Here is a 72,089-nt window from a genome sequence, read left to right on the forward strand (position 1 = left end):
TTGGTTCAAAACGCGTCAGGAAAAAAAATTCTCTTATGTGATTTCTACCGAAAGACTTTGCTTAAGAATCAGAAACTCAAATTCAAACTCCAAACAAGGAGAGGAGTCAAAAATTATAAAAATGAGTCAAGACCCTAATCGAGGCAAGATCATTTAATAAATAAAAATAATTAATGGAAAATAAATAAAACAAAACAAAAATATACACAAGTCAAAAGAAATATATATGAAAATAAATAAATAAATAAAAATGTATATATATATATATATATATATATATATATATATATATATATATATATATATATTCTCAAATAAAAATAATCAATAAATAAAACAAGCTCAACAATAAAATATGGGACTCATGCCTATTAAACAAATAACAAATATACTAAAATGAGTTAAGAATGAATAGGATGATAAAATACTTAAGAAAACAAGAAGGATCAAGAATATAAACTCTAATGAAGAATAAATCAATAAAAAATACTATAAAAGAGACACCAATACCTACATAGATAAACAAACAAACAAAATAAATCCCAAAACGAAATGTAAAAGCCTAGGAGGATACAACATGGGCCAAACTTCTACTAATAATCCAACCATTGTCTCTATTCAAATTATTGGGTCTTTTTTCAATTTCTAGGGCCTCCCTAATTTTACAACGATGGAAATGACTAACCCTAGCAATGACTTGGGTGTCCTCAATGCAAATGTGATGCTTAGACTTATCTCCATGCTCTGCCAAAGCAGAGGAGCAGGTCTTGCAATGCTTGATGTCAGCGGCATGCTCACAAATCCTTTGATTAATTGAGTGACCAGTCTCGCCAATGTAGGGAGTCTCACAAGAGAATGGGATAACGTAAACACCCTTCATATTCTTGGGGTCCACTAGGCCATTTACAGATCTAAGGGAGCTCTTGATGGTATTTAAAGGGCTAAAGGCTGAAGTCGCCTTATGTGATTTCTACCGAAAGACTTTTCTTAACTACAAATCTTATTTATTAGATCTTATTCTTTTACATTCCAATATTTAACCTAAGATTTGATTATATGACCACTTGGAAATAATGGAGAAATATAGGGTGTTCTAAATTACCTGTTGGTTGAGATTATGGGTCATACTTAGTTCTTGGATCCTATTTATGAGGAATTTGTTCTAACTCATCAATAGATCCGTAATCATATCAATGTATGAGAATTCAAATTGATTGGATGGTAGTGTCTTGTGTAGGCACTCTTCAGGTTGAGCTATGCTCACTTGAGACATGCTTATTTCCTCCGTATTATGTCTCTACTAAATTTTAGTTGGTATCAGAGCATTGGTTGGAGCTTAAGACTGTATTTTATGAGAAATTGGGTGATTTTTGGTGTGATATGGGTTTCTTATCATCAATGTGCATTTGGCGCCGCACAAAGGAGTATTTGTGACAGTGTTTTTGTTAATCGAAAGCCAATGTGAATGTTTGAGGAGCGTATGGATGGGTTAAGGAGCGTGTGAGACTTGTGAGGGGATGGTGAGATTAAAATTTAGTTGACGTGCAATCTGCATGTAGAGACAACATTTTCCAACATACCTCTGTTGTGCTTGCACTTAGCGTGTCAGCTGAAACCTATGTGATTTTGTGGAGAGGTTGACTTTGTCGTGCATTTGTTATTGTAAGGGAACCGATAATTTTTTTCTAGTGTGGAAAGCAAAAATGGTATGTGTGTTTACTATTGTGCTTTAAAATTCCCTATCGAAAATCTGTGAGAGGATTCTTGTGATTGAGAACAGTGTGCGGAATCCCATGGAGCTGCGTACAAGGCGTTTTGTTGTTCTTAGTGACTAGTGCAATGAGAGGATAGTATTATTGTTGAAGGGGGAGGTCAGTGATTATTATGTGTTTCTTTGCACATCAGAGTGGAATCCACTAACGATAGAAGATTTATTTTAAGAAGTTGAAGCATGTGTGTTGATACCTTGTTTTCCAACTAAGTATTTGAAAGGGGTGCGGGCTATTGAGACTCCGAACAATGTTTCACTGTATGTAGTTGGTGTGAAGTTGTGCATACTACAAAGTAGAGTGGACTGAGAGGTGGTTTCTTATTGGAGCTAGAGACAATTGTGGTTGATGATAAGCATGTGGAGTGTTATGCATGATGCTGTTGATTTCTCATCAACCAACTTGGATTTAAATCTGTGGCCAACTGCATGGAATTTTTGAGCGCATCTGACTGGTGTGGTGTGGAGTTACACAACGGATGTTTGAGGAGTCCAAGCCTGGCTTATTGTGAAACTGAAACTTGCAACCTTGAAGCTACAATGATGGATTATGAATGTGTTCCTGTAATTAACATTTAAACTTGTGATGATTTAAAAACAACCATTGATGTAGAATCTGGATATTTTTATGAAGTCTATTTGATGCAAAGATGTATGAAGTCAAATTTGATGAGAATTATGTCATGAAGGGTCGTTCAATCTTATGCATGAAAATCATCTTATTCATGAGTTATTTTTTGGTGATATGAGATGCATACCTCCATATGAAATCAAATGTAGGACAAAATTTTTGCAACAATAGAGTTGATTAAAGAGGTTGAATACATGAAAGAATGAACTATGACAACAAAGAAATATGAAGAAAGGAAATAAATAAAACTTGAATAAATTTCAAGCATTACGGACAAGTATAAGTCTTAAAAACCTGCAACAATGTTGAATAAAAAGAAATCGAGATCAAGAAAGAGGAGATTAAGAGTTGAAGTGTTCTACCATTGGCACATAAAAAATAAAAAATAGGAGAAGCTACACCACTATCTTATGGAAAGAAAGGTGCACATGAAACTGAACAAGCAAATGAATAAGCATCGACCCTTTAGAAAGAAGGCAAAAATGAAAGCTTTGTTTTGAAGCTTTTTTTATGTATCATTGTAAGCCTAGTTGAGACTTAGACTAGCAGGCATGTTATTAATGTTATTCTTTGATCAAATTCTTCATTAATTGTTGGATCAGGTGCACAGAAAAATTAAATAAACGCAGAATTAACACAACAGAACAATCAAGCACATAGGAGACAATTTTTAACATGGTTCACCCAACCAATCTGGGCTACGTCCACCAAACATAGGCATCAGGAATGTATTAATCAAATTAGGAGATTACATCATGAAATCCTCACACTCTCTTAGCAAAAATCCAAATGGTTGCCTGTTATATAGCCTAGAGAATCTAACAGCCTCATTAATTCCCTCACATCAAATATAGGAGGCATTAACTCCCTCCCAACAACCTGGAGTTAATCTAGGACTTGAATTCCTATTGTTGTCACCAGCTGAGATTTTTCCTATTTCATCCCAAACAGAAAATCTCAACAATCTCCACCTTGACAACAATTCGCCTGATGCCCTGTTATTATTATTTTATCTTTTCTGCAAGCCAAGAGAAGCCAAACACCAGCGTAGCTTCTCCAACAAAACTGGTTTCGTGAACATGTCTGCACAGTTCTCCTTTGTATGCACCTTTTCAAGAGAAACTCCCCTTTCAGTGATAACCTGTCTTACAAAATGATATTTGATTGGAATATTCTTTGATTTACTATGATAGGCCGGATTCTTAGCCAAATGTATTGCACTTTGACTGTCACAAAGTAACCTGATGTTGTCCTGTAACCTACCAAACTCACCAAGCAAACATTTCAACCAAACCGCCTCTTTGCAAGCATGCAAAGCAGCAATGTATTCTGCTTCAGTAGTGGATAAAGCAACAATGTTCTGTAGCTTTGACATCCAGCTTATAGCTCCACCTGCAAGAGTAAAGACGTACCCTGAAGTTGATCTTCTCTTATCCAAATCACCTGCAAAATCGGAATCAACATATCCACAAAAAAATTCACTACTCTTATTGTAAGAAATACAATAACTACTTGTGCCTCTCAAGTACCGAAGCACCCATTTCACTGCTGACCAGTGCTCTTTACCCGGATTTGCCATGTACCTGCTGACAACCCCAACTGCATGAGAAATATCTGGTCGCGTACACACCATCGCATACATCAAACATCCTACTACATTGGCATAAGGAATTCGAGACATATAATCCTTTTCTTCATCTGTATTAGGACATAAACTCGAAGAAAGCTTAAAATGGGAAGCTAAAGGGACTGACACATGCTTCACATTATTCATACCAAACCTCAAAAGTATTTTCTCAACATACTTCTGTTGTGATAGCCACAGCTTACCATTACTCCTGTCTCTGAAAATCTCCATGCCCAAAATCTGTCTTGCGGCTCCTAGATCTTTCATATCAAACGTCCTTGCCATCTGAGTCTTCAACCTATTGATTTCTTCAATGCTTTTGCTTGCTAAAAGCATATCATCAACATACAACACTAAGATAATGAACATGCCATTATTTAACTGCTTAAAGTAAACACAATGATCATATTCACTTCTTACATATTTCTGACTCAACATGAAAGAATCAAACTTCTTATACCACTGCCGAGGCGACTGCTTCAGGCCATATAATGACTTCTTGAGCCTGCAGACAAATTTCTCATTGCGATGCTGAACAAACCCTTCCGGTTGTTCCATATATATTTCCTCATCTAAATCACCATGTAGAAATGTCGTCTTAACATCTAACTGCTGCAACTCCAAATCAAACAAAGCCACTAATGCTAACACAATTCTAATTGAAACAATTTTAACCACTGGTGAAAATATCTCATGAAAGTCTATGCCAGCTTTCTGAGAAAACCCTTTTGCAACGAGCCTTGCTTTGTACCTGTCTTCCGTATCATTCACACCCCGTTTCAGCTTGTACACCCACTTACATCCCACAATTTTCCTGCCTTTGGGAAGTTCAACCAGATCCCACGTGCCATTCTTACCTAAGGCCATCATTTCTTCCTTCATGGCTGCTTTCCATTTGTCACTATTTGAACCTTCTACAGCTTCCTGATAACACAAGGGTTCATCATCATTAGCGATCAAAGCAACTGAAGTAACATTATCATCATACCCTCTTGGACGACGTTTGATTCTTGTAGATCTCCTTAAGAATGTTTCTGGTGCTTCCACAATTGGCTGTCTATTATCTGTAGAAACTTCTTCATGATCGCCATCTGAGACCTGTTCATGTCCTCCATCTGAACCCTGTTCATAATCTGATTCTGAAACCTGTTCATGACTAGAATCTGAACTATGGTCATTATGACTATCATTAGAAATGCTGTCAAACTGAATATGCTGGAAATCAGATACATCATCCTGTTTCAATCTTCTATCTACATCTAACTGTACAAGGGAGGATTCATCAAACTTTACATCTCTGTTGATGATGATTTTGCGGGTAGTAGGATCCCACAATCTATATCCCTTTGTTCCATCACCATACCTAACAAAGACATACCTTTTCGATTTCGGATCTAATTTAGTTCGCTGATGTTTAGGCACTAGAGCATATGCATCACAGCCAAACACTCTGAGTTTAGATTAGTCACATGGGTGTCCTTTCCATACCTCTTGCGGAACCTTGCAGCCTATCGCCGTTGATGGAGATCGGTTTATCACATAACAAGTTGTTGCCACTGCTTGTGTCCACAAATCCTTCGGCAACCCAGCGTTACTCAGCATACAACTTGCTCTCTCTAGAAGAGTCCTGTTCATGCGTTCAGCAACTCCATTCTGTTGAGGAGTATAAACCGTGGTCTTATGTCTTTCGATCCCTGCATCCTTGCAATAGCTGTCAAACTCCTTGGAGGAAAACTCACCACCATTGTCAGTTCTTAAACATTTTATAGTTCTACCAGTGTTGCTTTCTACCAATGCTCTAAACTGCTTGAAAACTGTAAAAACATCAGACTTCTGTTTCAACATGTAGACCCACACTTTCCGAGAAAAGTCATCAATAAACGACACAAAATACGACGAGCCACCATACGACGTTGTAGGGGCTAGACCCCAAACATCTGAATGAATATAATCAAGTATCCCTTTACTAGTATGTTTGCCTGTTTTAAACTTTTGTTTACTTTGTTTACCAAACAGACAATGTTTACAGAAATCCAATTTTCCAGATCTTAGATTAGGAAGTAACTTTCGGTCAGCCAAAATTTTCAATCCTCTTTCACTCATATGCCCCAATCTTTGATGCCATAAGTGAATGGAACTACTGTCATGTTCAGACACAGACACATGATCTGACCCAGTTCTACCTTCTAACTGAAATAGATTTCCTACTTTCTTAGCTATCATAACTAGTAAGATGCCTTTGTAAATTTTCATAACTCCACCTTGAATTACAGTTTTATATCCATTCGTATCCAGTGCTCCTAATGAAATTAGATTTTTTCTTAGATCTGGTACATGTCTCACATCAATTAATATTTTGGTTGTGCCATCAAACATTTGTAGTTGTACACTTCCTATTCCAACAATACTGCAAGTGACATCATTACCCATGTACACGACTCCATCATCAACTGATCTATATGTTTTAAACCAATCTCTATGTATACACATGTGGTTAGATGCCCCGGAATCTAACAACCAATGTTGATCATGTTTTGAAATATTAACTGACAATACCTCATCACTCATACCTGAACCAGATACTGAACCTGTATCTGTGGTGTTGGCTTCCTTCTTTTCTGTCGAAGAGCCTTCTTTAGCAGCCTGCTTTCGCTTCTAGCAATCCTTTTTCAGATGTCCAGTCTTGCCACAATGCCAACACTTCACCTTTGGCTTCTTTCCTTTGGACTTTGAGCGAGAGTCGCTATGCTTTCCCCCAGAGTGTCTCTCTCGTGAGCGACCTCTGGCCATCATTACCTCTGATGTAGAGGTGTTTGCATTCGACCTCTTCCTCGTCTCCTCAGCCAACAAGGCTCCAACAACATCGTCAAAATCAAGAATTTCTGATGTACTAAAACTTATGGAAGTAACAAAGTGATCCCAGGATTCAGGCAAAGAACATAATAGAGTTATTGCCTTATCCTCTAAATCAAATTTCACATCTAGACTGTTTAATTGCACCAACAAGGTATTAAAAACATTCAGGTGATCAGCAATTGAGGTACCTTCTTTCATCCGCAAACTGTAAAGCTGCCGTTTCAGGAGAATTCGATTTGTCAAAGATTTTGTCATATAGAGCTTCTCAAGCTTTGACCACAAGCCTGCGGCGGTTTTCTCTGACACAATGTTGAACAGAACATCGTCCGCTAGACATAACCAAATTGCGCTCAGAGCTCTATCGTCCATCTCATCCCATTCATCGTCCGTCATGGAAGGAGGCCTTTTGTTTTTCCCCAACAGTGCTTTCGCCACACCTTGTTGAACCAGCAGATCGTGCATCTTCACCTTCCAAATCTCAAAATTATTCTTGCCATTAAATTTCTCAATTTCAAAACGGGCACTTTGAGTTTTGGCCATCTTGTATCAACAAAAAAAACACAATAATCTCCAATATCCAACCAACAATAAAAACAAAAATTGCCAATGCCTTTGTTTTTACACAATAAAACAAACTGCCTATGCCTCTGTACTTTTGCCTTTAAAAAAAAAACAAAACTGCCCTATCTTCTTAGAGCTCACCAATCCTGCTGCAAATCTATAGTTTGGATCTGCATCAACGCATTCTCAACATGTGTTTTCAATGTTGGAGCAATCCATTAAAAAAAAATATATTACGCTCACAATCAAATACTCATAAAACGCTCATTGTTCAACATGAATCAGAGTCAATGCGTGGAGGCGCTTTCAAAACACGCTAATATCCTACCGGTGTTTAATTACAGGTGTTTAATTATTATCCCTGCGCACACTTACACTCTGCTGCTTCACACTTACACTCTGCTGCTTCAAAGTTCACAACAATTGAATTTGCCACCCGGTAACAGTCGATAATCTGCTCATTATTCGCACAGCCAATATGGTACCCACTGCATCAATGCTCTCAAGCAACCGTGCCTGCTATGTTTCTTCTTAAAATAAAATTTAGGGAAACATAATTGTAGATGGACAGTGGCATATGGCGTATATGAATATGATCACACGGTGTGTGCGTGTTTCAGTTTTAAGTACTCAATATAGTAGTTCATAAGTGCCCGTATGATCCACGCAGAGATAAGTGTCTAACATATATTTGTCCACAAACCGTTTTTAATATAAAACCATATTCATGCTGGCAAGTTATAAATCCACGCTGGTTTGAAAAACAATTCCACGCCGTTTTCAGAATATATATATATATATATACTCTCTCAGATACGCTCCAAGCACATGGCTTCTCATATGAATAACATTCAATCATTTAAAAAACGCGCAGAGGCATGTTTGAATATTTGTTTGTAAAGTTCTGTACCTGGGCGCTTTTTAAGACACAGCTCCAGCACTCCAGCATGTAAGACAGCTCCAGCACAATTTGTTCAGCGGACATACGCTCCACCATGTCAGTTTACCTCCACCAGATCGGTTTTAATGTAGCCAGCGCTCCACGATCTACACACAACAACAAACATCCACGCAGCAGCGCTAATTCACGACCAGCCCTCAGCTGTGCTCCAACATCGCTCTGATACCAATTGTTGGATCAGGTGCACTGAAAAATTAAATAAACACAAAATTAACACAGCAGAACAATCAAGCACATAGGAGACAATTTTTAACGTGGTTCACCCAACCAATCTGGGCTACGTCCACCAAACATAGGCATCATGAATGTATTAATCAAATTAGGAGATTACATCATGAAATCCTCACACTCTCTTAGAAAACATCCGAATGGTTGCCTGTTATATAGCCTAGAGAATCTAACAGCCTCATTAATTCCCTCACATCAAATATAGGAGGCATTAACTCCCTCCCAACAACCTGGATTTAATCTAGGACCTGAATTCCTATTGTTGTCACCAGCTGAGATTTTTCCTATTTCATCCCAAACAGAAAATCTCATCATTAATAAGGAGACTTCGAAATAATTGAGAAATATAGGGTGTTCTAGATTAGTTGTTCATTGAGATTATGGGCCATATTTAGTTCTTGTATCCTATTTATGAGGAAGATGTTCTAACTCCTCAACATATCAGTTATTCTATATATGTATGAACATTTGGATTGAATGGATGGTAGTGTCCTGTGAGGCACTCTTCAGGTTGAGCTAAGCGCAGTTGAGAGATGTTTATTTCCTCTATATTCTATCTCTCCTAAATTTTATTTGACCCAACCTTTATTAATTTTTTCATAAATATTGTTCCATGATTTAAATTATTTGATATTATCTATTTCATTTTCATGATTTATATTTCAATTTTTAATGCAAAATTCAAATTTTTTAGTTCAATCTTTTAAAAAATTGCCACAAATACTTTCGTTACTAAAAAAAATATTAGAGAGTTAATCTTCTCTTGTATTCAAATATTTGAGCTGATTATCATTCGTGGCTTTAGACATCACAAATGTGAATGAATGAAAAAGTGCTACTTTCAATTCTAAAATTACAATTTATGAATAATTTTTGTATTTTCCCAATTTTAAATCAGATATCAAGAAAGTTATTGCAAGTTCAAGCTTTACAAAAATAAAGAGTAATTAAGAAATTAACTTAAATATTCTAATAATAAAAAAAAACTTAAAACTTTTCTCAATTGCAAAGTTCATCCTTTATTTGTTTTCTTTTAAAATTATAATAAGCTTTATAGTGAGTATGCTTATTTGTTAGATACTACAATACCATTTAAGTTTAAATACTAATTTAAAATTAAATTTTAAGTATTTTTAAGGTCAAACCTTTTCAAAAATGCTATCAATATAAAAGTTAAAAGAGATATATATATATATTTTTTTAAATTTAATTATTTGTAATTTGACTTTAGAAGTGACCATATATATCACTAATAATTTTTGCAAAGAAAACAAGATATTCTATGTTAAAATAAATATGAAAACTAGTCCAATTATATTGATATTAATGAATGATTTTTTTTTAAATATGGCTCAATTTTATTATATATAAAGGAAAAAAAACACTTTAAATAGTATAATTAATTTTAATAAATCACTCATTATTGTAATGAATAATAATAAGTAAAGTATAATTACAATGAATGAGAATAGCAAAATTCTCCAAATCCATTAAATAACTCAAGCATCATAATAATTTAGTAAAATATAGTAACAAGTTATGAGAATACTAAAATTTTCGTGAGGTTTTGAATAGCTCAACTCAAGCATCATAATAATTTAGTAAAATATAGTAACAAGTTATGAGAATACTAAAATTTTCGTGAGGTTTTGAATAGCTCAACTTTAAATACAATGAGAAAGGTTTTCTAAACATGAGCAAAACCACAAAATTTATTATTATTTTTATTTTTTGAGAAAAGATTAATAGAATCATTTTTATTTGTGCATTTTCTAAATAATAGTGGATGATAAAACAAATAAAAGTTTCACTAAACAATTTCAACTTGAGGTTATGAAATTCGATTATAGTCTTTAAACATTTAACCAAACTTCATAGAAATTATTTAATCCATACAATATAAACCACAATATATACACAAATATCATATAAAAGTTCAAAAATTCTTATGATATAAAATTTGATCATGTGTTACTCCCCATGAGGGAGATTTGTGATTAGTAATCCCTTTTGTGATTAGTATGGGATTTCCACATGGAATTTTAGGAACGCACTTGAACTTCTAATCTATGCGGCACTTAAAGAGATGATCATTTGATTATATATTAGCATTTCTAAGGATTTGATATATCTCATTGGATGATGTTTAAAACAATTCAATGGTTTATTGTGAAGTACGGGGAGGTTTAATTCAGAGCTTATGCTCAACAAAAGATAGATGAAATATGATACATTAAGGACTATTTGAAATTCATCATAACTCTGTCCATCATGTACTAAGAGATCAAAATATATGGAAATGTTTTTATCTGATAATTTTCTCCATCATAATTATGATGAATTTTTTAGTCAAAAGAATAAATTAATAAATGAAGGTAGTGAATTTAAGTATACATATTAAAATGATTATTAATCTTATAATAATGATTATCATTAATAATGTTAATAACCTAAAATCAAAAAAATTATGAGTAAACATATATATATATATATAAATAATAGCATTATGAAACACTGAGATATCTTATTCTCACACATACAACAAATTAAAATAAGTTCTAAAAATTCATCTGTAAAAATTATATAAATTGTAACGATGGAGAGAAATATAATTAACAAATATATATAAATTAAAGAGACTTGCAAAGATCCATAGACATTAAAACTCATGATACATCTCACATTACCAAAATTAAAGAAAAAAAAAAATCATAACCATTTAAATTATAATTTTGTTTTAAAATATTATTATCATTAGTTATAAAACGAACTAATTTATGATTTAAATGTATATAATATTATTATTAGTGCTTATAAAAAGAATTAATATGTGATTTAACTATATATACATTTAAAAAATATATGACAAGACTCTTTAACATAAAGATTCACCCTAGTTTATCATGTAAATATGATTTGCTACGTTATTTTATTGTGCATGTATCAATGATCTCATTATTTAGTATTATAGATATTATCAATTTGATTTTCGTATTTCACATTCCAATATTTAATCTATTCTCTTTAATATATGACATAATCTTTATTAATCTTGTGGTAAATATTGTTATTTGGTTTTACTCTTTTTAATAGCAAAGCATATCTCCTAAACCAAACATCTTCTCCCATTATCTTCAAAAGGATGAACACAATAGATCGCGATGCTAAGACACCAATGTCCCAAGAACAAGAAGAGAAGACAAAGATGAAAGATAAAGGAAGCTGGAAGACTGTAGTGAAAAAAAGAAAGCTACAACACCAATCTCGCCAAGAAAGACGAGGAGCTAGATAATTAAAAACTAAGAAAATTGTAGGTCCGATAGACCAATTTGGTCTCAGTGGACGTTAACCACCACCACCATCATCATCATCATCATAATTTTCAATTATTTCAAAATCTCTAGCTGGGTCTTTTTTAAAATTGCTACAAAAACTTTTCTTACATAAATAAATATTAGAGAGTAGATCTTCCCTCATATTCAAACATTTGAATTGATAATCATTCATGGCTTTAGACTTCACAATAGTGAATGGACTAAGATTTTTTGGGTTCCTCAATTAAAAATTAAATTAGGTATTTTTATGGTTGCATCTCCTAAAAAATGTTATCAATATATAAATTAGGAGATGATTTATTTATTTATTTATTTCAAACATAATTATTATTATTTTGCGTTTAGTAAATTCTAAAATTTTCATAAAATTGGAAAAAAGAACTTTAAAGCGATCATGCAAATTTTTTGTACTAAAATAAATATGATATATAACCTAATTATATTGATATTAATGAATAATTCTTCTAAATATTATTCAATTTGATCTAAAATAAAAGAAAATAAATATAGAGAAGAATAAAAGGAAAAACCAAATATACACTATTAAATTGGTTATTATTATAATGCATCATAAAAAATTATTAAAATACAATAACAATCAATAAAAATAGAAAATGTTTCCTGACATTTTGAAGGGCATAGTTCAAGCATCATAATAATGTAGTAAAATATAGTAACTAGCTAAATTGAAAGGGCATAGCTCAAGCATCGTAATAATGTAGTAAAAAATAGTACCTAGCTCAACTTTATATTATAAAAACAGAGAGATGCACAAGAATGAAATAAAATCTCATTAATCAAACTTTTTGGACAATGAGTACATTATATAGGCACACATAGACAACCTCCAGGACAGCCTAGATCCAAATAATTTGGATCACCAACTCACAACACAAACTATGAAGACCAATCTCAGGATAGATAGACTCAAACACTAACTATGAGAACACAACTCATCAAATCTATCTGGACATATCATTTCTATATTATTTCAACATGCCCCCTAAATTGAAAAGTGGATTTGCAACAATGCGTAGTTGTTGTATACATATTTTGAAGTTCATCTTTCCAAGAGGCTTTGTAAAGATGCCAACTACATTCTCACTTGTATTACAATAGACTAAATGAATCTCATTTGATTGTATCTTTTCTCTTACAAAATGATTTTCGACTTCAATATGTTTAGTTTTGGAATGATAAATTATATTATTTGTGAGCTTTAGGGAACTCGGGTTGTCACATTTGATGTTTGTTGGTCCTCTTTTTCTTTCTCCAACATCTTCAAGGATACTCCTTAACCAAATAGCTTCACAAGTTGCATGAGTCAAGGCTATGTATTGAGCTTTTGTGGATGACAAAGAAACAATATGTTGTTTCTTGATGCTACATGATATGACCCCCAATCCTAAATTGAATGCATATCCAGAGGTTGATATTCTATCATCAGGATTTCCATCCCAATCTGAATCGGAAAAACTGCCATCTCAAGATCAGATTGTTATACACCAGCTCACAAAATAGAAGAAAATATAGAGAAACGACTCCAAAATTAACCTCTTTGAGGGGGAATCCTCCTTTACATTACACAAATGAACAATTCTTAGATGATATGAATGACAAGACCACCTTTCTACATATAGGAGTCTAAGGGGTCACAGTATAGTCAAAGTTGACATAATAATAATAATGTAAGGGCACAACAATAACAATAGTGGGCTTCACTGGGGCACAATAATAACAATATAGGGACAACATGGGCACAACAATAACGATAAGGGGTTACAATAACAATGATAATAAGGGAATACACTAGTATTATAGTGACCTAACATGCCCACCTCCTTTAGAAAAGCATTTTCCTCAACGATTGAGTGGTTTTCGATGCTGCTGTATAAAATTCTCATCCTCCCATGTGGAATCTTCAGCAGGTAAGTTCTTCGACTTCATGAGATACTCTGAAATTGATTGATTTCATAGCTGTTGAGTTCTTGTTTATGTGACTCCTTCAGGTTCCAATATGATTTTTCCTTCCTCCTCAAGTTTTGGCAATATTGTTTGAACTGGGAGGTTGCCACCTATAACTGTCTTTAAGCATGAAACGTGGAAACTTGGGTGCACTAGAGAAGTTGTAGGAACCCCCAATTTGAATGACATAGTACCAATCTTTTACAACGCCTTGCACAGACAATAATACTTTGGTGATAATTTATTATCCTTCTTAGCTTGCTTGAGGGGAATTTGTTTGTATGGTTGTAGCCATAAAAATACCCAGTCACCTACATCAAAACTTCTTTCACTGTGATGTCGATCTGCCTATTGTTTCATTCTATTTTGTGCCAAAGCGAGGTTATCCTTTAAGAGTTGGAGAACTTGTTTTTTATGCTTGATGTGATGTTCCACTACTTGAACCTTAGAATTTTCTCTTAAATATGATGTGATGGATGGTGGATGATATCCATAAAGTGCCATAAATGGGGTCATTTGTTCTGCAGTATGGAAGGAAGTGTTATACCACCATTCAACCAAAGGCAACCATTTGACCCATTGTGTTTGTTTATTAGATACAAAGAAATGAAGATATCATTTCAAAAATTTGTTCACTATCTCAATTTTCCCACCAGATTGAGGATGATAAGATGAGCTATGAGCTAACTGAGTACCGAGACAAGAAAATAATTCTGTCCAAAAATTTCCAGTGAAAATGGGATCTCTATCGCTTACAATAATCTTTGGGTTTCCATGTAGCTTTTGAATTGTTTACATAAATGAAGTAGCAATTGTATCGGCTTTAAAGAGATGATATAATGCACAAAAGTGTGCATACTTGGTAAGTCTATCAACTACCACCATGATGACACTCTTTCCTTCGGAATTGGGTAAACCTGTGATAAAATCCATTGAAACATCCTCCCAACATTGACTTGGAATGCATAAAGGATGCAATAGACCCAAGGTCTTAATTGTTTCAACTTTATCTTGTTGGAAAACCAAACACTCTGCAACAAACTTTTGAATATCAGATTTAAGGCCATCCCAAAAAAGTTCCTTCTTAACCCTGTGGTAAGTTTATAAAAATCTCGAGTGCCCTCCTAAGGGAAAGGTGTGCAATTCCATAAGAATCTTTTGTTTGAGTTGGGAATTCTTACATAGGTATAAGCGATCTTTGTACCATAACAAATCATTTTTCTAGCTAAATGTATCATATGTCCTAGGGCCTTGTTGTAACTTTTGTATGAGTGCCCACACATTTTCGTCATTCTTCCATTCATCCATTACATTGGTTGGATAATATAAATGGAGCTAAGCAATGCTTCCACATCCTCATCCTTTCTTGAGAGTGCATCTCCAACAACATTTTTCTTCCCTTTTTTATAGATGATTTCAAAGTCATAACCAAACATCTTTGTGACCCTTTTTTGCTACTCTTCTAAAGATAATAATTGTTCTAAAGTCAATAAAATTATGGGTACTGCCCAAATCAATCAACACTATTACATTTTTCTTCTTGATAGTTTGAGGAGTGGTTATTCCAACTAATGCATTACAAGATATGGTCATATTCATTTCTTCTTTCTCTAGGCTTGGTCCCTGGCGTGTATCCTCTTCTTTTGACGTTTCTTGTTCCTTTTCTTCTTCATCTTCATAATATATGTAAAATAATTTCTTCTCAACACACTTATGACCTTTAGTGTATTTTCTATGACAACTGTAACAAAGGCCTTTTTATCTTTTTTCTTCCAATTGTTGTGGTGTCATCCTTGTAGGTTGTGGAAGGCTAGGAGCAACAACACATCCATCTTTATAGTTGTGATTGGTAGGCTTCCTTGTTACCATAATTTTTCTTTCAAATTTTTCTTGCCAACCTAAGTGCCTTCTACAATGGATCAGGTTCCCATAGGCAAACCTCATGTTGGATGTTATCCTTTAATTTCCCTATGAGCACATCAATACTATGTTCCTCTGGAATATTTTTTACCCTTGTATTCAATTTTTGGAAGTCCTCAATGTGCTCTGCCATCGCACCTTTTTGTTTTGGATTTATCAATTGTCTAAACAAGGTGTTGCTTTTTATAACCTCATAATGTGCTATCATTTATTCTGTAAAAATTGCATAAGTGACAATTTCTTTTACGATAGAAAATCCATCAATACCATACAAATTAATTGGGTTCCAAATATAAAGTCACATTGTGTACCTTTTGTTTGTTTTGCACATTATGGAGATCGAAATATTGATCCATCTATAGTATCCATGTTACGAGATCCTTGCCATCAAAATTCCTCATATCGATCTTTGGAACATGGTGGGTCTTCAATCCAACGTTAGTGTCTACGAAATCATGACTAACATTTCTTTTTTTCTCATCATAACTTTCCTCTACTACCTTTTCGCCATTAGGAAGAAATTCTTATAACAAATTTTTGAAGCCTCCTTTGAAACCTTCCATGTCTTTCTTCAAATCTTCAATGTTTACCTCTAAGCCATCCATCTTAGCTTCCATGTCATTCTTTAAACCATCCATATTAGATGCCACGCCTTTCCTTAAACCATCCATCTTAGCTTCTGTCACTGTTTGTGAGAGTGAAATTTGTTGCACTTGGTCTCGTAATTTTGATATATCATGTTGCATTTCTTCCTCTTCTTCATGAGTCATGCTATAAATTTTAGGTTGATTACTAGGTATTTCCATTTTCTTTCTCCGGGGCATCAATTAATGATAATTATGCTTCATTGTGTCCTTTGAATTCCTTCAAACTAATTTTTCAAACCAAACTTATGCAAATTTTTAAAAAGACTACACACCTTTTTTGGCTTCGTAGGAACTCGATATTGAATCTGTTGTATCTCTATCATTTTGGATCACAAAGGTCTTAAATTTCATCATGTGGTAGCCCTCTACATCCTTGTTCCAACCCCACAAGTCTTATCATGATTCCATTCTCCAAGAAATAATGATTCAAAATATCCCATGATGACCTGATTATAGACTAGTTCGGTAGAGCGAAATTGTACGAAGTGCCACGTATCACGGATTCAAGCTTCGGACCTAAAACCGATATACATAAAACTATAGTCCATTATCTTTCTGTACCTTTATACGCAATTTCAATCTGATACTCAGAGAGAAATTTATGATGATTTTCCCAAGGTCACATGTTTGAGATATACTTCGGGAGCCTACAAAAACTCTTACTGCCTTGGATCATATCTCCGTAAATATAGTGGGCCAAGATCTGAAATTCAGACCAAAGTTTCATCAATATGTATTCTCAAATCAGTTTTTCTTTTAGCTTCTAAAACGTCATAGAAACAAATTTATAGCTAAAATTTCACGATGACCTGTTTGAAGCAGCGAAACCCTAGAATCCAAAGCTCTAATACGAATTGTTATGTAACGAGCTTAGAAAATAGAAGAAAATATAGAGAAACGACTTAAAAATTAGCCCCTTCAAGGTGGAAACCTCCTTTACATTACACAAATGAACAATTATTTTATTATACAAATGACAAGACCTCCTTTCTATATATAGGACTCTAAGAAGTAACAATATAGTCAAAGTCGACATAACAATAATAATGTAAGGGCACAACAATAACAATAGTGGGTTTTTATGGGGCACAATAATAAAAATATGGGGACAACATGGGCACAAAAATAAAAATAAGGGGCTACAATGACAATAATAATAAGGGAAGACACTAGTATTATAGGGACCTAACACAGATTAATTAGTATACAAAATACCCAAATAAAGTGTTCCCTTCATATATCGAAGGACTTTCTTTGTTGCTTTCCAATGGATTTCACAAGGATTAGCCATAAAATGACTAAATATGCTGACATAATATGTTATATCTGGCTTGGTAGTGGTGAGGTAGTTCAATCTTCCCACCAATTGAGGATACAAATTTCCATTCACTTCTTTAGATCCATCATCATTGTACAACTTGGAATTCTATTCCAAAGGAGTATACATTGGTTTACATTCAAACATATGGAATATTTCAAGGATTTTCTTTGCATATTTGCTTGGTGTAATGATTGCCTTATCCGATTCCCTCGAAATTTCAAGACCCAAACAATAATGCAATTCACCAATATCCTTCATTTCAAATACTTGTGACAACTGAATTTTAATTTCTTCAATCAACCTGAGTGCACTACCTATTATGATAAGGTTATCAACATACAAATATATCAATAAAATATTCCCATCTTCATCTCTCTTTATGTACAAGTAAGGATCACTTTAGCTTCTCTCAAAACATTTTTCATAAAATAATGAATCAATTTTCACATACCAAGATCTTGGTGCTTGTTTCAAACCATCCAAAGTTTTCTTTAACCTGCAAATAAGATGCTCTTGTCCCTGCTTTACAAACCCTTTAGGCTAAACCAAATAAACTTCTTCTTTTAATTCACCATTCAAGAAAGAATATTTGACATCTAACCGGTGCATTTTCCAATTTTGTTTTGTAGCTAATGCAATCATGATTCTAATTGTATTCAGTTTAGCTATAGGTGCAAAAGTATCTTGATAATCAATGCCTTTTTTGTGTATATCCTTTTGCAACCAATCTAGCTTTATGCTTATGAAACTACCATCAACATTAAACTTTGATTTGAACAACCATTTTCATCCTATGGGAACTTTATCTATGGGAAGTTCTATTAATTCCCATGTGTCATTCTTCATTATGGATCTATATTCTTCATTCATTGCATCTCTCCATTCTTTATATTCTTTAGCTTCTTCATAACTTGAAGGTTCTACAACATTCATTACATGAGACGTAAATTCATAATATTTATGCCTTATAGGTGTCTGCATTTGACGTGATGACCTCCTTAGAGTTTTATTGCTTTCATCATTCTTTCAGCTTTGTGGAGTCTCTTGTTCTCTTCTTGGAGTGTCACGACTACTGGATGCCTTCTGCTCTTGAACCTATACTTGTTCCTATACCTATTGTTGTACCTATTCCTAATCACGTTCTAAAATTTCTTCTACTTTGACATAATCATCAATATCATGCCATATACCTGTGTTATTCATTTTATCACCTTCGTCTACATTTTCTTGAAACACCACATCCCTACTTGCAAGCACTCTATGTGAACTAGGATGAAACAACTTGTATGCCTTTTGATCATCACAATAACCAAGGAATGTGTATTTAATTGATTTTGCATCAAATTTCCTTCTTTCATATTTTGGAATATGTGCAAAAATTCTTAGATGGTTCACTTTTGGTTTATATCCATAAAATGCTTCGAAAGTTATTTTCAAATTTAAACTTTTGGTTGGACTCCTATTTTTCAAATAAACAACAGTATTAATGGCTTGAACCCAAAATCCATTAGAGATATTTTAACCTTGAAACATGCTTCATGCACATTCCACTAGTGTTCTATTTTTCCTCTCAACAACTCCACTATGTTGAGGTGTATGAGACACTATAAATTGTTGTAGAATCCCATGACTTTTACAATGTTGATTAAAAACTCTTGATTTGTATTCTTCCCCTGATCGGAACTGAGAATTTTGATGTTTTTCCTAGTTTTTTTTTCCGCGTTTTTCAATTCTTTAAAGTACTCAAAAACATCAGTTTTCTTTCTTTTGAAATAGACCCAAGTCTATCAAGATCTATCATCAACAAAAATAAGAAAGTTCAATGCTCCTCCAAGAGATCTAGTTTTCATTTGTCCACATACATCAGTATGAATTAACTCAAGTATTTCCCTTTGCCTTTTTTCTTCATGTATAGGAAATTCCTCTCTATGTTGCTTTCCAAGTGCACATGCGTCACATTCAACATGATTATTCTTCATAACCGGAAGACCTTCAACCGTTTTTTTTATTTGAAGTAACATTAAATAATTTTGATTTAAATGCCCATACCTTTGATGCCATCACTTTTCTATTGACATTGTTGTAGATGTCAATTCTTGATTTCGTGTCTTGGTCGCAGTCAGCTTATACAAGCCTCCAACTCTGGTACCTGTGGTAATAACCTTGTAGTGATCTTGTATATGTTTAACAATGCACTCTGATTTGACAAATTTCACCTTTAGATATTCATCAATAATAATAGAAACGTAAATTAAATTCGTTTTTCTAAGAGGAACATACATCACATCATGGCTTTGTCTCTTTTTTCCATTAGGTAACATCACACCTATCATTTATAACCTTTAACTTGAAGGGATCTGTTCTCTCCTAGATAAACACGTGTGAAAATTCCTAGACTCAAAGGAACCCCTACTGCAAAAAATCTGAATGTACTTCAACTACTTGATTTTTAAATTACATTCATCAAGTTATTCTTCCAAATATTGAAGAAAATTACATCTACAACCTACACTAACTAAAATTTGATCTCATGAAATACAAAACAGGTAAAAGAATAAGATACGTAGGACACACTTATTTTTGGACCCAATAGTCCCTGGAAAAACCCTATGGGGGAAAATCAGTGTAGCAAATCTAAGGGTTTATTATTATGCAGGAGAAATATCTTAATACAAATCTGGAATGCTCATTTAGCAATCCTTTACAGAGAAAATATTGGCGGTAAATCTGAGTGAGTTTTACCTCACTTCACCTGACAGAATTTCAGTTGATCTAGCACAATACTACCTAACCTTGGCGATTTCTATGTTGGCTTTGCGTCAGCCATGTGTCACCTTTTATTTCCTCTACGTCATCTCTCTCGGTTATTCCAACAGTTCTCGGTGGTTCCAACAATTATGGATTTTGCGTGAAAGGAAACTTTTCTGTGTCATCTCTCTTGGCTATTTTATTTCCTCTACATCATCTCTTTTGACTTTTCTGGCAATTCCCGATAGTTTCGGCTATTCAGCAATTCTGGATTATGAATGATAGACAACTTTTCTGTGTCAACTTTCCCAGCTTCTGTGTTGCCTATTTGCAAGTTCTCTCGGCCTCTCTATCAGTATTCTCCAGAAAGTCCTTCTGGATTCTCACTACCCCTCAGCTGCAAGTTCTCCCCAATCTATTCTCCTTGTTGGAACCTCTCACCTCAAAAAATCAATTTCCTTAATCTCTGTATGGGCATTTCCAAATGAACTCCAAGCCTCCATTTTATACTTTTCTTGTTGAGTAATAAACGACCGATATTAAGTCCCTAATCAAAAGCTAAGATTAAAACATGAATTGATCCACCTTCTAGATCATTCTCACCCATATTTTGATTAATAACAATTAATATTTTAATTTCCCTAAGTTTAGACTTAGGAACCCCATCAAAAAAATTAATTATTTTAATAAAATACAATCCGGGTGGAATTTCACTAAACAGTTTCTGGGTTCTTTAGAAATCATGTGCCTTAGCCTCTCCACCAATTTCCAAGGCTAGATAATTTTGGATGATACCAAAAACTAACGCTCCCTATTAGCAAGGAAAGTGCTCTAGTAACAATGTGCACCTACATGCTGCTCTATTTCTGAAACACCTCCTTTCTGCACTATTTCTGCCACCAAAATTGTGTTATTGCTACTATTGTATTGTTTCTCATGACACTTCCACTGCCACTGCTACATCTGTACTCCATCTCCCTCTCAAACATTGCATCTGCTATGCTACTAGCACTGCCACTGCTGACACAAAATCCATACTGCAAATCAGTTGTTGAGAGAAAAAACAGAAAAAAAAAAATCCAAAATTATTTGAACTTAATTGTGTTCAACATAATACAATGGATGTTGGAATCTGACTACTATTGATTCTTACCCTTTGAAACTTATCCGTTGTTGCTGACTCCTGCACTATGCCAACTACACTGCTGCCAACCTTTCTCTACGTTGATCAGTCTCTAGTCCCCAGCTACTTCATCTATCCTCCAAACGCTCCACTTTATCATCTGACACTAAGCTCATCTCACTACTGTTTAATCTTGGGCTCTCATAGCAAGGAATTAATCTAAGAGGCAGACTCCTCAAGGATCCTACCCACATGTAGTCCTCCCGACTACCATTGAATATCACCCCATTTCCCTCCTGTAGATGCATGGGAACTCAAGGCATACTCTTCCTCATCAGTCTTTGACGAGGCAGCCTTAGGATCATGTTTTTCATCCTTGTCCTTTTTCTTCAAGGGACACTGGGATGCATAGTGGCCCATCTCGCAAAAATTGAAACATTTTACCTTCGAAATGTCCTTCTTTCAATTTGGATTTTGTTATCCCTTCGATGCTAGAGCTACATTCTCCTCCTCCTCCTTCATCTTTGTGTCACTCCCACTACTCCCATTGAGGTTGACCTTCACTAGCTCCCTCCTTAATTCCTCCTGTTGAAGAGTCGTCCACATCTCCTCCCATGAAGGTATTTTTTCTCTTTGCAATATTCTTTAGAAGAAAAATTTCCATTCATCTACAACTCTATTCAGGGCTATCCTCACCATCGCAGTTGGCTAAGGAGTGGACCCCACTACAACAAGGTGGTCTCTAGTTTCTTGAAGACATTGAAGATAGAGGTTCACCCTTTCTCCTTTCTGGATGAAATTTCGATGCAATTTCTGCTTCGAATACATCTTATGATGTTCGTAAGGTCCTTCATACAGAGAAGACAAGGATTTCCACATCTCTCTAGTTGTATCCTTGCCCTGCAAATTTGATACCAGATGATCTCGAATTCCATCAAGAATGATCCACTTTTCATTCCCCTGCTCGGCCTTGTACTTCTTCTTTTGATAGTTAAGGGCACGAACAACTACAACACTTTTGATGTAGGCCTCGAGATGATATTCCTCTAGAACATATAAGATTTTTGTCTTCCATATGACATAGTTGGAAGGACCTTCCAACCTGTCTTGATCTCTGAGCCCATGTGATGCCATCTTACCCAACTGTTGAACTCACTCCTCTAGTCATTGCTTATCACTGCTCAGCTGCTCAGTAAGTGAGAAATTTGAAATTTCCGGTGGAAAGTTCTTTGAGGGGAAAATGTCCCTTCTACGTGACTTTTTTCTTTTGCAACGAATTTCTACCCCGGCAGAAACTATGCCCTTCAATAACTATGTTGAGGCTCTGTGTCATTCCCTCTGCCTCTGCAAACTCACGAACTGGAAATCGTACCTCTCTGTCATCTCTCTCAGAGAGATATTTTCTTGGTTCTGCTTCTTGAAAAGGACTACACAATCCTTCAACGGGATTCAAATTGCTGCCAAGTGAGGCTTTCAGCCTCACTGCCTAATACTTGATCTTCTCTTCCTGTTTCAAAATCAATGCTCTGATCCCATGTGAAAATTCATAGACTTGAAGGAACCCCAACTGCAACAAATCTGAATCTACTTCACCTAATTTATTTTTAAATTACATTCATCAAGTTATTCTTCTGAATATTGAAGCAAATTACTTTTGCAACCTACACTAATAAAATATTTGATCTCATGAAACATAAAACAAATCAAAGAATAAGATACATAAGACACACTTATTTTTAGACCCAATTGTTGGCATTATGATATAGGTGTTGTTTTTGATGGCAACTTACTCAGATAAAAGTTCACAATGTAGTAGGTCAACAACAAAGGATTATAGAATAGACACCAAAGAATAAAGAAAGAGAGGTATACACTGGTTCACTTTGTCCAAGGTGCGTATGCACGTGGTTTAACAGAACAAAAGTAGCATATAACATATACACGCACTTTCACAGGAGGAAAAGCGCGTACATGCTGGAAAACCAGGTTTTTTGGTCCAAGGTATTTGATCAAAGGTATTTTGGTCCAAGGTAATTGATCCAAGGCATTTGGTCCAAGGTATTGCCCATAGGTATTGGGTCCAAGGTATTGGTCCTAAGTGGTTTTGGTCCAAGGTATTGAGAAAGGCCTAAGAGTATATAAGGAGGAGAAGATCATTAGGCCAAGGTGTGCAAGCAATGAGATTTTAAGGAATACTTATATCTGAAGTATATATATTATGTTGCATGGTTATTTTTGGGATTGGATCTGAAATTTTCATGTGCGCCTTGAGTTCAACATTGGGTCAAGAATCACGAGACTTGAAATGACTTATTCTTGAATGATATGATATTGGCTGACAACAGATTTGATGTTTTGTGCCTGTTCTACTTGTTATCTATCATGATCTGGGTTTGTCTGAAGTCTGAAATTGCAGCAAAGTTCTGAGTCCAAATTTGTAGATCTGTACAGAGGTTTGTCTCAGCCAAAGCACATGTACACGCAGGTTTGACTCTTTCAAGTAGTTTATACAAAATCTAAAGCTTCTATTCAGATCTGACTGATCTATCTGATCAAATTCTATTGTTTTATTGTTGTCTATCAATGAAGTCCTCTTAGATTTGAACGTAGAACTGTTATATAAGGAAATTGACTCTAATTGATTGATTGATTAATAAGGAAGGGTGATCCTTGCTGCTATCTATTTTTGAACTCTGTAATATGACAATAAATCTTCATAATATCACTGATTGGTACAGTTTGTGGTTCAAAAGTTTATGATTCAGTATCTTTTGAGGTTACAACTGGTTCTGGATGATGATGTAGGGTTCTAGGTTCAACACAATGTTATGGTGTCAGTGATCTTGTTGTTCAAATTAATTGAACATTGGTTGATGCAGTTTAAGTTTAAAAAGCTTTTATGGGTCCAGTGTGAAAATTTGATGAAACGTGGCCTTCAGCTTGTGGTGTTGTGATCCAGGAGTATCCAGTCTGAAAATTCATGAAACGTGGTCCCTGGTGGAAGAGTGGAGTTTTCTGTAGGCTGGCACCTACGTACTAGTAAACATATTGGCTAGTACAAGAACTAGGGGGTTGTATCTCCCTTCCAGTGGAAGCTAGAAAATGAGAGAAGGTTGTAACCTTCTGCAAGTAGAAGCCTGCGTACTGGTATGAGTCTGCATGAATGCAAGATTGTAAACAGATTTACTTATTATTAAAAGAAGACAGAGACAATAGTAGCAGGTGGTTTTTACCCACATTGGGTTTCCACCTTAAATCTTGGTGTTCATGTGTGTTGCTTATGTGTGATTCTTTCTTCTACTTTTACTACAGTGTCTAATAAATCTTTGATATACCGGTTTAAGGTCAACACATGATAAACTGTCTAAATCACAAGTTCTCTACATATACGTTGGTTTCTTTAAGCACAATCACATGTACACGCTAGTTCACTTCATTGAAGTAGCGTATATAAATCTATTTGGGAAATAAAAATTTTGATCTGATAATACTGATTCACCCCCCTCTCAGTATTATTTCCAACACCAATACTCCTTGGAAAACCCAATTTGGGAAAACGGGTGCAACAACTCTGAGGGTTTATTATTACGTATGAGAAATATATGAATACAAATCTAGGATGCTCATCTAGCAATCCTTTATAGAGAAAATACTAATGGAAAATCTGAGTTAGTTTTACCTCACTTCACCGGGCAAAATTTCGGCTGATCCAGCACAAGACTGGCTAACCCGGGTTATTTCTACACTGGCTTTGCGTAAGTCCTGCATCACCTTCTTATCCCTCTACATCAACTCTCCAGGTTGTTTCGACAGTTCCGGCAGTTCTAGATTTTGGGTGACAGATAGCTTTTCTACATCAACTTTCCTGGTTTCTGTGCTACCTCTCTGCAAGTTCTCTCTGCCTCTCTGTTAGTATTCTCTGGAAATTCCTTCTTGATTCTCACTGCCCCTCAGTTGCAAGATCTTCCTCCTCAGAATTTCTCACCTCAGAAAATCAATTTCCTCAATATATTTGTGTGTGTTTCTAAATGAACGCCAAGCCTCCATTTTATACTTTTCATGTTGAGTCTTCAACAGATGAGATTAACTCTCTAATCAACGTCTAAGATTAAAACATGACTTGATTTGCCTTCTAGATCATTTTCACCCATATTTTGGTTAATACCCATTAATATTTTAATTTCCCTATGTTTAGACTTAGGAACCCCATTAAAAATATTAATTATTTTAATAAACTACAATATTTGTGAAATTTCACGAAACGGTTTTTGGGTTCTTTAGAACTCATGTGCCTTAGGCTCTCCACCAATTTTCAATGCAAAAGAACTTCCGATGCTACCAAAAACTAACAACATGTTCCATCAATGTTCTCATGATATTCATCAAACGAATCCTTATTACAAGACATATGGAGTGATGCACCAGAATCAATGAACCAAGCATTCACATCATGAGTCTTGGTAGCTTACGCAGCATCAGAAACAAACAATTTGAAATTTTTAAATCCATCAATCATTGACGTGTCTTTGTCCACAAAATTCCCATTATGCCTTATGTTTCTCCATTTTCTCCAGAAAGTCCTTCCCGATTCTCACTGCCCCTCAGCTGCAAGATCTTCCTCCTTGGAACTTCTCACCTCAAAATATTGATTTCCTCAACATCTTTATGCATGTTTCTAAATGAACGCCAAGCCTCCATTTTATACTTTTCCTGTTGAGTGTTCAATGGATGATATAACTCTCTAATCAACATCTAAGATTAAAACATGACTTGATCTGCCTTCTAGATCATTTTCACCCATATTTTGGTTAATACCCATTAATATTTTAATTTCCCTAAGTTTATACTTAGGAACCACATTAAAAATATTAATTATTTTAATAAAATAAAATCTTGGTGAAATTTCACAAAATGGTTTTTAGGTTCTTTAGAACTCATGTGCCTTAGCCTCTCCACCAACTTTTAATGCAAAATAACTTTTGATGCTACCAAAGACTAACAACATGTTCCATCAATGTTCTCATGATATTCATCAAACGAATCCTTATTACAAGACATACAGAGTGATGCACCAGAATCAATGAACCAAGCATTCACATCATAAGTCTCAGTAGCTAATGTAGCATCAGAAACAAACAATTTGAAATTTTTAAATCCATCTTTCATTAAGGTTTCTTTGTCCACAAAATTCCCATTATGCCTGATGTTTCTCTATTTAGAATTGTTATATTTCCTTTTATAACAATCTTTAGCATGATGTCAAGGTTTGCGAGAATAATAACAATCATCATTTCTTTTATCATGAACTGGAAATTTAGATTGTGCCATACCTTTCTGCTTTGTTTGAAACTTTCCTCCTTTCCTCTTGTCCCATGGGTTGCATTTGAGTGGTTTCTTACCCTTCGCTACCAATGCCAAATTTGAATTTTTGAGCCCAAATTGAAGTTCTTCATCCTCTCTTCCTCTTGTAGAAGAATATATGTCAATTCATCAAAAGTAGGAGGCTTCTCTCTAGTGGAAAGACTTGAAACAAAAATTTGATAATATTGCACTAAACCATGTAATGTGATGGTGACCCAAGTCAATGTTGGACACCTTTTCACCAATGTCTCATAACTTATCACTTAGATCTTTGACACGGGAAATGAAATTTCTTATACTTTCATTGGCGTCCATTTTAATTAACAAAATATTGGTCTTGAAGAACAAAATTCGATTAGTATTAGATGTTTCATGCAAATGTTTGACAACATCCTTGTTTCTTTGGATATTTTACAATCCCTAATATGAGGAATGGTTTTGTCCTTAACTCACATTCGTAGAAACACCTTTCTCTTGTTTCCCTTTTTTCCCAATGTGGAATAGTGGCAACAACAGTGGGTTTGTGCTCCAACCCACTCACTGTGGACGACAAATTATTTCCCTCTAAAACTGTTAATACCTTGACTTTCCAATTTGCATAATTTCCTCCATGAAGCCTTGTGGACTCATTCAAATAAGCTTCTGCAATTATCGTGAATCAACAAAATGCACCCAAACTCACGAGATCCAAAACCAACTGCATAGGATCTAAAAAACCAAGACTCTATATTACTTCAAATAAAAAGCAAAGCCATAAAATACTCCTTATTTCTCCTTTTCGCCCAACACAATTTAAGCTCCCAAAAAAACCTTTCAAATAAATTCTTTCACCCAAACAAAAAACACCCAACCCCTTTTTAACTCTCTTCACCAAAAATAAAATTAATTTTCACCAATAAATAAAAGCAAAATTTTCACCATAAATTTTTTTTCACCAAATTTTTAACTCATACCTGCATACATTATGGGCAATTTTATCTCTCTAAAAAAACACTTTGAAATAAGTGAATACGTGACAAGAATTCACGTTTTTTACACGGCTCCTTATTACTCCAATTTACACCTCCATGAGAAATTAACCCCAAACTTATGGCTTGGCTTGATTTAAAAAATCAAATCATACTTTTCAACTTAAGCACCACGAATGATGGTGAATAAAATATTCACTTTCTAGTTAATTGTGATCCACACCCTCCACGATGGTGAATAAAATATCCACTTTCTAGTTAATTGTAATCCACTCCCTCGAGATGAATAAAATATTCACTTTCTAGTTAATTGTAATCCACACCCTCGAGATGAATAAAATATTCGCTTTCGAGTTCATTGTAATCCACACCCTCCATCCTGACAAATTACACCCACCAGCATGATGAATTACACAATGTGACTCTGACCAATAGACTTTGCACAATTATGATGCTTGTCCCAGCTATATATTTCCACGTTTGGCAACCAAATATTTCCATGGGCTTCTCACTTAGGGAGACTGTAGTTACATACACACAAGGACCGCAGACAACACCACAAAAGGACAACACAAGGGTTGTAGACAACATTGTTTAGCAATATTCCTCCACAAAATAAAATAAAACAAATTGGGAGCAACAACATGATCTCATAGCTCTCTATTCAAAACCTTCACAGATCTAGGCTTCTCTTTTGCTCCGAGAGTTCGATGCCATATTACGAAATAGAGAGATGCACAATAATGAAATCAAATATCATTAATCAAATTTCTTGGACAATCTAGATCCAAATAATTTAGATCACTAACTCACAACACAAACTACGAAAACACAATTTATGATAGATAAACTCAAACACTAACTACTACAACACAACTCGTCAACTCTATCTAACACTAACTACTACAACAAAACTCATCAAATATATCTAGACATATAATTTTTACATTATTCCAACACTTTAAAGTTTAAACATAGTGAGAAAATTAGTAAAATATAGTAATTTTCTCTCCACTTTCAACATAATGAGAAAGATATTTTAAAAATTAGCATAACATATTATCATTATTTTTATTCTTTGGCAGCAGATAATAAAATCACTTTTATTTTGTCTTCAAACTGAACATTCAGCCAAACTTTATGGAGATAAACAAAGTGCTATGGAATCACATCAAAGTTACTTGTGGAACTCCATCACCCACGATCCATTGACACGGCAAATGGGCTTAACACGTCCTATGAATCCTACCGCACAGCCCAACTCTTGAAATTCTTGCTCAATCCACTCCTTGCCCCTCAAATAGTATGCCAACATCACTAAATCTAAATGAAATGCCTGTCAAGCATACAAAGATGTCTCTACAGCCACTGGGAGAATGGTGTCCACCGCAATCACCTTCCCTTTTTCTAGCAATGCCTTGTGGCAATTCTTCAAAATATTTACACAATCATTGTCTGTCTAATCATTCAGAATCCACTGAAACAAATAATGAATAGATATATACTCATTCAACCAATATAATTAAAATGATCCAACAATAAAAAGTCATAGCCATACCTTGATAAAGATAGCTTGGCCACTTGGTACCTGTTATGAAACTAGATCACAAAAAGATAGGAAACATAGATGAATGCCCTATAAATCAACCTCTTTGAGGGGGAAACCTCCTTTACATTACACAGCTGAAAAATTCTTGGATGATAGAAATGACAAGACCTCTTTTCTGTATATAGGAGTCTAAGGGGTCATAATATAATTAGAGCCGACATAACAATAATAATGTAAGCGCACAATAATAACAATAGTGCGATTCTATGGGGAACAATAATAACAATATGGGGACTACATGGGCACAACAATATAATAAGGGGGTTGTACTAATAAAAATAAGGGGTTACACTAGTAGTATAGGGACCTAACATGCCTCTCTCCTTCAAAAAGTGCTATCCTAAACGCTTGATTAGTTCTTCATGCTTTTGTATAAAATTCTTGTCCTGTCACGTGGAATCTTCAACGGGTAAGTTCTTCCACTTGATGAGATACTCTGAAATTGATCGATTTCATGGCTATCGTGTTCTTATTTCTGTGACTGCTCCAGGCTCCAATATGATTTTTCCTTCCTCATCAAGTTCTGGCAATATTGTTTGAACTAGAATCTTCTGCAACTTTTGAATGAGTGGCCACACTTCTTCATCCTTGTTCCATTCATCCCTTGCTTTGTTTATCCAATCTGGTTGGATAATAGAAATAGCACAAAACAATGCTTCCGCATCCTCATCCTTTCTTGAGAGTGCATTTGCCACAACATTTTGCTTCCCTTTTTTGTAGATAATTTCAAAGTCATAACCCAACATTTTTGTGACCCATTTTTGTTGCTCTTCAGAGGATAATATTTGTTCTAAAATGTATTTAGGACTATCATGATCCATTTTTACCTTGAAGTGTCTTCCCATTAGGTAGGGTCGCGATTTCTTAAGTGCATGCAGTGTTGCCAACATTTACTTCTCATAAATAGCTTTGTGTAAATACTTTCCTTTGATTGGATGAATTTTGAAAGCAATGGTTCTTTCATCTTGCATTAAAACAACACCAATTCCATTTTCTGAAGCATCACATTCCATAATAAAGGTTTTTCTAAAGTCTGCTGTAGCTAAGACTAGTGCTTGGCACATTGCCTCTTTAAGATGTTCAAAGGCCTTTGTTGCTTCTCGAGTCCATGAAAATACATGTTTCTTCAATAATGTTGTTAGAGGTTTTGCTATTCTCCCATAATTCTTAACAAACTTTCGATAATTCCCTGTCAACCTGAGAAATCCTCGCAAATGATTTATGGATGTGGGGATTTTCCATTCCGTAATCGCTTTAATTTTGCTAGGGTCTACTTTAACACCTTCATGAGATACAATATGACCTAGATATTCCACCTCTTGTACTCCAAAGAAACATTTGGAGCTTTTTGCATATAATTGTTTCTCCTCCAATAGTTTGAGCACCCTGTTAGCATGTTAAACATGATCCTTCCAAGACTTGTGGTATATTCTTATATCATCAAAAAATACTAGCACAAATTTTCTAAGAACGGGTTTGAAAATGGAATTCATCAAACCTTGAAATGTAGAAGGTGCATTGGTAAGGCAAAAAGGAATGACCAAAAATTCATAATGACCCTCATGTTCTAAATGTTGTTTTCAGAGTGTCTTGAGTTTTCATTCTGATTTGATGATATCCTGAACGAAGATCCAACTTGGTGAAGTAAATTCATCCATGAAATTCATCCAATAATTCATCAATGACAGGAATGGGAAATTTATCTTTAATAGTGAGCTTGTTGAGCTCTCTATAAGTTGGACACATGTACCATGACCCATCCTTCTTGTGCATCAATACTACTGGAGTAGAGAAAGAACTTTGATTAGGTTGAATTATACCAGCCTCTAGTATTTCTACAACCATACGTTCAATTTCACTCTTTTGGGGATAGGGATATCTATAAGGCCTGATGTTTGGAGGAAGACTTCCTAGAATGAAATGAATAGAATGATCAAGATCACGAATAGGTGGGAGGCCTTTGGGAGTCTCCAATACCTTGGAATGATTGTCCAAGACTTTCTGTAGATCTGGAGAAATAGATGATTTCGATGTGGGAACCTCTAGTGAACATAATTGTCAAATTACGCCTCGTTTTTCTTTCTTTAGAAGCTTTGTCAGTACGTTAGAGCTGATTATCTTTCCCAGCTTCCCTATGATACCCTTTATTTCAACTTCCTTTCCTTCGGAAGAAATTTAATGAAAAGTTATTGAAAATTGAAAGCTATTGTACCTAGGGATTGTAGCCATTGGACTCCTAGTACAACATCAACACCACCCATTGGAATGGAGATAATTGGGCTATTCAATACATATTCTCCCATGGGTAACTTGATATTATGGAACTTTCCATAGAAATTTATGGTTCCTCCACTTGCAACCATCACTTGACACTCTGGTGCTGGATATAGGAAGCAACTGAATTCCTTGGCTATCTTGCAATAAATAAAATTATGCGTACTACCCAAACCAATAAACACTATTACCTTTTTCTTCTTTATATGTCCTTCTGTCTTGATAGTTTGAGGAGTGTTAAGCCTGGCCAAGGATTTACAAGATATGTTCGGATTCATTTCTTCTTTCTCGATGTGATCTTTCACTTCTTGAACCTGTCTCTTCTTGATATGTCCTTCTATCTTGAGAGTTTGAGGAGTGGTAATTCTTTCTAATTCTTTACAAGATATGTTCGGATTCATTTCTTATTTCTCTGGGGTTGGTTCATGGTGTATATCCTCTTCTTTTGATGTTTCTTTATCCTTTTCTTCCTCCTGTTCACAATCTATGCAAAATAATTTCTTCTCAGCACACTTATGACCTTTCGTGTATTTTATATCAAAAATGTAACAAAGTCATTTTTATCTTTCTTCTTCCAATTGTTGTCGTGTAAACCTTGTAGGTTATGGAAGGCTAGAAGAAAAAACACTTCCATATTTATAGTTTTGAGTGGTAGGATTCCTTGTTTCCATAATTCCGCTTTCAATTTTTCTTGCCAACCTGAATGCCTTCTCCAATGAATCAGGTTCCCAAAGATGAACCTCATGTTGAATGTGATCCTTTAAAGTCCCTATGAAGACATGAATCCTTTTCTTCTCTAGAATACCATTTACAGTTATATTCAATTTTTTGAAATCCTCAATGTGCTCTTCCATTGAACCCTTTTGTTTGAGATTTATCAATTGGCTAAAGAAGGTGTTAGTCTTTGTATCCTCATAATGTTCTATCATTTCTTCCGTGAAAATTGACCAAATGACAAGTTATTTACAAGAACACAACCCTTTATACCATAAAAATTGATCCAGTTCTAAATATGAAGATGCGATACATACCTTTTGTAACAGTTGCACCTCATGTAAACCAAAATATTGCTCCATCTGTAGTATCCAATTTATTAGATCCTTGCCATCAAACTTCCTCATATTTCCTTTTCTTGATTTTAGGATCTCGATCTTGAAATGATTGTAACTCTATAATTTCAGATTTTCCAGTTCTGAAATCGCGACCTGGAGTATCACTTTGTGTGCTCTTTCCAATGCCACCAGTCTTATCGAAATTGGATTCTCCAAGAAAGAGTTATGCACAATCTCCCAAGATGACCTGATTATATACCTTTTCATAAGAGCGAACTTGTATGAAGTGCCACTTGTCATTGTTTTGACCTTCGGATCTGAAAATTATAAATAAGAGACTACAGTCTGTCCTATTTCTATAACTTCTGATGAAATTTCAATCGGATGCTTAGAGAGAAAGCTATGATGATTTTCCCAAGGTCACTTGTTTAAGATGTAATTTTGGAGTCTGCAAAGACCCTAACTTCCTCAGATCATATATCTGAAAATATAGCGAGACAAGATCTGAAATTTGGACGCTAGTTTCGGACTATTTTCTTCTCAAATGGTTTTTTTTTTTGCTTTTGAAACTTCGTAGTGAACAAGTTATAGATAATCTTCCATGATGACCTATTTTAGATGAAATTCTAGAGCTTGCAAAAACCCTAACTTCCAAAGCTTTGATACCAAATGTTGTGAAACCAGCTCACAAAAAGATAGAAAGGATAGATGAACAGCTTATAAATCAGCCTCTTCGAGGGGGCAACCTCCTTTACATTACACAAATGAAAAATTCTTGGATGATATAAATGACAAGACTTCCTTTCTATATATAGGAGTCTAAGGGGTCATAATATCATCAGAGCCGACATAACAATAATAATGCAATGGCACAATAATAACAATAGTGGGCTTCTATGGGGCACAATAATAATAATATGGGGACTACATGGGCACATCAATATAATAACGGGGTTGTACTAATAATAATAAGGGGTTACACTAGTAGTATAGGGACCTAACAGTACGCTATCAAACATGTCTCCACCCACATGTTTCACAGATGAACAAATGCACATTAACCAGACTTAGAATCGGTCACCTACACTGATATTACATTCTAATGTTTTTCGATGGTTGAAAAATGGGGATTCAGTTTTACCTGGATAGTGAGGAGCATCGATGACAACATGAGGCATGTCAAAGTTGATTGCTGAGATGTGGGAATAGCTAGAAACTATGAGATTGGGAGTGAACCCAACTTCTCCTCCGACATCAACCAATTCCTGAACCTCCTTGAAACCCTCGTAAATATCCAGAATCTTGTTCATCAACATGGTTGAATGCGCAGACATAGCTCTATTGAAATGCCTGTTGTATCTCTGATCAACGGCTAGGTACTCAAACGCATGCATTCCATGGGCTTTGGTGAATGGCTAGGAGCCTTTAAGCACAGCGTCCTTCGGATAATTCCAGGACTCCATGAACGGCTTGCTAATCAAGAAAAATGGAGCGAGAGAGACTCCATCCTAGTTCTTGACAAGCTATTTACAGAGAGGAGTGAGACCATAGAACCTCTCAGCCTTCTTGTTCTCATTCATGGTCATAGAGCAGCTCAAAACTGAATTACAGGCGAGCACTCTGAGGATCTGATCAAGAGTAATGGCGGCATCGGGGTTTGTGGTCGGAATATGGGCAATGATTTGTGTGGGCGAGAGTTGGACACCATTTCCAGAATTTGCTATGATTTGTAGAACATCGAGTTCTATGACTGCCATCATCGCCATCGGAAGGCATGATAAATATGCGAGCTCTATGCCCAGAAGGCATTCTTCCTCATTTACAATATTCATAATGGATTCTAAGTTTTCAGCATCTATTAACGCCATTTGGACACGCTTCTTGCTGGGTCGGGAATGATCACACTCTAAGGCAAGGTCTCTTTTATGCTCTTCATTTTTCAGAGTATTTGTAAAGGGACAAAACTCAATTGAATCTACCAATCTATATATTAAATGGATGAGACTCTATCTAATCGGCCATACTATTTTAAAGTTATAATATTAACACCACCTACATTTTCTTCTCGTGTTAAAGTAAGTGGTGGTGTTTAAGTCAAAGTGGCGGTGATATTTATCATTCTTAATGTAAATGTTATAACTCAGTATCACACGCAATGTCAATGTTATAACTCACCATGCAAGTTAAGAAAAATAATTTAAACAAAATAAATTATAATTAATGGTTTCCTACATAAATGTTTATTTTTTATATTATTTAAATAAATAAAGGTTTAGTGATTTTGATATTATAAAGTTATGAATAATTAAATGTTAAGCCCCTATACTACTAGTGTAACCCCTTATTGTTATTAGTACAACCCCCTTATTATATTTTTGTACCCATGTAGTCCCCATATTGTTACCATTGTGCCCCATAGAAGCCCACTATTGTTGTTATTGTGCCCTTGCATTATTATTGTTATGTCGGCTCTGATTATATTATGACCCTTTAGACTCTTGTATATAGAAAGGAGGTCTTGTCATTTGAATTATCCAAGTATTGCTCATTTGTGTAATGTAAAGGAGGTTTCCCCCTCGGAGAGGCTGAATTATAAGGCGTTGATCTATCTTTTCTATCTTTTTGTGAGTTGGTTTCATAACATTTGGTATCAGAGCTATGGATTCTAGGGTTTCACTGCTCCAAATAGGTCATCGTGAAATTTTCGCTATAACTTTTTTTCTGCGACGTTTCAGATGCTACCAAAAAAAACCCATTTGGGTTGAAATTGTTCTAAACCTTGGGTCTAAATTTCAGATATTTTCTCTCTATATTTGCGGAGATATGATCTAAGGAAGTTGTCCTTTTTGCAGACTCCCGAATGACATTCCAAAAATGTGACCTGGGGAAACTAGTCATAACTTTTGTTTTGAGCATCAGATTGAAATTTTGTAAGAAGTTATAGAAAGGGGACGGACTGTAGTTTCTCGTATATATTTTTCAGATCCTAAGGTCAAAACTGTTGGACACCTAATCCTAAAGGGTTAGTGTGGAAGCCGAAAAGACTAAGTAGTCCAAGAGACCTTGGGATCTGAAACCCAAGAGTCACAACATTGTATTATAAATGTACATCTCCTGTTAATAAAAAATGTACTGAATGATTTATATTTCCAATTCTTTGTTGTCCATGTGTGTTTAACATGGTATCAGAGCCACTTGTTTTTCTGTGGCCTGTTATGTGCATGTCAGTCCTGGCCCTCTGCCATATTCTTTTCCAGCACTCCTGACATGCTGCCGCTGCCTTATAATGCCTCTGTCATCAACGCCTCTGTCCTGACACTGCGCCCTCTGCCCTGTTGAATGTGCGTTTTGGAAATCTGAATATGCGTTTTGGAAATCTGAATATGCATTTTGGAAATCTGAATGTGCGTTTCGGTTACACCTTGACTGCGCCCTCTGCACTCCCTGGGCTGTGCATATTCCTTTCCTGCGTGATGTCTGCACTGTCCATGAGCGTTTCATGATAATTACGCTGCTCCACCTGCATTTAATACGCTGCTCTCTGCATACGAAACGCTCCTTCACCCAACGCTATTTGCGCCATTCTTTACCTGCGCCCTCTGTCATTTAATGTCCTGACCAGGTATGAGAACAGATTATTTCTCAGATTGAAGCATCAAGGACGTTGGAAGGACATAGCCAATGTGTTTCTTTCGTTGTCTGGGTCGAAAACGATACTATTTATTCTGCAATTTACTGTGTTTGACAGCAGATACTGCAATTTACTGTAATTTTCTGCAGCATCAGGTAGTAGGAGCTGCAGTGAAGAGTTATCACAGAGCCTACATCGGAGAAGTGTCACAACATCTTCAATTGCTATTCTATCAAAAGCCAATTTGATTTTTGAGGTGAATCTGTGGAAAAACTAGCTGCTCGCGAGCGACCAATACTTGTGATTAAGGGATCTCTGCGAACAGGGGGGGCGAAAGGAGCCGGCTTTGGCGCTGTCGTGGATTGAATTGAAAAGAGCCGACGTGATGTGGAAGGTTTTATGCTGGGACAATGTGAGCCAGCACCGGCCGTAAGGAAATTAGAAAGGGTGGCTCAATAGGATGGCAGAGAGCCTGGATGTTGGTGCAGAGGCCGCAAGGGACAATCAGAGTGCAAAGGGGAGCCTTTAGTCGGCCCTGTTTACTGAAGAATTTTCTAAGTTTTTTTTCATTTCTTTTACGATGCTATATCTGATCTTCAAATATTTTAACAATTTGCAGAGATGTTTTTGAAATTTTGCTACGGTAGTTTTAGCATTGGAAAATATTTCTTAAGACGTTCAGTAGTTCGATACAATATATTTTGAGAGCTTGGTTATATATGCGGAAAATTTGATGATGCGTAGCAGAAGTGGAATTGATCGTGGCTCAGAGGGCATACGAACCAGAGAGGTTTGACGCCATCACAAATTGGTGTGATTCTCCGTGAATCCCAAGGAATTGCATAGGTGAAGAGTGTCACTGGAAATGAAGTCTTGCGAATACTGAAGGCTCACGGCCTTGCACTGTAAATACTTGAGTCTACACAGTCAAAGAAAAGGTATTTGCGTTAAACATGGTGGTGCCACAATATTTCATATATAACACTGTTTTGTTATTTATATAACGCCATTGTTTTCTTTGGTATATATATATAACGCTGGTATATAAAGGATTTCTCCAAAACGCAGTGTTTCATATAACACTGGTAATTATCCATGATTGTATTTCCTCTTCGGAGCCCGCTTGAAACATTGGAGCGTTCGAAACATTAGAGCATTCGAAAGCCGATATTTAAGTTTGACTTGTTGTATAGAGTTGGGAAGCAAGAATTGGTTGATCTTTCGTATGCCTAGTAGAAATGAAGCGCTAGTTTTTGGCACTCATTATTCTGTGACTAGAATTATGAAATCTTGTAACAATAGGATGATACTAGCATCTAAAAAGAATGAAGAAACAGTCCCTTAACGCATTGAACTATAGCCGCGGAGTAGGTGTATCTTTCTAATTGAGACGAATTGTAAGGATTCCAATGATGCATGATTGTATTCTTCATGATCCCCTTGCCATGCAAATCATGTCTTAATTTTTTTTTTTCGAAAGTTTTATTGTGCTAAAGGAGTGAGTTGCAAGGGCATTTGGGCAGGTTTATAGTAAGACAGACTACACGAACAAAGTTGTGTGGAATTTTTGCAGCAAACTGTCAAGCGTATCCCTTAAGGATTTGATCTGGGGTATTCCCACCACTCTACGTCGTACCCAAGATACATGCACAGTCGCATCAACTTGGTCAATAACTCCTTCAATTAAATGAACAGAAAGGTTTTTCATGAGGAGATACTCAACATCTTCAATTGATAATTTGGTTCGGTCTGCAATGATACTCAGTAGGACTGTTCTATCTTCTGAAGGACGGCTAATATGATCTCCATCAAGCATAGTATATTAATATTTTCCAGCAACTTTTTCTCATTCTCTACAAGCGCTGGTTGTGCATTGAGAGCATCCCTATGAACATGACATAGTTCTTGATACTGAGCTAAGTCACCAGTATTAAAAGCTTGTAAAATATAATATATCCACTCTACACTCTTACCCAGAAGACTCTCTGAAGGTCTAGCTTGAGGCAGTTGGCTTCTCTTCTCAGTTGCCAATGTTGCAGTTGCTGCTGCCCCAGTTGTGAAACTGTATAGTTTCTGTTCCTTGATTCATTTGCTGCACATTTACAAAGGATTTTTCTGTGTCTTTGTACTGTGAGTGGGTGTTACTTTTACTCATTGAGTCATAGTTATAATCAGTCTTTTAAAGGGGTGTAATTTTGACAATGAAGAATATGCCTCGAATTACTGAAATATTAGAGTTCTTAAAAACTCTCATACATTCCTCAGATCATGATACAGTGAGAATAAGCAAAGCTTCTCTGGTTGATATTAGAACCTGTTTGTATAATATACAAGAGAATATTGAGTTTTTGCAGCTTGAGACAAAGCTACAGCAGGAAGAATTACAGTAGTGGAGTCATAATTCTGAACCTGTTTCTGTTCAGAACAATGAAGCAGACTCCCATAAACAACAAGTCAATATTGTTCAAGTTCATTCAGATTTAGTATCCAATAAAGCAGCAATTGTACATGTAGATGCAGAAACTTAGTCTGCACTTCCCAAGCCTATCATCAGACCTTGGGAACAGCTTGTACACAACAAGCACAAAACTGGTCTTGGATATGACAAGGACTTGTCCTTTCATATTCCAGACTATGCCAAGCCCATTCAGTTTCAGAGTGCTGGATTCATTCATGACAGTTCAGCTGCTCCTATTGACAGTTCAGTTTCAGCTGTTCCAGAATCTGCCCCTCTTCCACAACAACAACAACAACAACAGATTGTGAAATGCCAACACTGTGACCGAGTTGGCCATCTGAAAGATCACTTTTTTGATCATCATCCATGTAAGCACTGTCATAAAACCAGCCATTCTTCACACAGATGCTTCAGAAATAAACGTTCTGCAAGAACAAAGATTCATCTTGGATGGATCGCTTCTTGGCAATGGGCATCAACAGCCAAGAAGATATTCCAAACGCATGTTAGAACTTGTTCTAGAGTATTGAACAGTCTTGCAGTTGATTTTTCTCCATCTTCTCACCTTGTACCTGACAGGGGGGGAAATGATGGTCATCTACAAGCTTCAAAGCCACATCAAGTGAGCCTGAGCCACAACCTGCCACACTAGTTTCAGAGTTGTAGCCAGAGACAAAGATGCCTAAACATGCCTTCAGTTGGCAATCTGGGACACTTCCTCTAACAGAAGACTCCAGCTTCTTGCCAGTTTTGGAAGAATTCCAGGAATTGCATTAAGCATTCCAGAGTTGTTGGTTATCCTTAAACCATCACAGGTTGAGACTTCCCTTTTCAGGTTGAAGTTTTACCTTTTATGCGGGGTGAGACCTCCCTTTTATGGTTGAAGGTTTCCCTCTTTAAAACAATAGGATCACTTCCTCTAGCAGAAAACTTCAGTTTCTTGCCAGTTTTGGAAGAGTTCCGGGAACTGCACTAAGCGTTCCAGTGTTGGTGGTCATCCTTAAACCATCGCCCTTTATACCAACATTTCATAGAGCACATTCAGCCTAGTGCTGCCATGCATTTTTTGCACATTTTGTATTACAACTCTCTTCTTGGACTCATACATAACCCTTCGAATTAAGGGGGGGAATGTTGGACACCTAATCCTAAAGGGTTAGTGTGGAAGCCGAAAAGACTAAGTAGTCCAAGAGACCTTGGGATCTGAAACCCAAGAGTCACAACATTGTATTATAAATGTACATGTCCAGTTAATAAAAAATGTACTGAATGATTTATCTTTCCTATTCTTTGTTGTCCATGTGTGTTTAACAAAAACAATAACATGTGACACTTCATAAAAATTCACTCTTTTGAAAAGGTATATAATTAGGTCATCTTGGCAGATTGTGCATAACTCTTTCTTTGAGAATCTAAATTTGATCAGACTAGTGGGATTGGAAAGAGGACATAGAGGGCTACTATAGCTCACAATTTTAGAACTTAAAGATCTGAAAGCACAAAGTTATAGTCGTTTCAAGATCGATGTCCTAAAATCAAGAAAAAGCGAGATGAGGAAGTTTGATGGCAAGGATCTGGTAAATTGGATACTACAGATGGAGAAATATTTTGATCTACATGGTGTAACACTATTACAAAAGGTTTGTATTGCATCTTCATATTTAGAACAAGATAAACTCTTATGGTATAAAGGGCTTTGTTCTCGTAAACAACATGTTACATGGTCAATTTTCACGGAGGAAATTATAGCATATTATGAGAATACAAAGAGCAACACCACAACAATTGGAAGAAAAAAAGAGAAAAAGGGCTTTGTTACAAAGTGGAAAGCAAAATTATGGCAACAAGGAATTCTACCCCTCACAACAATAAAGATGGAAGTGTTGCTTCTCCTAGCCTTCCACAACCTACAAGGGTTACACCACAACAATTGGAAGAAAAAAGAGGAAAACGGCTTTGTTACAATTATGATAGCAAATCCACTAAAGGTCATAAGTGTGCTGAGAAGAAGTTATTTTACATAGAGTATGAAGAGGAGGAAGAAAAGGATTAAGAAACATCAAAAGAAGAGGATATATACTAGGACCCAACCCTAGAGAAAGAAGATATGAATTTGACCATATCTTGTAAAGAATTGGCAAGAATTACCACTCCTCAAACTCTCAAGATAGAAGGACATATCAAGAAGAAAAAGGTTCAAGAAGTGAAAGATCGCATCAAGAAAGAAGAAATGAATCCAACCATATCTTGTAATACATTGGCCGGAATTACCACTCCTCAAACTATCAAGATAGAAGGACATATCAAGAAAAAAAATGTTCAAGAAGTGAAAGATCACATCGAGCATCAAGAAATGAATCCACCCATATCTTGTAAAGCATTGGAAGAAATTACCACTCGTAAAACTCTCAAAATAGAAGGAAATATCAAGGAGAAAAAGGTTCAAGTAGTGAAAGATCACATAGATCATCAACAACAAGTTCTCCAACTTTTAAAGGATAATGCCACTTTGGTGCAAAATCGAATGAAACAATAGGTAGATCAACATCGTAGTTAAAAATGTTTTGAAGTAGGTGATTGGGTTTTTTACTGCTACATCTCAAGCAATCTATTTATGAGAAGGAAATGTTGGCAATACTATTTTCACTTAAGAAATGGCAACCTTACTGAATGGGAAGACACTTCAAGGTAAAAATGGATCATGATAGTCTTAAACACGTTTCAAAACAACTATTATCTTCAGAAGAACAGAAAAAATGGGTCACAAATATGTTGGGTTATGACTTTGGCATCATCTATAGAAAAGGGAAGAAAATTTTTGTTGCAGATGCACTCTCAAGAAAGGATGAGGATGTGGAAGCATTGTTTTGCGCTATTTCTATTATCCAACTAGATTTGATAAATGAAGCAAGGATTGAATGGAAGAAGGACGAAGAAGTATGGCCTCTCATTCAAAATTTGCAGAAGATCCCAATTCAAACAATATTGCCAGAACTTGAAGAGGAAGGAAAAATCATATTGGAACCTGTAGCAGTCATAGAAACAAGAACACAGCAGCTATGAAAATGATCAATTTCAAATTATCTCATCAAGTGGAAGAACTTACCTGCTAAAGATTCCACATGGGAGGACAAGAATTTTATACAGAAGCATCAAGAACTACTCAAGCGTTGAGGACAACACTTTTTGAAGGAGAGGGGCATGTTATGCCCCTATACTACTAGTGTAACCTCTTATTGTTATTAGTACAACCCCCTTATTATATTGTTGTACCCATGTAGTCCCCATATTGTTACTATTGTGCCCCATAGAAGCCAACTATTGTTATTATTGTGCCCTTACATTATTATTGTTATGTCAGCTCTAATTATATTATTACCCCTTAGACTCCTATATATAGAAAGGAGGTCTTGTCATTTGAATCATCCAAGAATTGTTCATTTGTGTAATGTAAAGGAGGTTGCCCCCTCGAAGAGGCTGAATTATAAGGCGTTGATCTATCTTTTTGTGAGTTGGTTTCATAACATTAAATTTAAATGCTATTATTTTATATTATTTAAATAAATAAATATTTAATAAGTTTGATATTATAAATTTATAAATAATTAAATTTAAATATTTATTTTTTATTATTTAAAAAATGAATTTCATTGTCTTCTGTGATATTTGTTTGCAGAGTGAAGAAATGAAATACTGTGAAGATTATTTTATTTTTATTTTTATTTTTTTTTAGTGTGGTTCACGAACACCCTGGTCAGTGAGTGGTCGCTACAACCATCGAAAAATTTGGGCTAATCGCCCCTCAGCCTACTGGAAAGACCTAACCTCAAGGGCTTCGGGGAGAATCGACCCTATGACCTCTCGAAGGCGAGGCATGGTTTTTAACCAACTGAGCTAACCCTTGGGGCTAAATACTGTGAAGCTTATATATATATATATATATATATATATATATATATATATATATATATATATATATATATATATATATATTATATTAAATTTCTTTATTTAAATTTTTTATTTAATGTTAATATTATTCATGTCTTACTTTTTTTCTATTTTGGATAAGTCTACTTCAAATAATGGTCAGAATAAAAATTACCAGCCAGAGCTATCCCTTTTATTTAGTCGTTGATGACAATGGTATTAGTAAGTTTTATTACCCATGATGTTTTAATAGTGTAGGTCATTTGGATAGCTAAACATTTTATTTTTGATGGTAGGTGGAGCAGTTCAATGGCCTTCTTATTTTCTTATCAAACTTCATGGAAGTGGAAAGCATGTTTTTTATGTTAATCCAAGGGAATCACAAATGTGCTTACCATCATGTATGCATTCAAAGTGTCCTATCAAGAATGCCTTATTTTTCTATTATATCACTGTATTGATAAAAATAAAGAAAATATGATATTTTTTAATTTGATCAATTATATGTGTGTGTGTGTAAGATTCAACTTGTGTTTTTTATTATTTCTATATGTAACATTATGTATGTGAATATATCTCCCAATGATATGCTATACAATAAATTTTTGTTATCAAATTATTTTTTATAAATATTAATTTATTACAATTTTAAAGTAGATGACAAAAAATATTTGAATTTAGAATTTATTATCTTATTAGGAATACCTTTATTAATCCAACATAATTTACTAGGTTTTTACCATTATGAATGGGTTTCATAACCATAGACAAGGTTGAAGGTGAAAATCCTTATCTCAGGCATCATTAGCATCCCAGTGCTAATATCAATGAAATTATTAGGCATTTTTCGTTGTGGTGGATATGATGGCCAGTCACCTATTCCACCTAGCTCACAACACAATTTCTTATTATGCATCATAGTTTTCTATGTTGGAATTTTTAAAATTTAAGGGGTTTTTGGTTTTGATCTTCCAAAGTTGTATTGAGGCCCTCAAGGACTTTTCTCTGGGGAAACATGCCAAGGATAGTCATTGAATTTTTTAGTAGCCAAACAATTGTACTCCTCATATAGACCTTTCCAATGGGATATCATGTGCACCAAGAATAGATCATATGCCAAAGTTACCATGTTGGGAAGTTGGCATTCCAACTTACCCCATCTAGGCCCATAAGACTTTGGCACTTCACCTCCTAATGTAAGGTCTTTGGATGTTTAGGGTTTCCTTATTGCTTCTTCACGATAAAATGACCTTGAAGCCTCATTGTAATAGAGTTGAGGAAGGTGTGTAGCTATCACATCTCTTCTCAGAGATAAGCTACCATCATTTGAGCTAGTTTGCTTTCATTCTACTTGTATACAATTTTCAGAATTTTCCACTATTTAGTTGTATTGTATCTATGTGTTTTTTATTAGTAATGTATATTTCATTTCATTTCCTTCACAAATTACGATCATTGGTACCATAATACTCTGACCTTTCTCTATTTTTCTATGCATGTCCCCAACGAGATTGAGCTATAATGAGTTGGGACTTGAACTACTTGAGCCCTTGCAAGACAATCATCTGCAATCCCGATTACCTCCAATGGTGGAAGAATAGAAATATTAGGGAGTAAGAGATCATATTAAATTTTTGTTTGAAGAATCCCTCGAGAAACAAAGGAATGAGAGGATGTATAATTTTTCCCATATCTTTTGATCGATTCCAGTAGATGATGCATCTTCATCAAGTGGTCATGTAGGAGGAACCACCCCCTTTAAGGTACAAGTTAATTTTAATATTCCTATATTTGAAGGTTAAATTGATATAGATGCTCTAGAAAAATGGTTAAATGGGTTGGGTGGATATTTTTCGATCCATCATTTTCTAACAGAGAAAATTGTACCTTTTCACTCCTTAAAGGCCATCCCCCATGTCATGAATTGGTGGAAACATCACCATGAACAAATGACCATAGAGTAAACCTCACTATTTGTAGTCGCATAGACTTGGGACTCCTTTAGAGATGTTGTTAAGGAGCAATATTACCTTGTTGGAAGCAATGAAGACCAATACATGAGATGCAGTACACTATAGTAGGAAACGGACCATAAAGTGCTAGAGTTCAAAAATCTCTTTCATACCTTGCACACCAAGTTAGGTATCGAAGGCTTTGAGGGACATCTAGTGCTCAAGTTCCATGGTTGTATGCACAAGTACATCCAGATAGAAATGGAATCCTTGTAGATCTCGTCGCTTGGTGTAGCATTACTGATATTTTTTGAAAGTTAAGTAAAAATTGAAACAAAAGAAGTGAGACATTAGATCTACAAACCCTTCACAGCAAAAGAGATTGAAACATTGTATTATAGGGAAGGAGATGTACATCCTCATCAATCACAAGCCTCTTTAATTTCATATGAGCATGAAATACAAGAAGAGTAGCAACAATCATGTTGCATATTTCCTTTTTCGACACCCTGTTGTGGCACTAACCATACTTCTCAACTATTGTGGGCACTAGATATCTAGCTAGCCACAGTTATACAAAAATGACTTGGAATTTTTTACCATATATCAAGTGTTGATGGAAGGAAACCATCTTCCAAACTTCCATCTCAAGGATGGATTTTTATGCTACCTGGGATGCCTTTGTTTTCCTTCAAGCGAGTCTTCCAATTTGATTTGGGAGGCACATTATAGTCGAGTAGCATGACACTTTGGTGGGGAGAAAATAACTAAGGTACTATAGAAGTATTTTTATTGCCTAAAACTTTGACATGAAGTTGGAAAGCATGTCAAGTCATGCACTACCTATGTTATTTCTAAACTAACAATTAAGAATCAATGCATTTACACTCCTCTACCTACTCCTAGCCGACCTTTGGAATCCATCTTGATGGACTTTGTGCCTAGCCTTCCTACTACCAAACATGGTAATAACTATATGTTTGTGGTTGTTGGTCAATTTTATAAAATGGTCATTATGACTACCTACAAGAAGAGTACCACATCAGAAGGCACTTCCAATATTTTCTTCGAATGGATATGAGTCCCTTTTGGAATCTTGCATACCATCATATCAAATTAGAACAAAAAATTCCTAATCACAGTTTAGTCGAGCCTCTAACCATTATTGGACACCTAACTCACCAAATCAACTTCCTTCCACCTCGAGACAGATTGCGAGATAGAGGTCATTAAAAGGATGATATTTCTTATTTTGCACATATATAACTCCAAGCATCCATGCACATGGGATCATATACTCCTTTATGTTTATCACAACTACAATAGAGCTCTCCATGACTTGACTAGCCACAACCCCTTTTAAGTGTGCATGGGATTTTAACTATTGGGTCCCATCGATGTTGCATTACCCTTTGCAAGTACTTAGGAATAGTTTGCAAATGTTCAATGTGTAACTGACAAAGTTACCAAGTTTATTGAATGAATTCAGCATATCCATGATTAATTCCATGATATCTTGGAAAATTCCAACACTATGTATAAAAAATGTCGTCATCAGCATTGATTCCACATAAGTTTGAGGTGGGAAACAAGGTTTTGTTAGATTTGCAGAAGGAATGACTTGCAGGGGCCAATTAGAAGCTTCAACGACTCAATTATGGACCTTAAACCATCATGAGGGATATGAGGGATAATCCTTTTGAGCTAAGTATCCCCCCTTTCCTTGGCCTACACCCCAGTGTTCAATGTGGACCACCATTTTCCATACTATCTACCATTGTTGGACACATTAGAAATCATAAAGTAACTCACATTGATATAGCTCAACCTAGATTTCATTGAACATTCCATAGTTGATCAGATCATAGACACATAGTTTAATAGCACTCACCAACATAGGATCCAACTATATCAAATTGTTAAAGCAGACTAGCGTTTGCACCAAGGTAAGTGGCTCACTAGGGGTTAAGTTCAACATGAGTTCCCTATCTAATGGAGGCATTCAATGTAATGAAGACCATTGTTTCCTAAGTGGGGAGGATTGATACAGATGGATATTTGTGGCCACCCACCTATTCCACATGGCCCATAGCAACATTTCCTATTTTATAGCATAATTTCCTATTTGGTATCTTTCAAGTCCTAAACTTTTGAAGCCATTTTGAGACCCTAACAACATTTTTGGGGGACATGGACTAATAGTTTACATGCAATCTATCGAAAATTATAACTTTTACTACTCATATAGATATTTCCAACGAGCTATCATGCACAACATACAAATATCATATGGGAAAGTTATGACCATAGAAAGTTGAAATTTCATCTAACCCCATCGCGGCCCATTAGTCTTTGGTGCTACATCTCCTAGGGTTAGGATTTTGGATGTTTAGGGATTTTTTATTTCTTCTCCATGATAATAAGGTCTCAGTGACTCATTGTAATGGAGTTGAGGAAGACATATAGCCATCACATCACTTCTGAGAGGTAAGCTACCACTGTTCAAGCTAGTTTCCTTTCCTTCTACATGTAGACAATTTTCATTATTTAATTGAAGTCAATTTCTGATGTATCTCTATGTTTTTTGTTAGTAATTTGTATTTCATGTCATTCCCTTCATAAAATCAAATAATTATCAGAACTAGTTATGGGTCCCAAATCCCTCAACATAGTTGATTTAAAATCATGAGACTATGTCCATAAAGAAAGCTTCTTGGCATATATGTCTAATAGAAAAGACAAACTATTCAAGGGCATCCTTATATTTGAAATGGGGATATGTGTGTCACTATAAGAGATTGACTATTAGGTGGTAGATTATTACGTATTTGTCATATTAGTTACATAGATAGCCTCTTGCACTATATCTTCTTACGAGTTAGTAATTTTGTGGAAAATTTATTTTTACAAATCTATGTAAGTATGGTTAAGTTTAATTGAAAACAAAATTAGGAATAAGATTACTAAAAAAATATTCTTATAATATGATTAGAAATAAAAATATTTAGCAACGAGAAATCGACCAACCAACTGAGTTATCCGTCGAGGCTTGGGGTTTTATGAATTTTATACTAAGTATCAATAAAGTTATTACAAGTTCAAGATTCACACAAGTAAAGAGTAATCAATGAAATAACTTAAGTGTTTAAAAAAAAAACCTTTTAACTTTTCTAAATTGTAAAATTCATCATTTCATTGTTTATATTCAAAATTATAATAAGTTTTCTAGTCGTTATGTTTTTTTCTTCGATACAACTATTCGAGTTGAAATGCTAATTGAAAATTGAATTTTAAGTGTTTGTAAGGTTGCAACTACTCAAAAATTGTAACCTACCTCATATACACAAAAAAAATATAAAAAAAGTATAGATGTAATTAACCATGGAGGTATTATTTCCAAGTATTTCATATATTGTCATCCTAATCACTTTCTTTAAGTTCTTCGTTACTCTCTTTCTATCACTGTATATATAACAGAGATATTGTACTTATAATCTCATTAGCAATATTTCTCTTACTGATCCTCAATATGGTCTTATTACTCCAATATATGCAATCTCGTATTTACTCTAATCCACAAGGTTTTCTTTACAGAGCCATTGGCCATATATATATGTTTATTTTCTTTGTATGAAATGGAACTTATGACTAAATCATATCTCATAATAATCTATCCACAACAATAAAATGTATATTATTTAATTTAATGATTCTACCCATTAATGCGACTCTATTCCTTTATACATAGGATATAGTGACTTTTTCATGAACACAAAATCACTATACTGCCATGCCCTCCAACATCATTCATTGAACCACATGTAGTATTTCATTACCGAGGTCTGAAAGCTATGAAGATAAGATTTCATTCACTTGTTTCATAATGTGTGGTAATAAAATGGGCCCTCCAATATATATGGTGCATCATGGATAGGCCACGTATTGTGAGACCATGTGACTAGAAATGTTTTCACTTGTCAATTGCCCTTTCCATATCGATGGTTTGATGTTAGTCTAGAAATCGAATAGTTGATCTCTTATATGGTTTTAATAGGATCTAAAAACACCAAACCAATGCTCATTTGGTGTAGTTCACTTGGCATTAGGTGGTCAAAGCACCACTCATCTATGTGTTGAGTTTCAATGGTTATTCTAGTCACCATCTCTCTCTTTTACCACTAATATGCTTGTTTGTTTAGGGTATTGACATACCTACATAGAGGAGATACTCCTTTCCATAAGAGGTGAGATTTACTATCTCTATAGTTTGCAATGTATCTGTTTATTCTTTCATTGTTTCCTTTATATGGTTTCTCACCTAATTCATGCATTTGTTCCTCTTGGAAATAATGCAGGAGATGAGTTAAATTTTTTCTCTGGTGTTGGAAGTAATGCTTCCATGTCATGTTTAGTTATCATTAAGAGATATCAGGAGTCAATATAGAAGTTGTTGTTTCCAATGTATGAGTCATAGTCATGATTTAGATGTGTCAAAGTTCGTAATTTATGTCCAATATATTTGTAAATGTGGTGATCAATATATGAATCAAGTGTGATTTGTTGTGTGCAATTAATCTCTCTTTGATATCTCTCAATTTTCTAACTTGGTATCAAATCCGATTCTGGCTTGACTCCCTCAAGCGAGGGCCAGGAAAATGTGAGAGAGCCTTGAGTTTATTTCTATGTAAATAAATAGCGTAAGAGAGTGTCTGATATATATTGTTTGTGTGATTGTTAGTAATTTTTTTTTTGTTTAGTTTTTTTTGTTGTATCCACCAATTTTATGAAAACAAACTTCATTGCAAGAATATAGGCATCTGTGCAGATTAGGTTTATTACTCCTTTCAACCATTTCAGACTAGCAAGATCACAAGCAAGATCGTTTGGTGCACTATTTTAATGGATGATTATTTTCTGTTTCATGATGCCAATCTGATGAATGTTTATTAAAACATTTGGAAGGGACAATTCAGGTGCCTCCTTTGTTTTCGTCTAATGTTAAGTGGCCACTGCAGAAACTTCTAGATATATGTAGTCTGAATATTGATCTGCATCTTCTCTACCTGAATTAATTCTAATGACTATGGGCCTTGCTGACATGATCTAAAGAAAATGTGCACTTGGTCCTTAGATCGACATTTTCTCCTCTGGGATCATGATCATCAGGAGGCATAGAAATTTGGGTTGTGCGTGAAGGCCACTCAGAACACTGAATCTCGGCTTCTTCCCACATGTAATCCCTTATGCTGTAGAAAATGGTAAAGGATATTGACCAATGACTTATTGGCATCAAGGCCACCACATTTTCATTAGCATTGTGGGAGAATGCAGAGGAAAAATTCAAGACAAATATGGGAAAAATAAGTTCAAATGAACGCGGATTAGGTTAAAAAGCATCAGGTTAAGTGACTCCATCGGGGTACTATGTAGGCCTTCTAGGAGTGGAGCAACATCATATATGAAACATAAACTCTGAAAGTTGTATTACCTGTGCATCAATATATCCCTGATCCCCAATCAAAACAACTAAGCTGACTTGGCTTGGAATGTGTGATGATCGATCAATAGAATTGCATGTGCTACATGTTTCACTCAAGCTAGTGTGTAAACCATGATGATCAAAGAATTGAACAATAATTCTAGAGGAGTTAGACTTGTTTTCGACGAAACAAGGTCCATTCATAGAGTTGGAGTTCTACTAGCGTGTTTCCAATGTTGTAGCAACTACAACCATCCTCCAAAATTTTAGCTTAGCTTCGTTTTGGAGCCTCCCTAGCAACAATCCTTGGCAGCATGTCCTGCATTGCCTAGGTACTTATACTTTCAATTGAGTTTCCTTGGCATAACAACTTGTGTTCACTAACTTGTTCTCAAACAGGTTCTTGTGCTAAATTGGAATACTGAATAACATTGGAGGGAAACTAGCCTTGCTCTCCGAAATTGCGCAGTACATCTTGGTAGCCAACACTGCTCTCTAGAATTGCAGAGAGCATGTAGGCTTCCTTTGCCAAGAAAATTGCGCAAGGCAACCCATCACCAGGCTTGCCCTCAGAATTTTCATACTTCTAGCTTGGAGCCCTAGCTTCAGTCTAGAAATTGCATAGAGCTTGAGGGGCAGCTAGAGCCACTCAACCCAAAAACTGCGAAGGATTTATCCCAAGGCTTGCTGACCATTCCATTTGCTCATAGGTTGACTGGTTCCCTCCAAGATTGTGCAATATTACCTTGTGTTATCACTCAGGTTGTTCCCTGCCTCCTGAAGGGAATACGGCCTAGCTAACCACTAACCAATCTTTTAGCTGCAGGTCCTAGCCTACCTGTAACCAGAGAGGGCTCTCTCTTTATAGTTTAGCTTTGTTTTGGTGTATTTTAGGCTAGTTATGATGCACAAGGTTTTGTTTTAAGTTTGTTGGATGGTGATTTCAGGCAGAGCTGGGATGCAAGTCCAAGACAGTCTGTTCCATTGGGCTATGGAGTCGATGATGTTGTACAACTGAAAGTGTTTCTTGGGGAATGGTACAACTACAGAGCAAGATAGGTAGTTTTGGAACAATTTTCAAATCTAGAAATGATGGAATGAAGTCAGGGAATGAAAGGCAATCAAGAATCTTTCATTATGCTGGCAGAGGGAAAGTGTATGAATGCTATTTAGGAGGAATTAAGAATCCCTAAAGAATATTCAAAATGAAGGAATTAGTGCAAACATGAGCAGTTAAGAATTCATATTTATGACTAATCTTGAAGAAAACATAATTAATAGCAGAGATTGAGCACAGGGTGCATTTAAACAAATCCTGGGTTATTCTTCTTCTCTGTTACTAAGATTATGGAACATATATGACATTTACAAACACAGAAAACATAAAACAGAGTTTAGAATAACTTATTGTTCCATAGAGTGACACAGGAATTCTGTAGCAGGTCCCAAACCATCATTTGCACATTCAGATGGTGCAGAAACCATGAACTTCAATAGCCATTTGTATTAGATAGTCTCAAAAATTACAGAGCAGCTTAGAGAGAAAATCACCAACCCCAAATACATTCTATGGGGAGGAATTTATACAAAAATGAGATACAAAATATCTTATGGATGAGTCTTCATGCAATAAGTTCCCTCACCAACTCTTCAAAAAGAAGTAAATGAAAGGAATAAATGCTGCAGTAATTGTTGGTGCGTTAGCTGTCCACTTTTTCAGAGAAATTTGACTTTTTGGACTAATTGAGTCGGCTGAAGCTGCATCTTTAATCTGCGGTTTCTGTGTTTGTTGTCCTGGTGCTTTGCTGAGTCACTGCTTTGCTGTCTTGGCCTTGGTATCCATACTTGGTCTTTCATAAAATTGTTGTAGTCACACTTTGACTTCTTTTGCCTGCTGTCTTCATGCTTTAACCGGTGGCCTGTGTACCCAATTTTGCTGACCTGTAGCTGACCAAAATCTGAAGCTGATCAAAAGAGGGAAAAGGACCGAAATTACCTTGGCAAAATCTCGAGCATTGCTTGCCACCAATCCTTAGTAGGCAGCTGATGCCTTTGTATCTTTATGAGTGTTTCATTAGCTTCGGTGTATCTGTAAAAATTGGGCTGAACCTCAAACAGATGATTAATCTCATGTTCAATGTAAAACAGGTTCTCTAATTTATCATAAAGAGTCTGTCCAGAGGGAGTCCCTACTTCTTCTAAGATACTTGAAGATGCTGTAATCTGATTTGAAACGTAGTTGTTCACCCTGGTAGCATACTGTTCACGGGTCAGCAGTCTTCCAGCGCTAGTTAATAGGCTGGGCAACCCTCTGCTCTGCAATGCTGCAATTTTTAACTTGAAATCATCTATTTCTGCCTGCATTTCCTGACACTTTCTTTCTAGATTTTGCACAAAATTTCTTAGGGTCAGCACCTTTTTTGTTGTTAGAATAGTATCTGTCCTGCTACTAATGTCTAATGCTGCCAGTTCCTCTTTGGTATGAGTTTTGAGGAAGTGAATCATTTTATTGGCCTGCTCAGGCATATTTCCCAATGCTACTCTAGCCCTTTGAGTCTGAAATTGAGCTAGGCCTATCAATTCTATCTACTCATGTATGGCCTGAATCGATCGCCATTGGTCAGTGATTGACTGGCCAATCTTGGCCCACAAAATCTTCTTGATTTCAGTCATAGTTTTGTCTAAAGTAAGCTCTTTCTCTAAGGCCTTTATTTTGTTGTCCAAGGCTTTTATTTCTATTTTTTTCTTAACCACTATCATCTTGGACTTGTCATAGCTTGCCTCCAGCTTGGCCAGCTTTTCTTTGGCCTCTTTCACCTCTGTCACCTGAACTTCTAGCTCTTTGACTGCTTTCATCATTTCCTCCATGCTCATGCTAGATTCAGGTGTTGTTGTTGTTGTTGCTGCTGTAGCATCTGTAGTTGATGTAGTTGTTGTGGATGTTGGGATAACAGGAGGGATCGATGCTGCTTTTGTAGGAGGAACAGTAGTGGAAACAATTGGAGCTGTTTGAGGTGGCTGGGAGGTCGACTCTCCCTGGTTTCCTTGCAATGCTTTCTCCAAATCTTCCTCCATCTGAATTATTCTTTGGTTTATTTTCATTAGCAGATCCATGGTATCTTCAGCTTCTTTCTCTTGCACAAGTTTTGCAGTCTGAGGGTGCATAGTTGTAGGTATCCTCAATTTCTTTTTCAATGCAGTAATATCTTCCTCTTTTTTCCTTATGAGGGCCTGGATGGCTTTAGCATCCTTCTTAGGATCATGTCCTAGTTCCACAATGATTTCCTCCAATGAATTTATTCTATTATCTTTGGCAGAGGAAGACATTCTTTCCAAATCTAATATAGTGTTTGTGTTTTTTAGCGATTCCTTCAGTTGATGGGCCAACATGGCCTTGTCTGCTAGGGTGGCATATACCATCTCACCTGTTTGCTTGTGCAGCTCTATTTGGTCCATCGGGTGTATGTCCTTGGAGAGGACCTCTAAGCTTTTCTTTATATAATCTGCAGCTGTCTAGGGCTGTGGTATCTTAGGCTTGAAGTGACTCAGAATCATCTTTTCCTCCTTAAAGTCATAGGCTGCCATTAATCTCTGTTGTTTGGAGGGTGTTGCCTTGAGGAATTGATCATATAGCTGTACTCTTAACAATTCATTCTGAGCCTTGATTTCCATGAAATTTTCTTTGATGCCAGGCGGTTGCCTGCATTACTGCCTTGAGGAAGAGACCTCCATACCCTTCTACCTCTCTTGCTCTTGCTGGAATGAGCTAGTAGGTGTTTGCTGGCTTGTCTCTCTTCCAGTCCTCGGGCACTCTATCACTTCTTCAGTAATTTATTCCTCAACTTGAGGATCAACTCTTTGTCTTTTGGCTTTTGGTTGCTCGATTGACCCACTTGGAGGTGTGGTCTCTTCCCTATACCTCTTTTTACCTCTTTCCTCATTAAGAGGAGTCTGTAAAGCTAGCACCTGTAGTGCCTCAGTTTGCTGTGGAGGGGCCTACCCTTGACTCTGCTCCTTTGAGGTGGTAGGTTGTTCTGTCACTGTTTCTTGTTAGGCATCCATTAACTCCTTGCCTTTTGCTATACCTGTTGCTGGTGTAGATCTTTCTTGGGCAGCTTGTGAAGCTGCAGCAGTAGATGTGCCCTCTCCAACTTGTTGTGGCAGTTTGAATATTACCTGCTCAAAAGAATCCAAGTCAAGAGTTTTTTCCAAATCTTTGACATTTTGCTCCATAATTTCTTCTTGGGTGAATTCCTCAACTAGTGTCCCTGCCACCCACTCATCTTGGTTGGCAAACTGTTCAATCTGTGGGATTTTACAATGCTCATAGGCTGACAGCCTATATTTTATTTTCCTGGCATTGATAAAGCCATCTGGGTCATAAGGGACCCACCAAAAACTCCTTTTCAACTTGAGTTTCTCCCCGAGTATTTGATCAGCATCTTGCCAACCTTCTTTCTTGTTCATGACAAAGGGGCCTAGTTGGTCTTTGAATTTCAGGCGAGCCTTTTTCTTGGCACTATAAAAATGAGTTAAATCTAATTTGATGAGTTGCCTGTAATACTCCAAGGCAAACCGTCTCATTGGCACATATCTTGGGAGCCTGTAGGGACAAAGCTCACAGCCATAGATCCTAATGACAATGTGATTCTGGTAAAAACACCAGTCACCTATTTTGTAGTTCTTTGAAAGCTGCAATATTTTCTACATATCATAGGATAACCTAGCAGGAGGGGCTCTCTTCAGGAGACAAGAAACTCGATAGAGAAACAGATCAATAAACTCACAGTAAGAGTAGGGGGAGTTCTGGACTTCATGAAAGACTGAGGTCCAAAAAATTACAGACCTCTTTTCCCCTTTAGTGTCCAATCTTTTGATGGGGCATTGGAAGCAGTTTGGCTGATAATACATGAACAAATGATAGATATAGGATGAATATCTGAAGACTCCCTCCCTATCCAGTTTCAACAGTTGGTCGTGTATCTTGTTGGAGGTGAATTTAGCATAATTATACTTGACAGCAGGGGGATGTCCTGGGCTAAATGAAGACAACATGACTAGTATAGTTTCATCAATGTGCTCACTTGTTTTGAAACCTAGTACATAGGATATCATATCAACCAGTAACTTGCCCACTTTATTAAAGCACACATATAGAAAAGGAGGTGGCCCTGTAGGTTGGCGGTCTGCTCTCATGAATACTTTGGCAATTCGGGCTATCTCAGAGCTGGAGAATTTAGGACCTTCATCAAGCAGGAATTTCATAGAGAGAGGCATCAGAAGCTAAGTTTGCTTGAAGTTTAGCATTTGGCTGATTCAATCAGGAGTTATTTGGAAGAGGGTGCTCCCAGATGGAGACTTGACTGCTCTTTGAGATGGGTCATAGTTTTCACAGCAAAGGTGAATAATTTCAGGGAAAATATTGACAGAAGGGAGGAAGTAGATGGGGAGGTTTGATTCCCAAATGCCATAAATATCACTGTTTTTCAGGAAACTGTTTCTCAGCTGACAGAAGGTCTGTAGGTGGTTTCTATCACCAACCAAATCTTGAATAAGGTGGTCCCTATCAGCTAGGGGTAATTCTTCAAGTTCCTTGTGAGCTGCACTAAGAGGAGTAATGTTCAAGGTTGCTAGAGTGGCCATTTTGGAATGCTTTGTGTCTGTAATCTAGAACTTGGATTGGTGTAACAACTGAACAGTAACAATTGTCTCTGAAGCTTTGTAAGGGAGCTGGCAGACTAGATTTTGATATAGATGTGGTCCCACTGTGTACAATTTATGGTGAAAGAGCAGATTCTGCAGAGTTTAGATAGGTTTCTTTTGAATTCACTGGATTGATAGGCTCTGTGTGTATACTGCAGAGGGAATGGGATTGATTTCTAGCCAAAGGAGTGAGATTTTACAAAGGATTTTGACAAACGAACTAAATGCTTGGACAGTTTGTAGACTTTGCTGGTGAAAATAGCCTCGACATGTATTTTAATGGCGAAATTTGCAGAGAGGGGTGAGTTTGCAGGGTTGCTATTGAATGAAGGGTCACCTAGTGAATTAACAGGTGGAATTTCAGGTGCTGGAGTGCTTTTTGGTTTGAATTGGGAGATGTTCAAACAACTTTAATGGATAAAACTGCTAAAAATAGGGTTTGGAGGCAAACAGATGGGTAAATACCTGTTTTTTAATGGCGGAGAGGGCAATTAGCAGGTACAGTTCGAGCTACGGGACCAAGCTATGGAGTCGAATTCATGGGTTGACGCACTGTGCAGGTTGGTGGGCGATTTGAATGTAAAATCTCATGCAAATGGCTCCACGGGCACATAATTGAAAACAAACAAAATAGTCGTTTTCACGACTTTTTATTGAATTTTGTACATTTTGGCGCTTTTGGTGCTTTTTGGGGATGACGTTAGCATGACGTATTTTTGGCGCGGAGTGCGTATGGAAGATGATGTGGCAGTCGACGTGTATGGTGACGTGGTGGACGACACGTTGGCGGGGTGGTGATGTGAGTGGGTGATGTGGCAACGGCACAGGGCAGCGGCGGGCCGACGCGGATGCGACGTCATTGGTGACGTGGGAGCTGACGTCAGGGGGCAGGTGGCGGGCGGTTTCCAGATTTCCCCGCACTGCTTTTGGCCCGGGGCGGTATTGCAGAGGGGGCCTCCAATCACGCTGAGAGATTGACGCGTGGTGGGGGTATGGAAGCAATACCACCCATCCCCTGGACGCTAATCTCTGGCAAATCGGGGCGCGTGATGTGGCCGCCAACCGTTGGATTAAGAGTTGTGAATTGGACGGTGGTCGGGAGGTTATAAGTTGCGGGGTTTGACAATGCTGGGGGCCCGCGCATATTTAAGTGTTTAATAATATATGTGGGGTATAAAACTTAGGTTATATGGGTTATGTATGTTTGGCGCCGGGGATACGATTTATTTGTTTAAATAAATATCAAACAAGAACCCGAAATATATGAGTGCAGAAGGTAATATGGCAAGGTTTATGAGTGAAGGGGGGTCAATATAGTTATTAATCTAACCAAATGTTAGATTAATCCTAAGCAATTGGACGCAGAAGGGTTAATACAAGTCCCAAATGGACTTTAGTATTTCCCTAAACTTAGGTTATATGGCTATAGTGCCAAGGGGTGGGGATATTTAGTATTTTTTTGGGGGTTTTATATAGTTTTTTGTACTACAGGGATGGGAAAATGATTTAGGGAGCTATATAATAGGGTTAAATGTTAATATGGCTTTATGGAATGAAGCTATATAAGCAAATGCTAAGTTTGTGGAGTGAAGACTTAGACATGGGAAGAGGAAAGAAGTATGGAGTAATGATTTTTACACAAGAAATGTGGCTTCTTTCCACTAAGTAAACTCAGCGTTTTACTTAGAATTTCTCATAGAGTGAAGTGAAGTAGGACTATTGGGCAGATCCTAAGGTCCTTGAGGGGATGCTAGCAGATGATTTGTGGGGTATGAAGGGGAAATTAGTCATGCTTCCATTGTTCTATAGTCCAACAACTGCCTTGGTACTTATGTCACTGATGATATGAGTCTTTCTTCACAAGACAAAAGTGAGCACCCATCTGCTTTTGCAACCTCAAACTACCTACCCAGCCTAATACGCATAACATATTTTCTTCCTTTGGAATGGGTTCATTTGGACTAGCAAACACTTATTGTCCTCTTTTCTTTTGACTACCCTCCTATCTAAATCTACCCTTATCTCTTCCAAGGGCCCAGATTAAGCAGTTGGACTCCTTACTTTCTCTACATATCTACTCATCTGCCAAGCTTAAACTGTTTGGACAAATATTCATTCTCTATTCTACAATAGCAAATTTAAATATGGAGTGGTCCAGATTGAACTGTTGGGCCATCCATCAAGTGTGATAAACAACAGTATTTGCACATTGTGAACTTGCAAATAAGATAGCAGTGGCATTTTGACTGGCCACTTTCCTGGTCTTTCTTTTGGGGTTCATTTTCTTTTATTCTTTCTGACGAATTTACTCTTTTTGCCCTTTAATTTTTTTTTTAGGGCATACCCTCTTTTCATTTTTTAATTTTCTTCTTTTGTTTACAAAATATGGAACCATTGCATCATGCAAGGATGAACATATTTGGCACTTCCATAGTCAATCATGAAAAATGAAACCTATTGGTATAGGAACCTAATAGTGGCTCCACTTGGGGATGGCTTTTCCTGGTGAAAAGTCAAGAACAGCAAGTCAGATGGCCTTATTCTTAGTTGGCTGCTGTAGTTCAAAACTTCCTTCTTCTGGGAACCAATGATTTGAACCTTGGTAGCCTGTATGCAGTCCTTATGAGCTGATCTGTGCGAGATTACGACTCTGTCTTTGCTGGTTTTTCTGAGTGCTTATCATCATCTTTATACTCCCCAAGTTTTCTTCTTGATCCTTTGTTGTAATTTTAAAATATACACCAAAAGTGGTGTAATTCCTTGACTTTTCCTCAAAATCTGCTACATCTTGTTCCTTATCCAATCCCTGTAAACAAAAACTGATCGAAATACAAATATTAATGTACAATATACAGTTGTGTTATGTTGATTACTGGGAATCAAAATAGTACTTGAGCATTCACCCATTGACTGGGCCTTCCTCATTATCTGTGCCATCCAAACTCTTCAAAAAATAGGTGTTATGACCTTGTACAACTTGAATAACAAATGGTCCTTTCCAAAGAAAATCAAATTTTCCATGTTTCCCTTTATCTTCCCTCCTAGAGTCCCATCTCAGCACTTTGTTTCCTATGAAGAAATCTTCAGCTTTTGTTCTTTTGTCAAAGATCTTCTTGAGTTTCTCTTGTAAAACATGACTTCTCTGATATACTTCCTCTCTTGTTTGCTGCAAGTGAATAGTTTGATTGATCCTTCTTTGAATATTATTAGGCTCTGCTTGTATTTCTTGCAGTAACTTGATCACTGGGATTCCCAAATATGAAGGGAATCTTGCCTCCATTCCATAAATCAATTCATATGGACTTGTACCAATAGATCTTTTGGTGGTCAATATGTTTGCCCATAGTGCATTCACAAGTTTTTTATGCCAATTTTTCTTATTCTCCTTCAAGACCTTTTTAATGATGTTGATGAGGCTTTTGTTGGATGACTCAGCTAAACCATTACCTTGAGGGTAATAGGCTGTGGAGTGGCCCAATGTAATGTGGTATTTACGACAAAAGTTGATCATTCTTTTGGATTTGAATGCAGCAACATTGTCTGTAATAATTTTTTCTGGATAGCCAAATCTAGACAAGATGTTGGTTTCTAGGAATTGCATGATGATGGAGTCATTGGCCTGCCTACAAGGGATGGCTTCTATCCATTTGGTAAAATAGTTTGTGGCAGTCAAAATCCACTTGTGTTGGCCAGAGGATGAAGGGTGGATTTCACCAATGAAGTCTAAACCCCATTGTTGAAATGGTCTTTCAGTTGAAATAGGTTTGAGGGGTAAAGGTAACAGCTTTCTCTTGCCTTCGAAGATCTGGCATTTATGGCATGAAACTACAAATTTTTTCACATCAGTAAACAGGGAAGGCCAATAGAAACCAACCCTTAGTATTTTATCAGCTGTTGACTTCCAATACAAGTGTCCTCCACAGTCCTCTGCATGAAATTCCTTGAGGACTTTGCCAACTTCATCCACTGTTAGGCAATTAAGAAAAATACCTTCATGATTTTTCGAAAATAAAACATTGTCTATAATACAAAACTTTGATGCTTTCATTTTCAAGAATCTCTTTTTAGTCCTAGACAACCCTAGAGGAGCTTGCAAGTTTAACAATACAAAACATATGTCAGCATACCAAGGGGATTGTAAAAAGGCTTGATTGATCTATGGAGTCGCCATCTTTGTTCGTTGTCCAGTTGATTGATATCAAGGGCTTGAAAATTGGTTTCAGTCATTAGTTTGGCTAACCCTTGTCCTTTTATGAGTTTTGTAGGCTTGATTTCAATGTCATCTTCTAAAATATTGGCTATCCATTTGCCCCTCTTACCTTCAATTCCCTCTTGAGTTAAAATGTCCTTAACCACAGCATTTGGAACATAGGCTATCACATGTGAGTACAAGATATAAACTCTGAAATCCTTGATGGCCTTTAGAAGGGAATAAGCTTGTTTTTCCATGATCTGATATTTTAAAGGAGCGTCTCTAAGGGCTTTGTTGAAGAAAGCAATGGGCTTCTCACATCCTTGGTCATCTTTCTGTAATAGGATAGCAGCAATAGTATGCTCAGATGAAAAGGAAAAAATGATGAAATCTCTATCAAACCTGGGACTTGTGAGGACTGGTGTTTTTGTCAAAGCTGTTTTGATGTCCTCAAATGCTTGTTTAGCTTCCATCGTCCATTTGACTTTAGAATCTTTCTTCAGCATATTATTCAACAGTCTAATAAGCTCAGCCAAATTGGGAATGAATCTTCTTAGGAAATTGATCTTTCCTAAAAAAGCTTGCAGTTCTTTGATGTTTCTTGGATGAGGCACTTGAAGGATAGCTTGAATTCTGTCCGGATCAATTCTAATGCCATCTTTTGATATTATATGACCTAGGAGCTTACCTTCTTCTAGGCCAAACAGTGATTTCTTTGGGTTCAATGATATGCCATATTTTCTGCAAATTAGGAACACTTGCCTTAAATGTTCTTGGTCTAATTTTGAAAAAGCAGTGAGATCATCAAGGTATATGACTAAGAAATCATGGATCTCTTTGGCAAAGGCTATATCCATTGCTCTTTGAAATGTGGCCCCTGCATTTTTGAGTCCAAAAGGCATTTTGACATATTTGAAGGTTCCCAAAGGTGTTGTAAAGGCAGTTTTGTCTTGATCATCCGGGTGGACTAAAATCTGATTGAATCCTGAGAATCCATCTAACAATGAGATCCTAAAGGATCCCACTACCCGTTATAGGATATGATCCATTTTCGGTAAAGGGTAATGGTCTTTGAGAGAGACTTTGTTCAAATTTCTCAAGTCAACACACAGTCTTATCTCTCCCGTTTTCTTCCTAGTGGGTACTAGATTTGAAATCCACTCTGAGAACCTAATAGGTGCAATGATTCCAGCTTCATACATTCATTTAACTTCCTTTTCAATCAAAGGAATGAGGACAGGATTCACCCTTCTAAGCTTTTGTTTAAAAGGTTTTTGATTCTCTTTCAAGGGTAGAGTATGTTGGATGACTGAAGTATCATAAGATTTGAGGTCCTCATAACTCCAAGCAAACACATCTTGGAACTCTTTAAACAAGTCAATGTATTTCAGCTTCTGATCAGCAGGCAATGTTTTGGAGAGTTTTACCATTTTGTGATTTTCTGTGGTTCCAATGTTACAGTCCTCAATTTCTGCATTGAGAGGTTGCATCTTTGGCTTTCTAGGAATGTCATTTGAGTCAAATATGTCCTCTAAAGGTGTTAAGCTTGTGGGCAGAAAATTATCCTTTAATTCAATTACTTCAGCTTCTGCCTCAGCTATTTCATCAAAATCTGTTTGCTTCAGCTCTTGTAAATTCTTGTCATCAAAAGTGGTTGGGTGCAAAATCAGATTTGTTGTTTCAGCTGATATATTTTGTTCAATTTTGTCTATCTGTTGTTGGTCATCCATGGTGCTTGTATCAATGTTTATGCTGGAGAATTCCTCTTTCAAAGTCAGGAAATTATTTATCTGTGTATCATTTTCAAAGACCTGCCAATTTTTGACATTATCTGGGATAGCAGGCCTGTGTTTGATTTCAGCAGTGAAATGGTGATTGGGCTCAAATGGTAGCTTGCAAGTGCTGGCAAAAGTCGCCAAGCTGTGTGCATGTAAATTGTGCTTTCTAGGGATTTTGGTGAGCTGAGACTCTGAGAAGGTGCTAAGAATTTCAATAGCCACCCCTCTATAAGCCCTCAACCTAAGATCGTTTGTAACAAAGTTTCCCTTCATCTGCTGTATGATCAGATTTGAATCACCTAGGATTGAAACCTTGGTTGCCCCGAGACCTCTGATTAGTTTTAGACCTAATAAAAGGGCCTCATACTCAGCCATATTTTTTGTACATCTGAAATTTAATCTATACGCATGACCTTCAGCATGGTCATTTTGCATGTTGTGTATCCAGACCCCTGCCCCTGCTCCTAATTTGTTCACAGAGCCATCAAACTCTAAGTACCATAAGATCTCTTGGTTATGACTAGCCTTAAGAGTTTTGGAAGCTTGTTCAGTGGGCAGATTTGGCTCTTGTATGTCATATGATATATCATTTCCCTTTGTTGCATCAATCATATCAACAAATTTTTGACCTTGGGCACTAGATTGTTCTTCTATGCTTTGTTTTTGTGCTGCTTCTAGGAGTTTGACATCAGTTTTGGGACACATGTCAGCATTGTATAAGATGAATGAATCCATGTCGGAATGCATAGAATATATGGGGAAGTTTTGGGGTTTTTCTTGACTGCTATCCACATATTTCATTAGTGTTTCACGGTATAATCTCTTTGGCTGTCCAAAGACAGAAATAGTGGCATAGGACATGTCTAGTTGCAAAGACCCTTGGAGTTTTGCACCCCAAGATCTGGACAAAAGCATACCATAGTTAGGTGGAATATCAACTACCACCACATCCATCAAGATTGTCTTAGCTAGATATTGGACTAAAGATACACAAAGGTCTTTGATTAGGCCTAGACACCTGACCTGGCTGGAATCAAATGAGAATAAATCTTTGTATGGCCTTGTGATATCTAGGTCTAGTCTCTCCATCACAGATTTTGGCATTAGGTTATGGGAAGCTCCTGAATAAAACATAGCATTATGTAGCACTTTGTCATGAACGTTTAAGCTCCCATAGAATGGAGGAACTCCTCCATCTACTATTTTTCCATTGACTTCCAGACCGAAAATCAATTCTGGTTGATCATCAAGAACATTGACTGCATCCCTGTTCTCTGGTATCTGCAGTGACCTATTAATTTGCTATCTGTACACTTCATGTTTAGCCAGTTCAGAGAGAGGAATAGCTATCTTCAGCTTACCTATTTCTATTTCCAAGTTAAACGGCTTTTCTATCTAAATTTTTGTATTGTGGATAGCAAACTTTTCCCTTTCAACTGGATTTTCAGTGATTTCCTCTTGATTATGAGTGTTGTTTTGAGGTACATCTGATTTGAAATTATTTTCAAGAGGGTGATTTAAAATTTATTTTGAAGAATGGGGTGTGAATGACTGGCTCTTTTGAAGGCTGAAAGTCTGATATATCTTCCACAGTGACTTCCTTTGGGTCTGGGTCTGTTTTATTAGAGGGTTCTGACAGGACAGCTTTATCCTTGGTTTTCTTTGGCTGCTTGGGATCTTTCAGCTTGGTAGGTTCCGGCACATCTATGGTTCTACTTATTAATTTATACTATTTATGAACCTCATAGACTGCTGCATCATAGCCTTCCCTAAAATGAAATGACTCTCCGGACTTGGTTTGAAATTGATTGATATTATGGACTTCTTGGTCATCTTGTGTTAGGAAAATTTGTTGGTCATTGTTTAACCCCATTAGGTTGATTTGGGTGTCCTCTATTGGTTCGCTGGATGTTGAGGCTTCGGCATGGTTCTCTTGAAATGGAGGTCTGATGTTCTGGTCAGGGCCAGCCCTTCCAACATTTGGATTTTGATTTTTTCTGAAGTTTGGGTTTCTAGCAGTGTTACTTGGTTGACCTTCCCATGATGATTTTCTTTCGATGGTTTCCACCCTATCTCCAAGTCTATCCATGCCTTTGATGATTGCATCAAGTTTTCATTCAAATGCTAAAGGTTCTTCTTTGAAAGTTGTCCTTCTTTCAGCTCTTGTGTGATTTCATTTAGCAATTAGGTTTGCCTCCACACTAACAGCTATATTCTGCATGTTGGCTAAGCTTGGAGGGGCTCTTTCCCTCAATTGGTATGCCATGTCAGAATCAAATCCATCAGGGAATTTGATCAAAGCTAAATCAGGTGGAGGTCTTAGGTTTTGTGGAATAGCATTATGAACATTGTTGAACCTAGCATAATAGTCTTGGACAGTTTCTTGTGGGCCTCTTTTGAAATTGTCATATTCTGTCAAGATGTGTAAAGGGTCCTTCTTCTTTTCCCATCTGTTTAAGAAGGATTGATAAAGAGATTTTGAATCAGCTATAGAATTTGTGGCAAGTGCTCTAAACAAAATCCTCACATCACCAATTAGACTTTGGACAAAAATCTTCATTCTCACATCATCATCATCTATTTCATAATTCTCGAAATAATCTTGCATTTTCTTAGTGCGTTGTTGGGCTATATAAGAGCCAGTACCATCAAAATATGTGATTTTGCTCTGATAATCTTGAGGCATAGCCCCTGGGTTTCTAGGCAACTAAAGAGGAGCATAACAGTTTGCCATTTTTACAGGGATAAATGGGGCAACAGGAAGAAATGGGACAGTTGAAACAACAGGGACAGCAGTAGAAAAATGTGCAGTGGATGGAGGTGTAGGGAGGGTGCTTTGAGAGGTGGATGAAGAACTAGGAGAAACAGCAGTAATGTGAAGACGGGCTGAGGTTTTAGCAGGAGTTAGGCTATAGTTCTGTTGAACTCTCTCAAGGTCTAAACCAGCAAAATTTTCTTGTTCTTCTTGTTTCCTAAGGGTCTTAGGAATCAAGTTGGGATTTTCACAAACAGCTGGAGGATCTGGGTCAGGGTTTGACCTTGTGTAGCAAGTTTTCTTCTTTGGAGCCAGCTTCTAAATTTGTTTTTAGTATTTTCTAGCAATGTTTTAAGATCACAGTTTTTTCACAATATTCTACAAGGATTTGTTTGAAATATAGGAGGCTTTGGGCTTTCCCTTGAATATGTTGAAACAGGGAACTGATCAAATCTTTGGAACAGCTGTTTATAGCCTAAAACTATACTGGAGATTGACTGAAGCAGCTTTTATTTACTCCTGTAAATGCAAAGCAAAGACAGTTTCAAAGGCTACCTGGCTAACTTCAGGCTCCATCTATAGCTTTAGAAAATAGACAGTAGTTATAAACAAACATTTAAGTCCCCAGTGGAGTCGCCAATGATGTTATCACTCAGGTTGTTCCCTGCCTCCTGAAGGGAATACGGCCGAGGTAACCACTAACCAATCTTTTAGCTACAGGTCCTAGTCTACCTGTAACCAGAGAGGGCTCTCTCTTTATAGTTTAGCTTTGTTTTGGTGTATTTTAGGCTAGTTATGATGCACAAGGTTTTGTTTTAAGTTTGTTAGATGGTGATTTCAGGCAGAGCTGGGATGCAAGTCCAAGACAGTCTGTTCCATTGGGCTATGGAGTCGATGATGGTGTACAGCTGAAAGTGTTTCTTGGGGAATGGTAGAACTAGAGAACAAGATAAGCAGTTTTGGAACAATTTTCAAATCTGGAAATGATGGAATGAAGTCAGGGAATGAAAGGCAATCAAGAATATTTCATTATGCTGGCAGAGGGAAAGTGTATGAATCTTATTCAGGAGCAATTAAGAATCCCTAAAAAATATTCAAAATGAAGGAATTAGTGCAAACATGAGCAATTAAGAATTCATATTTATGACTAATCCTGAAGAAAACATAATTAATAGTAGAGATTGAGCACAGGGTGCATTTAAACATATCCTGGGCTATTCTTCTTCTCTGTTACTAAAATTATGGAACATATATGACATTTACAAACATAGAAAACATAAAACAGAGTTTAGAATAACTTATTATTCCATAGAGTGACACAGGAATTCTGTAGCAGGTCCCAGACCATCATTTGCACATTCAGACGGTGCAGAAACCATGAACTTCAACAGCCATTTGTATTAGATAGTCTCAGAAATTATAGTGCAGCTTAGAGAGAAAATCACCAACTCCAAATACATTCTATGGGGAGGTATTTATACAAAAATGAGATACAAAATATCTTATGGATGAGTCTTCATGCAATAAGTTCCCTCACCAACTCTTCAAAAAGAAGTAAATGAAAGGAATAAATGCTGCAGTAATTGTTAGTGCGTTAGCTGTCCACTTTGTCAGAGAAATTTGACTTTTTGGACTAACTGAGTTGGCTGAAGCTGCGTCTTTAATCTGCAGTTTCTGTGTTTGCTGTCCTGGTGCTTTTCTGAGTCACTACTTTGCTGTCTTGGCCTTGGTATCCATACTTGGTCTTTCATAAAATTGCTGTAGTCACACTTTGACTTCTTTTGCCTATTGTCTTCATGCTTTAACCGGTGGCCTGTGTACCCAATTTTGCTGACCTGTAGCTGACCAAAATCTGAAGCTGATCAAAAGAGGGAAAAGGACCGAAATTACCTTGGCAAAATCTCGAGCATTGCTTGCCACCAATCCTCAGTAGGCAGCTGATGCCTTTGTATCTTTATGAGTGTTTCATCAGCTTCAGTGTATCTGTAAAAATTGGGCTGAACCTCAAACAGATGATTAATCTCATGTTCAATGTAAAACATGTTCTCTAATTTATCATAAAGAGTCTTTCCAGAGGGAGGCCCTGCTTCCTCTGAGGTACTTGAAGATTCTGTAATCTGATTTTAAACATAGTTGTTCACCCTGTTAGCATACTGTTCATGGGTCAGCAGTCTTCCAGCGTTGGTTAATAGGCTGGCCAACCCTCTGCTCTGCAATGCTGCAAGTTTTAACTTGAAATCATCTATTTCTTCTGGAATTTCCTGACACTTTCTTTCTAGAGTTTGCACAAAATTTCTTAGGGTCAGCACCTTTTTTGCTGTCAGAATAGTATCTGTCCTACTACTGATGTCTAATGCTGCCAGTTCCTCTTTGGTATGAGTGTTGAGGAAGTGAATCATTTTATTGGCTTGCTCAGGCATATTTCCCAATGCTACTCTAGCCCTTTGAGTATCAAATTGAGCTAGGCCTATCAATTCTATCTATTCATGTATGGCCTGAATCGATCGCCATTGGTCAGTGATTGACTAGCCAATATTGGCCCACAAAATCTTCTTAATTTCAGTCAGAGTTTTGTCTAAAGTAATCTCTTTCTCTAAGGCCTTTATTTTGTTGTCCAAGGCTTTTATTTCTCTTTGTTTCTTAGCCACTATCATCTTGGAGTTGTCATAGCTTGCCTCCAGCTTGGCCAACTTTTCTTTGGCCTCTTTCACCTCTGTCACCTGAACTTCTAGCTCTTTGACTGCTTTCATCATTTCTTCCATGCTCATGCTAGATTTAGGTGCTGATGTTGTTGCTGCTACTGTAACATCTGTAGTTGATGTAGTTGTTGTGGATGCTAGGATAACAGGAGGGATTGCTGCTGCTTATGTAGGAGGAACAGTAGTGGCAATAGTTGGAGCTGTTTGAGGTGGCTGGGAGGTCGACTCTCCCTGCTTGCCTTGCAATGCTTTCTCCAACTCTTCCTCCATCTGAATTATTCTTTGGTTTATTTTCATTAGCAGATCCATGGTATCTTTAGCTTCTTTCTCTTGCACAAGTTCTGTAGTCTGAGGGTGCATAGTTGTAGGTATCCTCAATTGCTTTTTCAGTGCAGTAATATCTTCCTTTTTTTTCCTTATGAGGGTCTGGATGGCTTTAGCATCCTTCTTAGGATCATGTCCTAGTTCCACAATGATTTCCTCCAATGACTTTACTCTATTATCTTTGGCAGAGGAAGACATTCTTTCCAAATCTAATTGAGTGTTTGTGTTTTTCAACGATTCCTTTAGTTGATGGGCCAGCATGGCCTTGTCTGCTAGGGTGGCATATACCATCTCACCTGTTTTCTTGTGCAGCTCTATTTGGTCCATCGGGTGTATGTCCTTGGAGAGGACCTCTAAGCTTGCCTTTATATAATCTGCAGCTGTCTGGGGCTATGGTATCTTAGGCTTGAAGTGACTCAGAATCATCTTTTCCTCCTTAAAGTCATAGGCTGACATTAATCTCTGTTGTTTGGAGGGTGTTGCCTTGAGGAATTGATCATATAGCTGCACTCTTAACAATTCATTATGAGCCTTGATTTCCGTGAAAGTTTTTTGATGCCAGGTGGTTGCCTGCTTTGCTGCCTTGAGGAAGAGACCTCCATACCCTGCTGCATCTCTTGCTCTTGCTGGAATGAGCTAGTAGGTGTTTGCTGGCTTGTTTCTCTTTCCCTCCTCGGGCTCTCTATCACTTCTTCAGTAATTTCTTCCTCAACTTGAGGATCAACTCTTTGTCTTTTGGCTTCTGGTTGCTAGATTGACCCACTTGGAGGTGTGGTCTCTTCCCTATCCCTCTTTTTACCTATTTCCTCATTAAGAGGAGTCTGTAAAGCTGGCACCTGTAGTGCCTCAGTTTGTTGTGGAGGGGCCTGCCCTTGACTCTGCTACTTTGAGGAGGTAGGTTGTTCTATCACTGTTTCCTGTTCTACATCCATTACCTCCTTGCCTTTTGTTGTACCTGTTGCTGGTGTAGATCTTTCTTGGGCAGCTTGTGAAGCTGCAGCAGTAGATGTGCCCTCTCCGACTTGTTGTGGCAGTTTGAATATTACTTGCTCAAAAGAATCCAAGTCAAGAGTTTTTTCCAAATGTTTGACATTTTGCTCCATAATTTCTTCTTAGGTGAATTCCTCAACTAGTGTCCCTGCCACCCACTCATCTTGGTTGGCAAACTGTTCAATCTGTGGGATTTTACAATGCTCATAGGCTGACAGCCTATATTTTATTTTCCTGGCATTGATAAAGCCGTCTGGGTCATAAGGGACCCACCAGAAACTCCTTTTTAACTTGAGTTTCTCCCCCAGTATTTGATCAGCATCTTGCCAACCTTCTTTCTTGTTCATGACAAAGGGGCCTAGTTGGTCTTTGAATTTCAGGCGAGCCTTTTTCTTGGCACTATGAAGATGAGTTAAATCTGAATTGATGAGTTGCCTGTAATACTCCAAGGCAAACAGTCTCATTGGCACATATCTTGGGAGCCTGTAGGGACAGTGCTCACAGCCATAGATCCTAAGGACAGTGTGATTCTAGTAAAAATACCAGTCACCTATTTTGTAGTTCTTTGAAAGCTGCAATATTTTCTGCATGTCATAGGATAACCTAGCAGGAGGGGCTCTCTTCAGGAGACAAGAAACTAGATAGACAAACAGATCAATAAACTCACAGTAAGAGTAGGGGGAGTTCTGGACTTCATGAAAGACTGAGGTCCAGAAAATTATAGACCTCTTTTCCCCTTTAGAGTCCAATCTTTTGATGGGGCATTGGAAGCAGTCTGGCTGATAATACATGAACAAATGATAGATATAGGATGAATATTTGAAGACTCCCTCCCTATCCAGTTTCAACAGTTGGTCATGTATCTTGTTGGAGATGAATTTAGCATAATTATACTTGACAGCAGGGGGCTGTCCTGGGCTAAATGCAGACAACATGACTAGTATAGTTTCATCAATGTGCTCACTTGTTTTGAAACCTAGTACATAGGATATCATATCAACCAGTAACTTGCCCACTTCATTAAAGCACACATACAGAAAAGGAGTTGGCCCTGTAGGCTGTCGGTCTGCTCTCATGAATACTTTGGCAATTCGGGCTATCTCAGAGCTAGAGAGTTTAGGACCTTCATCAAGCAGGAATTTCATAGAGAGAGGCATTAGAAGCTGAGTTTGCTTGAAGTTTAGCATTTGGTTAATTGAATCAGGAGTTATTTGGAAGAGGGTGCTCCCAGATGGAGACTTGACTGCTCTTTGAGATGGGTCATAGTTTTCACAACAGAGGTGAATAATTTCAGGGAAAATATTGACAGAAGGGAGGAAGTAGATGGGGAGGTTTGATTCCCATATGCCATAAATATCATTGTTGTTCAGGAAACTATTTCTCAGCTGATAGAAGGTCTGTAGGTGGTTTCTATCACCAACCAAATCTTGAACAAGGTGGTCCCTATCAGTCGGGGTAATGCTTCAAGTTCCTTGTGAGGTGCATTAAGAGGAGTAATGTTCAAGGCTGCTAGAGTAGCCATTTTGGAATGCTCTGTGTCTGTAATCTGGAACTTGGATTGGTGTAACAACTGAACAGTAACAATTGTCTCTGAAGCTTTGTAAGGGAGCTGGCAGACTAGATTTTGATATAGATGTGGTCCCACTGTGTACAATTTATGGTAAAAGAGTAGATTCTGTAGAGTTTAGATAGGTTTCTTTTGAATTCACTAGATTGATAGGCTCTGTGGGTATACTGCAGAGGGAATAGGATTGATTTCTAGCCAAAGGAGTGAGATTTTACAGAGGATTTTGACAAAGGAACTAAATGCTTGGAAAGTTTGTAGACTTTGCCGGCGAAAACGGCCTCGACATGTATTTTAATGGCGAAATTTGCAGAGAGGGGCGAGTTTGTAGGGTTGCTGTTGAACAAAGGGTCGCCTAGTGAATTAACAGGTGGAATTTTAGGTGCTGGAGTGCTTTTTGGTTTGAATTGGCAGATGTTCAAACAACTTTAATGGAGAAAACTGCTAAAAATAGGATTTGGAGGCAAACAAACGGGTAAATACCTGTTTTTTAATGGTGGAGAGGGTAATTAGCAGGTACAGTTCAAGCTGCGGGACCGAGCTATGGAGTCGAATTCGTGGGTTGATGCACTGTGTAGGTTGGTGGGCGATTTGAATGTAAAATCTCATGTAAACGGCTCCACGGGCGCATAATAGAAAACAAACAAAATAGTCGTTTTCACGACTTTTTATTAAATTTTGGACATTTTGGCGCTTTTCGGGGATGACGTCAGCATGACGTTTTTTGGCGCGGAGTGGGTACGGAAGATGATGTGGCAGTCGACATGTATGGTGACGTGGCGGACGACACATTGGCGGGGTGCTGACATGAGCGCGTGATGTGGCAACGACACAGGGCAGCGGTGGGCTGACGCGGACGCGACGTCATTGGTGACGTGGGAGCTGATGTCAGGGGGCAGGTGGCGGGCTGTTTCCGGATTTCCCCGCACCGCTTTTGGCCCGGGGAAGTATTGTAGAGGGGGCCTCCGATCATGCCGGGAAATTGACCCGTGGCGGGGGTATGGCAGCAATACCGCCCATCCCCCGGACGCTAATCTCTAACAGATCGGGGCGCGCGATATGGCCGCCAACCATTGGATTAAGAGCTGTGAATCGGACGACGGTCGGGAGGTTATAAGCTGCGGGGTTTGGCAATGCGGGGAGCCCGCGCATATTTAAATGTTTAATAATATATGCGGGGTATAAAACTTAGGTTATATGGGTTATGTATGTTCGGCGTCGGGGATACGGTTTATTTGTTTTATTAAATATCAAACAAGAACCCAAAATATATGAGCGCGGAAGGTAATATGACAAGGTTTATGAGTGAAGGGGGGTCAATATAGTTATTAATCTGGATTTAAGACCTCTGTGGTTTATTACTTTCGACTTAGTTACCGGAGAATCCACAGTAAGAACCATTTTCTGCCAACGTTTCAAATCCCAACTGGGATCCATCATCAGGACAACTTGAATGCTTGATAGAAGAAGAGCTTAGCTGAGAGATTAAATAGTAATGAGGAGAGTAAAATGAGATGAAAGTCGGCTCTCAATATCTGATAATTATTGATGAGAGTCGGCTGTTACAGATTAATTTAATTAATTAATTAATTAATTTAATTTTTAATTTTTTTTTTTTGAAATTAATATCAATTATCATTAAGATTGATCATTATCATAATCAAGTTTCTTTTATTAAT

At 36.8% G+C, this 72,089-nt stretch overlaps 1 pseudogene; it reads right to left on the reverse strand.

The window, feature by feature from the left end:
- Positions 1-29,197: 29,197 nt before the first annotated feature.
- LOC149218678 (caffeic acid 3-O-methyltransferase-like) lies at positions 29,198-34,823 on the reverse strand (annotated as a pseudogene).
- Positions 34,824-72,089: the final 37,266 nt, after the last annotated feature.

The sequence above is a fragment of the Pinus tabuliformis genome, chromosome Q (assembly GCF_031772625.1).
Source record: "Pinus tabuliformis cultivar Carrire ecotype Pingquan chromosome Q, CPIR1, whole genome shotgun sequence".
In the NCBI taxonomy this organism is placed as follows: Eukaryota; Viridiplantae; Streptophyta; class Pinopsida; order Pinales; family Pinaceae; genus Pinus; species Pinus tabuliformis.